We start from the raw sequence: 70,079 nt of genomic DNA on the forward strand, positions 1-70,079 counted from the left end.
TGGGTTGGGAGTTGGGGAGTTGGTTACTGTGTGACTCAGCAGGATGAAAACACTGATGATGATGTTTATCTCTCAGACAGAAACCACACAGAGAAATACTGTACACATGCTGCACGCTGTAATACTAATACTACTGCAGTATTACTGCAGTTCCTGACATGATGTTAAAGGAGTCCACTGGTTATACGTAGGCAGTACCTGTGTGTGAGCTCACCATCACCATCAGTGTGTTTGTAGTTCAAACATTCAGCTCAGCACAAGCGCCTGATGTTTCTACAGCTGAATATATGTTTAGCCACCCTCCATAAACACTACGTGGTTCATTAGGTTCACTCTGCTTCTGTGGATTCATTCTCAGTCAGTGTTTAGAAAACACAAACGTTTTGCACTCATAGCGAGGTGTATTGCCATCACAGTAAGTCGCTCACTTCCTGCCCTGAACCATGATGAAGGAACCTGTCATCACTGCTTCAGCCGTCACCATAAACCGACACACATTTTTTCTTCAATAAATGTGATGACTATGCAGCAGTGTTAAAGTTAAAGTTTTTATTTCGATGTGCAGTTATTGCCAGTTATGTGACTTTGGGAGATTTTATTCCACTTTTCCATTTTTCCAGTGCCTTTCTTAATTTGATTATTTTCCCTTCGTCCACCCAGTGTGATATTCCCTCCTGCTTCGAAAAGTGAATTTTTAAATTCCAGGATTTCCTGCAGTGTCACTTTAAAGTGAAGCGCTGTGCTCCTGAGTGTTTTCGCCCTCTGAGTCGTACCTGATGCAGGTGTGTGCAGAGAGCTCTTACCTTGGGTCAGGAGCATCAGCCCAGCAGCCAAACACATCACTTTGTAGAAAGCCATCGCTGTAAGATCCAAACCTCCAGACCTGCTGAGGCATAAATAACCTTCCTCTCTCCTCCTCCTCTCTGTCTGCATTAAACACACCTCTGCCAGACACCTGTCTAACGACACGCCCAACACTTCCCTCGAGCTCACCTGATCCTCCCCCCATCAGACACGCTCTATTAAACAGGAATTTCAGGTTTCAGGCAGCAATGTTGAACTTTTGAACTAATTATTTAATTTTTTAGGATTAATTATTGATTTCACATCAGGAAATCAAAGCCCTGCTACAGACTGAAGCATTTTCTTTAATCTGCTGTGTTTACCTGAGGACCTTTTCTCAGATGTCATTTGTTTTCATCCCCTCAGCAGAATTTCATTAACATGAGAGTCTACAGGCTCTTGGCCCTTGATTTCAAAATCTTGTTTTTAAAAATAGACAAGATCACAGACATTAATTTAATGCATTTTCTTGTTTTCCAAGCTGTGGGATTAATAAAGGCTGTATCATCCTTTTTTATTATTATTATTATTATTACTGAAGGTCAAATAAAATTTATTTAAAGATACGTTTAACCAATATAAACTAAAATGTAGACTCAAAGAACATATCGAGTTTGGACATCTATAATGTTTACTGAGATGTTTACACTTCTAGTTATAACTGAGACCTTTTTTTTTTTTGCCTTTCCCGTTTGGATCGTTAACCATCAAAATTGTTGTCTGAGGGCCGAGAAAGATGCGAAGTGGATTTACTTTACCAAGTGGATCATCATGGCCTTGCCATATTGGTCCATTTGATTGATCTTTATTATAATTATGTATTTATTTGATTTGATTTTCGGTTGTTACAGACGGGACAGACATGACTGGGGGATAGGACAGGGAGAAGGAATGAAAGAAAGAGAGGGAGAGAAAGAAAAATAGAAGAGATGGTGAGAAAGGGAGAAAGGAAAAAAAAAGAAAAACAAAACACCTTGATCACCTGGCCAATCGGCCACCAGGAGTGAGTCGGTACATACATGAGCGCCCAGCCCCAGACACCAAGAGCCACCAACACACCAACGTCTGAGGGCATCAGCCACCGGCAGGGAGTGTGGTGAGGGGAGATGGGCCTCCAAACCTCGGAGAGCCTGAGATGTTCCCAGAGAGGCGGAGTCTGAGACCCTACCGGACATATAGACACAGACGAACAGGCGCACGCAGACACAAAGGTGCATTCCCACCCCCATATACACAAACAAATACTCGGCACTCATCCGACACATGGAGACAGACACAAATAGACACTGTGCACATATTCACACTCCCCAAACATACTCTATATCCCAGGTCCAGGTACCCCTGCCCCCAGAGGGGCAACCGGGTACCCGGACCCAGGAAGTGTAACCCTTCTCTCTTGAGCGGAGGCAAGCAGACCGCCTCCATATCTGCAGTAGAGGGAGGCCCCGCATCCCAGACCACAATATGACAGCCAGCACCTCCTCCTGAGACCATTTTGTAAAATATATACATATTTTGCCTTTTTGTATCTTTTAACTTGAATTATCAGACTCTTCAGAGCGGTAAGTCTCAACATGGTAGGTAATAGAGCAGGTCTATCTGGAAATTCTTTTGTTCTAGTCAGACTACCTAGTGAGACTTTTGTTGTTGTGGTACAGCTTGTCATATTTGAATGAAAAATTGCATTTTGAACCTGAGGAAAAAAACGCACAATGAGAAAACAAGTGGGCCAAGAATGGAGCCCTGAGGGACGCCATGGTGACAACCTCTGCAAGATAACAGATAACTCTCTATCATCATTGCACGGTCATACCGAGTACAATAGTAGAACGAAATTGGAAACTGTCCTGCGTCTGCACTACGCAGAAAACAACACGACACAGTAACTTAAAAAGTCCAGGGAGGTAGCCAATCAGGTCAGCTGTTTGCATTGATTAGGGCTGTTGCCGTGTTGTAAAAGCTGTCATTGAGTCTGCCAGACAGCAGCAGCTTAAACACCCGGTGTCCTGGGTGTGTACGTTCCTGTAGGATGCTGCGTGCCCTCTTGACACAGCGAGTGCTGTACAGGTCCTTCAGGGAGGGAAGAGGATGTACAATGATTTTTTGGGCCATATTGATGACCCTCTGAAGTGCAGCTGGAAAACCACACACAGATGCAGTGCAGCACACTCTCAATGGAGCAGCGGTAGAAGACGATCAGCAGCTCCTTCTTCAGACACTGAAGACGCTGTTGGGCCTTTTTTAAAACCGTCTTACTTGTTTGTTAAGTCACTTGACACTGAATCAGAAAATAAATGTTACTTCGTTTGTAATGTGGTGTAATTACATGATAGTATTTTTAGATTTAGGTTAAACTATTTCCTGCACCGAATTGAAATAAATGAGTCAATAAGTCTTCAGCACTTTTCCTTATTCACTCAGAAGAAATATTTGCACAGTTACCTAAAATAAACAGTAAAGGGTAATGGAACATTTTTAAAAGTCCTATTATCAGGAAGAACAACGACAGGCTGCTATCAGGTGAATCTCACCTGTCAACATTCTCGCTGAACGCCACACAGCCTCCTTTCAACTTTGTACGGCGCAGTTTGACCTGATGCTTCAGATAATTCAGATTTCCTTCCAAATCAACTCAGACGTCAAACTTTACACATTTTCTCACAATTTTACACAGCAGACGGTTGTTTATCAATAATATAATAATGTAGAAATACTCTATTTTAACTAAAGTCAGGTTAAAGTAAATTAAAATAAGCAGCAGACGGTGGTAACATTCAAGTCCGTTAAACCAACATCAGATTTTCCATGTTTGCAGGTCGTTTTTCACATATATGATCAATCTGAGAGTCAGCACACGATTATTGTATTATTATGGATTATTGCAGGCTAATTATTACAAGAAATTAATTGAAACCAACGAGAAAGGTGATGACTGAAAAATCATCTGAAGACAAGAAGCAACAATGGCAGCAAATTCATCCTGAACAAAGAAACAAGGAAGAAAAAATTATGTTAAGGGATTAAAGGAGGACTCATGAAGGACTGAAACTGTCTGAAACAAGCCGCTTTAGTTCCTGTCTCTTTAAGAAAGTGGGCTTTCTTCTGATTGGCTGAGTTCTTGAAGGCCACTTACGAGCAGCACGCAGAGTATGTGAGCTCTATTGTGTCTCTATTGTGTCTGTTTGTCGTCGGCGACTGTGAAATAAAAGCAAAACAATGGGAGTCAGTTTCTGAGACCTCATTATTTGAAACTCTGACAGCGTAACACAGATAAGCAGATCAGCCTTCCCGGCATACGTCTTTAACAGAACAACGTTCCTGTAAATCTGTGGAAAGCAGGAATGCTGATATAAAGTTCAAATGTGCACGAGGATCCAGGATGGCCTTTGGGGGGATTGTTTAAGGAAGCATCTTCTGTGACTCACCCAGAGATTATAAAAGGCCAAACATCTGCTTTGTGAATGAAAGCAATTAATTTCCATGCTTCATTTATCTGCAGTGACAGCGGGACCTTCACACTGGGGACTGTGAACAATAGGCCTGCAGCCCAGTCAGGAATAAACTGGTCAAACTGCATCAGGTTTCCCAGAATCAACAAATGAACAGGAAGTGTTTCAGAACGAGTGAAACGCTGATGTTTCCACTGAGCACATCGTGTTGTGTCAAAAGTGTTTCCCTCCGCACGTCTTTATCTTAAACCTCGCATGAAATTTAGAAACAGAAATATCAGACTGAGTCACCGAGAACATGAACTGAACTGAAACTCACACATACGAAATCAAATCAAATTCAAATGTATTTGTCACATACACAATCATACACAGTACGACACGCATGTTACATAATAGATAAGAGATGAACAAAGGTCTAAACGATGTACAGGATAAATTACGAATTTAACCTAAGAAGTAAAGTCTGAACTAAAAGCTAAGAAAATGATAACTGTGAAACAAACAAGCTCACCATCCGTAACACAATGAAACAGAGACTGAAAAGAGTTCACACAGAATGACAGCAAGCTTTCAACTGAAGATGGATATGAACCAGAACTCAAAGCCATAACTCTTCCCCACGACATGTTATTGACCTAATCTTGGTCTGTTGTGTGTGTGTGTGTGTGTGTGTGTGTGTGTGTGTGTGTGTGTGTGTGTTTTCTAAATGGTCTTATGTCAGAGAATGTTTATATGTTGCTTGTTTGGTTGTTTATTAGCACAATAATTACTAAATAAAAAGTTCAAAAAAATAAAATAAAATCTGCAAATAATCAGTTTACAGAATAACGAGTTACATTATTGTAAAGAAAACTGGTGAAGCTGAAATTCAAATAATTGACGGGCGGAGGCGGAGGCGTAGCACAGGGATCTGAGCCTCTGTGAGTCCCCTTTACTTTATCGATCCACATCTCTAAGCAGTCTGTTCATATTAGTGTGCTCCAGGTATTTCTTAAATGAAAATGTTTGAGGTGGTGGGGTAGTCTTCATCACCTGATGTCATCCCTCCTCTTCTTCGATTCCTCTGCCCATGTGCGATCCTCCAAGCAGAGATGTCATTTCCAGGAACAACCAGAGTACCGCGGGGTCGCTCATCGAGTCCTCGATGAAGAGCGGTGAATGGAGCTAAAGGGTTAAAATAACTGTTCACACCTGTGTTTCCATCCATCTTCTTCTGCTTATCCAACAAAGCGATGTCATCGAGCGAGAGGCAGGGCACACCCACGACAGGTCACCAACTTATAATGGCACCATTTCTCCCACCTTTGTCTTCCTAACTCCTTCTGGAGCCTTTTAGCTTATAGACAGATAGAACTTCATTCAGAACTTCAGGTAGTTCCTCTGGGAAATATTTAGATTAGAATACGAGCCCATGACCTGCCAGAACTTCTCCACACTCTCGTTAGTCTAGATTTCTATGTAAGCGTTATAAATAAGAGCAGGCAGCTCTAGATGATGACTGCACCCTCCAGGCAGATTGCCCAACATCCTCAGGTACAGCAATTTCCAGTTTATTTTTTTGTTTTATGGAGTCAGTGTTGACCTTGCTCAGTGATGTACGGTCTGCTTATTAACCCATTTATCTTACCAGAATGGTACGCATCAGTAAATATGTGAGTAATGTGTCTTATACATGTTTATAAGGTTGGAAACCTGCAGTCAGCTGAGACTGAAGTCACTTGGACGAGCGACGAAAGTTTCTCCCACTGAAAACGCTACGTCCACATGAACAGAATCAACCTTTTGAGATTCCTCTTTAAGATTTGAATCCTTTTGCAGAAATAAACTCGAGATCCAGTCCAGTCAAGTCCAGTTTTTACAGTCCAAATGTTTGATTGACATTTGGAACAGCAAGTGTGCTTTAAGAAAAAGGGTGTAAAAAGAAGACGCCTGAGGGTGCACGTCAGTCAACTTGGTCTAACTACATGCTGATAAATAAACTGTAGGCAGAACAAACCTGTCGTTACAGGTAAGTTTACAGGTGACTTTCTACCTCAATAATGGTAGAGAGGACAGCTTTTGTACCCGAGCTATCGGAAGAGCGTTGGGCTTCATCCAGTTAATGTTGATGGTTGTTCTTGCAGTCTTCAACAGAATATGTAAAACAGCCCTCGCTGAGACATGAAGGGTCATTTATGTTTCACCATCATGTCTGCAGTTTGGGGCTGTAACAGAATAATGTGGGTTTGCTCTCCAACCACACTACAACCTGGCATTTATTACTACCTGCTGTGTGTAACGAGCCCTCTGTGCGGCTTCTCTTCATCATACACAACTGTAGGTTTCTAAGAACAGGTATTAAACTCTTGTGGGTTAAAATCCATCTTTTTGCTTTACTTCACTTACTGCATCGATTTGGTCCCCCAGCTGACTTTAATATTATTACATTTAATAAGGCCTTTGACTGAACTGCTCCTGGGTCCTCTTCAGTTTTTAATGTCTTTAAGTGTCATTTCTGTGTATATATTAAATCAGATTTTATAATTATGTGTTTAACTTAGAACAGAAGGATCAGGCTGCGTCTCAGGAGGAGATGATGTGACCCTCTATTAAAGTAAAAAAAAATAAAAATCTGGAAACTATTTCAACTGAAAATAATTTAAAAGTTCACAAGATCTTCTGAAGATGATGACGTTCTCCTTCCTTAAACATTTTGCAGACGAGAGCGCTGAGTCAGTGATTCAACGCTGTGCCAAGTGGACGAGCAACATCGACGGGTTGATCCAGGCGTGAAAGGACGGTGAAAAACAAACTGACAGTATCGGGAGTCTTTGAGGTGGATAAAGAAATGTTTGACACTGATCCAACATTTCTAAGAACTGGAATTGCTTCATCTGTTCGAAGCCTCTGAAACTATCAGCCTGGAGCGTTTAGTGATCCGGTTTTCTCAAAGCATCACAGTGAAAAAGAACCACAGAAGAACGAGTTACTTGACCAACACTTTCATTTGGAAAAGCAGCACGAGCACGATACAAAAACACCAATAATAAATAGTAAAAAGTTCTTAAACACAGCTGTAGAGCCGGGGCTTCGTTTACATCGCACACTGGCCATGATCAGAATGAGCTGGCATCAGCGGGCAGGTGTGGCATCTGTGCCTCTTGATCCCAAACGGTCTGAGCCGTCGTACGTCGCTCACTGACCCTGCCGAACATCAGGAGGAGGTGCCGCGTTCATCAGCAGGGATCAAAACACCGGTAACGGTGCTCGCTTTGAGCACACGTTTCTCTGAAAATCTGGACAGATAGTGACGCCAGCTGATGATCTTTATTCACGTCTCAGAGCTGGGAATCATGCAAAGCTACTCTGACAGAGTGAAAGCGTGAAGCTGAACAGAGCGGTGTCCGGTGATGATCCCGGAGAGTCGGGCAGATATAAAATCTGATCAATTAAAATGTTGAAGCTTGTTTTGGTAAACGACGCCCCGCTGAGCAGACAGTGTGGATGAATCACGACAGCTAACACTAACACAGGGAGAGTCACGTGTTGAATAAGGAGTGATATAAAAGGTGAGAGGGGCGGGCTGCGTCCGGTACGGACACCTGTGCACACGTAGGTCGTCATGCGAGCGGCCGGGATGGGCTAATAGGGACGGCCCCCGCCGCTCCTGCCTGCGGTCGCCCCTGGAAACCAAACACAAAGACATAAAACATCAGTGCAGTTTCCAGCCAGCGGTCGAGTTTCTCCAAGTCAACACAAACCACAGAGGCACTGCTGAGCTTGGACTTCAACAAGTCAATACTCAGACTAAGAAATAAATAAATGATTTCAAAATCAACAAAACAGATTTTTAAATGAAATGAATTTAAAAAATCTGATCAGTGGGACCAAATCTTAACCCGTGAAACCTGTTTCTCGTGTATTTACAGTCAAAAGTGCCCGTGGGACTGACAGCTGGCACGTCTGGGAAGGCTCCATCAGTGCTGATCGGTACAAACAGGTTTCAGAGCAGCATGAGCTCCATGAAAGGAAGAGGGGAACCTGCAGACTGGGAAACAGGAGCCTGTCCCAACTGTTCAAATGCAAAATGAGCTCAGATTTTATTTAAATGGTTCATTTTCAGTTTGAACATCTGCTGTGAGTAAAATTCGAGTTTATGATTGATGGCATCTGTTTTCCCACGTGTGTGTGTCTATATATATTTAAAGCAGTTCTCCTGCTGTCTGTCCTGTGTGCAGGTGTGTGCAGGTGTGTGCAGGTGTGTGCAGGTGTTGTTGACTCCACCGATACTGGAAACATCTGTAAGGCCAGAAGTTAACTGTCATGATTAACCATAAAACACTTGACGTACACGCGGGCACGCCGCCTCACAGAGCTGCCGTGCATCTTGTTGCTCACCTCACATCCATCTTGCCGGGGCCAAATCCTCCCCGCTCGCCTCCTCGGCCTCCTCTGAAGCCTCCGCTGCCGCGGTCGCCGCCGCGGCCCCTGAAGCCGCCCCGATCAAACCCCCCTCTGCGGTCTCCGCCTCCTCCGTAACCTCCTGCCAGGAAACAAATGAGGTGAGCGGGAATGCATGACTCACCAAACTGAAATGTTTCTCTGCTGTACACATATAGGTGATTACAGGAAACCAGAGTAAACCACTACAGAGCAGAAGGATTCCTTCATAAAGCGCACTGTGTCTGTTATGATTTAATGCAATATCTGCAATCTTTTACTCTAATGTAAACCTACAGCAAAGGTAAAATATGCTGAAATATTAACCTCACAGCTACAAGTTTATCCTCCTGAGATGTCTTAAACATGCACAGGTCACCCTGTTCTTCTTCTCCATCTTAGATAAACTATGAATGATGAAATTCCCCTTTTTCAAATATCATTAGTTACATTTACAACGCAGAAGGTCAGAGCGTGTCCAGGCTGCTCAGATGCTACGATCAGAGTTTTAACGGTTCCTCGTTCTTTGTTGAATCAAGAAGCTCCTAAACTTTGGAACAGCTTCCTCTGCTGAATCTGCAGCTTGTTTTAAACGACTGCTAAAAACTCTTTTTTAAAAAAGGTTAGGTTTTCTTTAATCATTCGTGCATCATAGAATACATTTGCATGTGACAAACAGCAGCTGCAGGTTGTTTCGGTTGCTCCTGCTATTTTCTCCTTACTCAGTATTTTTACATAATTTCTTTAAGGATTAATAAAGTATTCTGATTCTTGCTGTGTGTGTGTTTGAGCACATAACTGTGTGTCTGCGTGTTACAAACAAAGTTATCAGAACTACGCGATCGCACAGTACAAGTCGACCATCCTGATGCAGATGTAGAAACGTGGTCGCCAGAGTCTGCCAGGATGCGCTTATCGTTAAAATCACGACGAGAAAACTTTAAAAATTACCAAATGTAAACTTGTTTTCAAGTCACAAACACACTACTTCCAAATGTAACAACTACTGGAAATAGAAGACATTTTTGTCCTGCAGCCGCCTCGTGTGGAGATCGGTTATCTCAGGGAGGAGTTTACGTCACCTGAATCCTCATTCTTTGTGCTTTTGTAATCCGGTAATCCAGAACCAGCGATAAGCAGCTACGCTCCACTGCAAGCATGTGTTCTTCAGCCACATTTATGAAATAGTTCAAGATTATCTCACGAACATGACCTGCGTGAGATAAATACTGATGCTAACGCGCGTTCACTCGTCATCGCTCATTTCAGCCATCAGTAGAGCTCAGAGAGCAGATCTCAGTAGATTTTTTTTAGACAATGACATGAAATAAAACATGATTTAATCTACAGCCTCTCCACCTATCACATATCTAACTGCAGAATACATAGAAAATAAAAATGAGCGGACACATGTCTGTGTGCTCTTCTCTTTGATCAGGTAAACTACAGCTGTGCTAAACCACAGGAAGCTCCCACAGCTAAACACACAAGCATTAGAAGTGTACACAGAGTACATCCTGAAAGCAGCCGAGACAAAGGCTTTAGGACAAACTCCAGAACAACAAAGCAGCCGGCCGGGCGAACGTCGGGGTCGGAGGGCACACTCGGCTTCTGTTTCAGTCAGACTGAAAACAAACACTCAGAACGACTGAACAACACGAACGATAACAACATGTTCAGCTTTCCCACTCCATAAAAGTCTGCACGTGCTCTTTTTGTTCGTGATCCGATCGATGTGATCACATGATTTCTGTTGTTCATCCTCTGAGTGTAAAACAACTGAGGCACGAACTGAAACTGTGATATTACAGGAGACAGTGATACCCAAACAGCGCCTCACTTAAAAACCAGCTGATCGAACAGCGTTTGGTCGGCAGGAAGTAAAGTTACCTCCACGTGTGGCTGCTAATCCTCTTCTTCTGTACTGTCTTCCTCCCCTCACCACAACCGGCCGCCCCCCCCCCCCCCCCCGAGCCTGGTTCTCTCTTGAGGTTTCTTCCTGTTAAAAGGGAGTTTCTCCTTCCCACTGTCGCCAAAGCGCTTGTTCATAGGCGGTCATATGATTGTTGGCGTTTTCTCGGTTTCTTTGTATTATTGTACGGTCGACCTCAAACAATAAAGCGCCTTGAGAGAACCGTGATTCATATAAATAACAGTGAAGTGAACTTTTAGGGTATCGTGAAAGTTATTTCAAAACTGTGATCTGTGACAGGAAGTCAGGTCAGCTCACTTGGAAAATTCTGCTTCCGCTGTTTGGCGTTCATGACAGCGTGGGTGAAGCAGAAACAGTAACAACTACACACTTTAATAATAACTACATGTGTTTTTATTTATTTAATGCATGTTTTGACCTTAACCCTTTAAGACCTACCATAGAACCAAGTCCGCCAGAGCTTACTTTATACTTTTACATGCTGTGGAGCCATTTCAAGTTGCTATACATCAATACAACCGTTATAGCCCAAATTTTAATAATATGTATGCATTAAGTGCATAGTAACTACATAAATTGCAAAAAAGTGCAATAAACTACAAAAAAAATTGAAAATCTTTTTTTTTTTTTTTTTACATATATTTCTAGTTAGAGAAATTTGAGAGGCTTATCCCTCAAAACTGTAAATGCAAAAAAGTTGCACAAAATAGTTTCCCACCACAGGAAATTTATTTTGAGTGTCTTCATAGTTTTATTTTTTTTATATACTGCAGGAAAAACAAAAATAAATATTATACTGCAAATTTGCAAAAAAACAGCATCTGCATCAAAATAAATGTTCAGCAGTGCAATTTGAGTTCTAAGCGTCCCAGAAACTATTCAGAAAAGTCAAACATGACTGTTAAAAACACCAGTACAGGCTTATAAGGCCCCGAGGGTAAAAAACTAAAATTTCCATGAAAATGACGTCACTTCCGGTTTCGGGCAGGTAATGGCGGACATGCAAAAGTTCGCGCTGACCTATATTCCAACGTAGGAATTGTTACGAACAGCTGATCGGATGGCAAAGCGTGTTTCTGGAATATTATGTTTTTGTTGCTGCAAGTGCTTTTTATGCAGTTTTTGCAAAGCTTTATGTGGAAGGAAACTGTGACCTGGGACAAGCTGATGGCATAAGATGTAAGTTCAACTCCTCTGGTTTCATATGCAAAACAAATTATTGTGCTAGCTTACGTGGTTGCAGTTCTGCAGTGATTTAGAAATAGTTACGCAAAACAGAGCGTGCCCGGTTAAACGCGTAAAGCCTTTTTTAAGTGTCTGAGTAAACTCTGTGAGTCAACAAATGTTCACCTATTTATTTATCTAATATTTTTCCAGGTGTATCTAACCTCGCTCCATGGGGGGCATCCCACCAGCATCTTCAGCTTTCGGAGCTTTGCACTGGTTACACTCATTACGCCAGGAGAAGTTCAAGTTCCCACAGTTACTGAAGAGAAGAAAGGAAGACTTTAGAAGAACTGTTATATGTTGATAACAGATCCGTAGAAAGATTACTACATTAAATAAAGGTAAGACTGAGCAAAACTAAAACATCTGGCATCATATTTTAAGCAATCATTGTACAAGATGTTTTTGTTGTGTTTTTAATTCTAACTTATTGTCATAGAGGAGTCATCAAAACTCACGGGTTTGAACACTTCCAATCTCCGGCTCGCTGCTGCCCTCCTCCACCACTGGCACCACCTCCTCCCCCTCCATTGCCACCGTTGCCTCCTGGGAAACCTCCACCTCGACCGCCTCCGAACCCTCCACGGCCCATCGGACCTGCACGGAAGAAAACGCCACAGCATCTGTCAGCGGGACACGTGACTGATGGTTCAGTGCGAGGCTGAAGCTTTTTAATTCACTGCAAACAGTAAACGAGCATTTTTGTTACGACTCAAAGTTCACCTGTGAAGTGCACCGTGTGGTCCGCCTGCTGTTTACAAGGTTATAATTTTTCACTTTATAAAAATAAAAGTAAAAAGAAAGCGACTCGCCTCCTCGCCCTCTACCTCCCCTCATGCCTCCTCGGCCTCCAAAGTCAGCTCTGCGTGTGGCAAAGGACACCTTGATTGGGTTTCCATTGAAGTCTTTACCTGGAGTAAAGCGATGAATATCAAAGGATCAGATATGAGGTATGAAATCAATGCTCCTTTCTAGCTCCATATTCTTGGACTTTCCAACAGTAGCTTTGCATGAGTTACAGTTCAACATAATCCTTATTTGTCTTATACTTTAGCAGTCAGTTCCATCAAAGCCTAGTTTCCAGATACAAACCTTATAAAACCACCAATAGAAACTCAAACAGTGGGGAAGCCAAAGCTCAGAGGTAATAACTCACCATCAAACCACTCGATGGCAGCTTTAGCTGAGGGGGGGTCATCGAAGGAGACCGTGGCCTCCCCCTTCAGCTTCCCCGTCTCTCTATCCGTGTACAGGTTGATCATGGGCAGGCCTGTCTTCTTGTTTACCTAAGAGGACAGAAGGAAAGGGATGAAAGTCCATGGACCAGAACTGTGAACAGCACAACAGTTCAGGTGCTGTGTGTTACCATGGAAATCAGACTAAAGGATAGAAATTAATTTAGATTCCAAATGATGAAATTCTTCGTCTTTTTCTGAAGTGTAACATAAGATTTTATGACGAGCCAACGCGATCGGGGAACCAAGAAAGAAAATGGCTTCATTCCAGTTTTTGTTAAACTTCAACATCAAGCCGGCGCTTCTTTACCATTTTAACCAGTCATCTATACATGACACATCCAAATAAATGCTTTATTGATTACTGACCAAACACAAATCAATATGTTACCTTAATGATCCCAATTTGCTTAAAAAAGTCAGCCACTGATTCAACAGTGTAGTCGTCTCCCAGGCCTTGCACAAAGATGGTGTTGTTATCAGAGTTATCCTGGTCCTGCACTGTTAGAAAATCATATAAAGTGATGTAATTCAAGCAGTAACAATGGCGTAAAGCAGGGGTGTCCTTGAGAGCTACTGTCCTGGAGCTTTTACATGCATGCCTACTCCAACACAGGCGAATAAAATTGTTGAATTAGCTCTGCAGCATACCATCAAATTTGGCAAAGGCCTGGCAACAAGCCTTTCATTTGATTCAGGGGTTTCGGAACAAGGACGCATCTAAAAGCTGCAGGACTGCAGCTCTCGAGGACAGGGGATAGAGACCTCTGTGCTAAAGGAACTACCAAAAGGCTTAATTCTCTAGAAGTGTCTCTAAAAGTGCTCAGTAAATGTAGGCGTTACATTATTATCGGAAGAAAACTAAAACAAAGTGAAAAATGTCTGCCAATTATAAAGCCAAGAGAACCATGTCTTGCTAAATTCTTGGCACAGGAGGAAATATTTGTAGTCGTTTCTTCTGAATTTATTGGCTTTAGTACATCTCTCAGACTGACATCACACCAACAACTGAAAATGTCTTTTGCTGGTAGCTGAACAAAGAAAACAGGAAACACTTACTGAAGCCGGGTCCTCCGTGTCCTGGTTCTCTTGGTCCTTAAGGACAAAAACAAACAGATGTTAGGTGTGGAAAAGGTCAGCTGTTCCATCACACACAAACAATGGTCTAACTAATAGTTAATTCATTTCATGCACACCTCATCCCCACAGGTATATCCAGCACTACTATCAAACTCTCTTTAGGTTTATCTGTCTGAACGTTTTTCATGTCTCGGCTCATTCGCTTCACCGTCATCGTTATCACACTCCACTGAGGTCAGCGAGTGGCTCCAAGTCCCAGGAACAAGTGTAAAAAACACAACCGTCCACTTTATTGAGATACTGCCTCGTAGCTATTTCTGTGCATTGGCTTTGGTCCTTTTCTTCTCCAACGAGAACACGCAGACTCTTTGGAAAGAGCCTTAAAGGTGGTTTGTTTACATGTTGGGTTTTTTAAGAATTGCTGCAGTCATGTTGAAGCGTTTTCTTTAACACCAACATTACAGAATCATTGAACCAGTCAAACACACTGAAACACAATTGTTTTAATTTCTATGGAACATCCCTACATGTCATTAATTGATCCCATTGGATACTTCAGTTTTCCCACAGCTCAACAAAGGATTCTTGCAAACTGCTCAAACATACGTCCTGGGAACACGAACGCCATGTTTGCCATTCTGACAATTGAACCCGCTCAGAAAACCATCTTCACCTGTGCAGGTTTTCAGACATTACCTCAAACACCTTACGAAGCGCTTCAGTGCATCAGGTCCCGTCACTTTTCTGAAAGGAACTTGGGCTCAATGCTCCCTCTTTAAACAAACACAGGACTGGTTATCGGACGCCAAAGGCAAACCGCCTGCAGGAGCAGATCTGCTCGTGTCCATCTGACGTTAAAAGACTAGTTTGGGGGCTTTTTTTTTTATATATATATATTGTTCTAGTTTGTGACTGTGCAAACAAGGAGAACCAGTCTTTGGACACAACTCACTGAGGAAACCAAAATAGAAAAACCAAAATAGAAAATAAAATCTGATCCGTAACTAACATGAGCAGGCATCAGTGTCCCAAGCTAAAAATCAAGATTTCAATTTCCAGTTTATTTTTCACTGAGCTCATTTTCAACTATCGTTGACGTTAAACAACTATCGGTTAGGGTGGAGCATCTGGCATTGGCTTCCTGAGAATCTTATGAGGAAATAATCAGGAAACTAGACACCACCCTCTCCACAATTATATCAGTAGTCGCAGATAGCTGAACTTTTATTGGCTGGATGGAAAACCTTAAGTTAATGCCCAACCCTAACAGGGGTCAATGACTTCATGACCTTTTATTTCTTTCAATAATTCAAATACAAACATTTTTTTCTATTACATCTGTTCCACATAAGCACAATAAAAAACTTTACATTGCAGCTAAACTGAAGATTTTTCATTAGAAAGCATACGCCCTCGTTGGTTTTTGTGATGTTTGTGATGCTGTGGATCTTAAAGACATCCCACTCCAGCAATGAGTAAACTGGAAGAATCAGAACGGACCAAAACCAGAAACCTGAATATGAGCATCTATTCTCAGATGCAGTGGTGAGAATTTAGATATGGACTTTCCTACGCTAAACACATAACCAGTGATTATTTTAATTATACTAAAGCACGCCCACCTTTCTATATGATCAACCCACATCTGAGGATGTGACTAAGCATCCGTGCCTCTTGTTCTATTGTTCCAAATTGATTCCAAAGTTTTCTGCAGAAAGGCGGGCAGACAATGGTGTTCGATCCCATCCACACTTGGGGGCGATCGTGGCTCAAGAGTTGGAAGTTCGCCTTGTAATCGGAAGGTTGCCGGCTCCGATAGTCTCGGTCGTTGTGTCCTTGGGCAAGACGCTTCACCCGTTGCCTACTGGTGGTGGTCAGAGGGCCCGGTGGCGCCAGTGTCCGGCAGCCTCGCCTCTGTCAGTGCGCCCCAGGGCAGCTGTGGCTACAATGTAGCTGCCATCACCAGTGTGTGAATGTGTGTGTGACTGGGTGGATGACAGGTTGTGTAAAGCGCTTTGGGGTCCTTAGCGACTAGTAAAGCGCTATACAAATACAGGCCATTTACCATTCACACTGAGGACGGTGCAGAATCAGAGCCTGGGAGATTAAACCCTACAATAAACTACTCAACAATCTTTAAAGAAAGCTTGAGTTAAGTAAGTATGTATTAGATTACTACGGCCCTTCTACAACAGGGTCTCGCCATTTGCAGGAATCCCGGTCAACATCTCCAAGTAGTTTGGGCAAACAAGGCCAAGCCCAACTGAAACAATCCAAAAAAAAAAAGTGCCGTAACGTCAATCTAATGGTCAGGATTTAAAACAAACAAACAAAAAACTCCTCCTAGAAGCAAGTCTTGCCAAAATTATTTTGAAGTTCCTATCTGAATAAATAAGAGCTCTAACTTTTCCAAAAAAATACTCTCACCAACTGAATTATTCAAAAGATGTTATGAGTCTGATCACAGATTGGTGTTTGAAAAGCTTCTTGATTGGCTCAGTCCAGTCCAGTGATACAGTCAGCACTCTGATTGGCTCTATGGTGGGAGGGGTGGCCCACCACCATATCTGACCATGCAGAAGGCTCCCACAGATTTCTGTTCAGGATTATTTGAGCCTCCTCCTGCAATGTTTTTGTAATAGTCCCCGAATCACAGAATCACCAGTAAAACCAGTAAAGAATGACTAGAAATGTGACAACTTTTCATACTTTCAGGTTCAGCTGATTTAAAGCAGATAATTGATGGGCAGAACGTCCAGCATCTTTGCAGTTACCCAGAGATTTTTGCAAGGCATTCTTTGAACGCTGTTTTGCTCTTACAATGTCTCTAATGAAAACACCTTTCAATCAGCATACGTTTGCTTTTTCCACAGCTGTTGTGCTGCTTCAAACTGGCCTTGGAGTGGTAATCTTTGGGTGGTGAATGACACCAATACAGACACAGTGGCCATGCGGGGTAAACACCATTTATTGCTAGAACCTTGTTGGGCGTGCTACCTGTAAATTTTAACTAAAATAATTTGGTAATTTAAATAAAAAGCCCACATTTATATAAACTCTCCGATCCGTATCAGTTTGTGCTTCTTATGAGCAGGATTGTAAACAACTGAAAACATTTCCTTCAAGAAATTTTGTCCAAACAGTTTGAAGGGCTTGAAAAAAAGATTATGACTGGACTTCTTTGGGTTTGTGAAGACGTTCACCTCTCATCCAAAAGGCTTCTTCCGTTCCCACTACTGACCGTTGCAGGTGTCACATGAGCCGTCGTTCAGAGTAGGCATAGATGGCCTCTTTCAAACCAACGTTCATCTTGTCAAATTCTCAAATTTGACATTCTCAACATTCTCAAAAGCTACCCCACTGTGGGTTAAATACCTGGGACTCTCCGCCTCTTGTTTCTAGAACTGAAGGGAGTTTCACCTCCTGGATGGGAGGTGAAACGTCTTTGCAAACCCAACGAAGTCCAGTCACCTTCTTTTCAAGCTCTCAAAACTACCATGACTGGATGACTGAGAATCTACACAGACATGTAGTAGAACTACAGTGGAATGCATCAAGTTACCGCCATTACTACTTAATCTCTTTATGATCACACAAGAACAAAAGCAAAACCCTCTTCAGCCTGAATGAGCATATTCTCGGATGCAGTGGTAAGAATTTAGATAGGGGCTTTCTTACTGTACACAAATAACCTGCAACTACTTTAACAAAGCTAAAGCATGCCCGCCTTTCTATACAATCAACCCAGATCTGAGGGTGTGACTAAGCATTCATGCCTCTCGTTCTATTGTTCCAAATGGATTTGCAACTGAACCAAGAATTTTCCGTTTTCATCACCGTGAGTTCCAGAGTCAGTGTCATGTGAAAAAAATTCCCAGTGTGTGCAACCCAATCAGTTTTTACCTTTCAACCGTCTTTGGTGGAAAGTACAACAGAATCAAAACATCTGTCAACAGGTTTTCAAGCCAAGCCTTAAAAACCATTTAGGGTCATTTCATCCATTTAACGCGCTTTGTCACGTTTGCACAACACGATAAGGTAAGCAACACTTATCTCACTTCAGTCACTGAGTTTGTCACCATCCACACTTCAAATTCAAACACCGAGTGCCAGAGGAGCAGTGGAAGGGCTAATGATGCAGTTTTAACTCCCTCCGATGGACATTTCAAGTCAAACACACAAAACACGATGGGTGTTATCATCTGTACAGTCATGCTAGAGACAGTATACATCAAAAGTCTTAACATTCGCCTGACCTTCACTGTTAATTAGCTGTTTTTTCTTCAGCTTTTCAGACAGAATCAAGTTTTATCCCCCAAGCCACACTTGAAGTACCAGAGTTTGAGCTTACTCCCTTTTAGCTTTGACACACCTTTTCACTCAAGTGTTGAAGTTTTTTGTCACTTACCACCAAACTTATTGAATCCTCCACGATCGCCCATTCTGATGAAGAGGAAGAGAAAAACGACACGCATTGAAGGCTGGAGCTGACAGCGATTTCTCTCACTGGGCTGAGGTTAACCTTCACTCTCACAGCGTCTTTGCTAAACCCACCCCTCCTCGCTGGCATTGTCCAAATGTACCCTTACTGCATGTTGATGTAACCCATGGACAAGAGGCCAGTGTACAAACCCTGTTAGCTGAAATTTGCATTTCTGACTCAGAAGGTGTAAAAACTTTCAAGTTCCATTTATTTCATCATAAGAGAATTAACAAACCCAAACATCAGAGCTCTGATCCCTTGGTGGGTGCTGTTTGTTTGTTTCTTTAAAGGTCTCGGAAAACCTTTATTCACTCAACACAGGGTGTCTACAGGTATGAACGGCTTCAATTTAGAACCTTCAGACCTTAAAGATTTCACTTTGAGTAACACAAAGGTGAAAACACACTGACATCAGGTCAAATTTTCATTTGTTTTTATTCCCGAGTCTGAACAACACGGCGCAGACTGCTCTATCAGCATTTTCAGCCACAGGCTTTAACAGCCAAAAGTATTTTTATTCTTATTCACGTGTGTTTGACCTTCTTTCCTTTTCGATCATTGAGCAGGTTGGACAGCAGGGCCCCTCTACCGTGCTCAGGCCTGAGGCTGGGTCTCACTGGGCTTTAACTTAAAGTACTTATGTATTTTTATCCTGAGATAAAACAGTTACTGTCTGCAATGCTTTTTACACAAAGTAAAGCTAAAAATTATACTTTGAAACAATTTAAAAGGGTAAAATTATCCATGAGATGCTTTTCATTCTAAACTGCATTATATAAATAAAACCGAACTGAATGAGGCACAATTTTTTTCACCCAGCGGGTGAAAGTACTTTGATATTTATACCTTTCTATAAAATTAAGCTGGTAAGAACACGCCAGTGGAAAAGTGTGTAGCAAACCCAACCCCACCCGTTTTCTCTTCAGCTGATATCTTTCCAGCAGACCAAACCATTAGCTGCTATTCACAAGGTAGATTACACATCATTTGATGCTCTCTCGCAGGTACAGCGTCGGCTTCTAAAAATTGATGCGGTCACATTGTTGTTACCTAATTATGCAGAGGAGGCCAAAATAGCAGCTTTGTGTCTTGGAAACCGTCTCAGTGACATGACTTTAAAATGTTTGAGACCCACTTAACTGAATTCAAGAAAATGTTACTCTTCTTCAGGGGTTTTTAGAGTTTCAAGTCTTTTTTAAGGACCCGTAGACACCCTGTCTTTACACAAATTGCAGCAATTCCCAAGTGTTTGAGACTTTTCTCCAAAATGACTGATTAGTATTTAAGTAATATATCCTTGTGTTATTAGAAGACTATTAAATCTGACTTCCCCATAATGTGATTTTCCAAATGATGGCTTAAGAGCAGAAAGCCAGCCTGGAGAGAAGGTAAAAGCCTAGGAGAAGATTCAAAGAGTGATTAAAGCAGAGTATGGTACAGTAAACCTGCAAGGGCTGGTGGGGAAGGTGGTGGTAACAGGTGAAAAAGGCAGGTGATGGTGATATACTGAGGTGTGTTAGTTTGTAGGCAGAGTGAAGGTCACACTTTATTCTATAGAAACATTTCAGACACAAGCAAAGATGAAAAACTCGCCGTACGGAGTTTAAGTCTGCATACAGAAGTTTACGAGCAAGGCTCGCTGGGTTCCTTACATACATGTGATGCACAGCAGTGTCGTTTTGAAGCCAATCTGTCTTTCCTGGAGATTACATTTCCACCTTTCTGTGTCTACTTGGGTAATTATTTTGTACCTTTTATAAACGGCGCATAGAGTCGCTTCAGAAAGTTTCAGCAGGGATGTTACTGGTTCAAACATCTAACTAGCTGTGCACATTCAGAGTATTCAGATTGGCACATCTATGTGTCGAAGTTGTAAAAATAATTTCAGAAGTTATATTTTATTTTCCTAGAAACAACCCACGGTGAAGGGAAACCATGGTCCTGGAGATTTGCTGGACAGGCAGTACCAGTCTTTGCAGTAAAGACAGAGCTGAGTGCGAAGGTAAAACTGTCGATTTACTGATAACGATCTACGTCTCTGCTCTCGCCTGAGGGTCCTGACCAAACCAATAAGATTAAGGATACGTGGGGGAAATGAACCTACTCTGACAGCTGTTTGGGCTCTCAGGCTCTCCTTGAGAGAAGAACCAACGGCCCTCCAATTTAAAAGGAGTCAGGTGATCGCGACACCTCCTGTGTGAGCTGAGGAGCCCCAGTCACAAATCCAGGACATGCTGGAGAGACTATATCTCTTAGCTGGCTTCAGAAAACCTCAGTGTTCCCCCATGACAACACGGTGGTGACGGGGGGGCATCTTTGGTTAGATGCCCGGTCAATGACTTGGACCAACTAAGTAGCAGAAAATAGATCGATGGACAAAGTATTAATTACAGATAAAAAATGTATTTTAAAACAAAAAGAGTGCAAAGGGTCTGAATACTTTCTGAAGCAACTGCATACTTTACTATTTATAGCTGAATGGCATTATTGAACTCCAGATGTGGCACAACACACATACCATTATCTTTCTTTGACGTGTTCATCCATTGTAAAACTGATAATACCCCAAAGTCATTTGTAAACTTGGATTTATCAGCTGATTAGTTCTCACTGTGGCGAATATCAAGATGACCCAGTGTGGAAGGAGATGTACAGGAAGTACACGATGGATGAGAAAATACATAATGGAATGGGAAACTAGTTTATCTGAGTCCAGCTCTAACATCATGAGGTCACAAAGAAGAAAACGAGAGACTACGTAACCTCGTAAGAAGAACAAAAACATCAACTTACCGGTTTATGCTTCACAGCTTCAAGCATTCAGTGCTGATGTTCTTTGTTCTGTACATTTAATTCATTGGCTTTACGAAGCTTTGCTCCAACCCATTATCCATTTCTGCTGTTTTAATCCAGCTTCACCCAAAACCACTGAGGCCTCTGCAAGTATTCAGACCTCTGGGTAATAACACCAATTACCCGTGGCCGTGCACTTTTCTTTTGTGCGTTAGCCTTATTACAGCATCCTGCTAGTGCACCTGTAACTTTTACTAACACGTAGTTTTCCCAGTGCTGGATCAGAGCTGAGAGAATAACCAACAACAATTCACAGTGATGTGTGATGAATGAATGATATTGAATTCAGTTTTTCCTGAGCTGTTTGGAATTTTTGTGGTTGTGGTTTCTGATTTGTATCATAGCGGAGCCTTCGTTTTTACATTTGCATCTTTTCTTTTCCAAGGTTGGAACAGATGAATCGAGTCAGTGGTATTAAAACAATCATTCTATTGAAAATGACAAATCTGAATCACATCCCAGCATCTTCAGTGTGTCCCATACTTTAGGGTTATCCTAACACATCCATGTAAGACTACAGCCTCATCAGCATTCATAGACAATTCCTTTGCTTTTATTTTGAAAGTGCTGGCACTGTAAACATAGCGGGCCATGCTCGTGTTTTCACAGTCGATAGTTCGATGGCCGCATCACTACTGTGTGTCACCATCACTCTGGAGTTAGAGCTGGACAGACTTGAACAAGCTTGGAGTACATTTGACTCCACCTCCGCCTGACTCCACCCTCTTGGACTGCAGCTGGTGGCAGTTCTTGTTTTGTTTTTTTAAACGGAGGTCCACACTAACCAGATTCTGCCACGACGCCGAGCTCACTGAGGCATCAGAGCTGGAGACGAGACGAAGTTCAGCCACGTGACGAGGATCTTATTGAAGAGGCAGCTGATAATAGCTTCCTTATTTATTGTCTCAAGCTGTATCTTTATTATTTATGAATTTGTTTTGGAATGCACAGGTGTGCCACCTGTTGTGCTTAATGGCACAAAACACTGAATGAACCCTGTCAGACGTTATAGCTCCATAGAAATAACATCAATACTTCAATAATGAACAAATAATCCATACATTGGCAGTTTATGCGATTTACTTCATCCTCTCTGATCAGAGAGCACCGATCATTCTGTTGTGTTTGCACTGACTAAGCAGAACAGGAAACAGTACTTTCAACCCATGTTGCCACAAAGTAGCGCTGAGTGAAGCGCAGATTTTCAAAATAAAAGGAACCGAGTTTGGCTGTGTGTTGTTTTTGTGTTCTGGCTGTGAACCTCTCATTTTTGGCTTACTGATCCATTCTTGACCAGATTTTTTTTATTTGTTTTTAACCTCATCACACTGTCAGGCGGGTCTGCAGAGTCAACCGGACCACAACGCAAACCACCATGAACCAAGAAAACCCAGCTGAGTGGACGTCCTCTCTTTTATAGGACGAGCTGATATCACAGCACAGATGTTGGCTTTTAAAACTTTTACCTTTGTGCTCTTAATGTGTAAAAAAACACACCTGCAGGCAGATGAAATAAGCCTGTCACACTTTCTCCTCGCTGCCTCCACCTTCTGTTTTCAAAGATGAGTTTCATTCACCTGTTCTTGTGAGTACTGTAATGTTTCAGAACACACTGCTTTTTTGAGGCCATTTCACGTTTCTTTTTGATTTGGTGGTAAGGTGGTCCAGTGGCCTCAGAGCAGCAGGTCTGGGTTTGAATCTGTTTTATCGTGTGAGGAGTCTGCAGAGATGATTCACAGCTTTGGCTCTTTCACTTTTCAACCACATGTCGACTCACTGGACCTTTAGCAATGTGGTCTTCAGCGTTTTTGGGCTGGGTGGAGAGGCGCTCCACGGGATCTCTCGCAGCACTGAGGATTACATACTCTTACAAGCAGGTGAGGTCAGAGGTGTAAATATGAATCACTACTTCTTTTTTTTTTTTTTACAGGAAAAAAAAGAAGTAGTGCGGCTCCATGTAAAACCAGATGGGTGGAGACATTAAGATGTAGCACAGCCCTGAGCTTCTGTGACTCATAAGTCAATGATTGATAACACCTACCCCATGCCTCCTCTTCCTCTTGGACCACCTCGGCCGCCTCGGTCAAAACCTCGATCGTATCCGCCACCACCGCGGCCTCCAAATCCGCCTCCACCGCGGCCCCTTCCCCCACGGCCTTCCTGACCTCCATAACCTCCATCAGGACCACCGTATCCTCCGCCTCCTCCTCCACTTATCGGCGGGCTATCGCCTCCATATCCTGAGAGAAAGTTCCAACCTCAGCAGACCAAACACTGATGTGCTTTCAATCAGTAATCAACAGCTACACAACCCCTCACCTCCACTCTGCCCGTACTGGCTCTGCTGGCTGTAGCTCGGCGGAGGAGGAGTGTTGTAGCTCGGCGGCTGGTTGTAGTGACCTCCTCCGTGCTGAGACGGTTGTGGGTGGCTTCCGCTGCCCCCGTAGTTACCACCAGGCTGCCCTCCACTGCTGCCGTAACCGCCTCCGCTCGCTCCACTGCTCGGTGGCTGGTAGGCGGGAGCTGGCGAGTTGCCTTCATAGCTGTTAGAAAACAGGAAGTGTTAAAGACTACAAAGCAACATGGCAGCTCACATACGAGAGACTCAAACTGCAGCTGCTCAATTATGGTGAAAACCTTAATCCTGATTATTTTGTTCAATGCTGTAATCTCAATCATTCACTTGGCGGCTCATCAGCCTTTTACAGCTAAGGGCCAAAATGATTTGACTGTAAATGAACAAACATTTACTGAACTTGAACATGTCTGAATGTCCTCAAAATGAACATAATGCAAATGAAAGCATGTTTGGCCTCCGCAGTAACAGAGGGGTAAAGAGAAGTTCAGGTGGCAGCGGACACGTGCACGTCGACACACCTGAACTAATTAAAAAGAGGCTTTGAGTGATGAAATTAGCTAAAAGGGTCACCGTCTGCAAGTCCACGCTGGCTTCAAAGGACACATACCTGGCGATCAGCAGAGAGCTGAGGTCGCCACAGAGGAAGTTTGCACCTATAACTGGAGCGCCCCCTGCTGTACTCACATGAAACTGCAGTACAGGCGCCTTTTTTAAAGTTCTATTCGATTTAAACTAGTTCGGCCTCTAGGCTGACCTATAATATAATGAAAAACAGAGCACCTGCTTTATTAGGATTAGTATCATAGAGATAAGCACTGAATTACTGAGACTGAGCTCGGCTTATGTTGTACTTTATACTGGGGACCAGTATGAACATTTGATTTTTATTACAGGAGTGTTCTGACCACCATCAAACAACAAAAACTAACTGCACTCCAAAATTATTTAAAACTAAAGACGAATGCAGCCTTTAAATTATTCTTTTTCTGACTGCTTCTATCAACGTTCGCTAAAGTAGTTCACCTGCCTCCATCTCCTGCTATCCCAGCATCCTCCTCTCTCACACCGCAGGAAAAGTCAGTGAGGTTTGTGGTTGCTCCTAAACACTACCCCTGTGCAGATGGGGCAGAAATCAGTGAATTGAAGGCGAGGTGAACGTGAGCATACCTCGCAGAGGATGGAGGAGGAGGCTGCTGCTGCTGGCTGTACCCGGAGAATGACGACTGCTGGCTGTAGCTCATGCTGGACGGCTGGTTGCTGCTGTTATAGCCACCGGAGCTGTAGGACTGACTTGAGTGACCATACCCACCACCGCCACCGCCCTGGTTGGAGGATGGAGACCCGTATCCACCTGGGAAAAGGAAACTGAGTCACAGGTGACTGGAAAACAGTGACTGTGGATTTGGGCGGACGTTGGGGCTTCCTCTACCTGACTGAGGATGGCCGTAGCCGCTGTAGCCTCCCTGACTGTAGGAGCTGGAGCTGCTGTCCGAGCTCTGGTTGTAGCCTCCGTAGCCCTGCTGGCCGTAACCCGGGCCAGACGACTGACCGTAGCCCTGGCTAGCACCGCCACCTCCACCATAGGATGGATAGCTGCACACACCAACCAAGAATACACCGTTTCAAATTGTTTTCATTCACTTACAAAACAAAATCATTTCCACGGTTAAATGCAAGGACTTACTTTTCTTGTTTTAACCCAAATTCAAAACCTAAATGTATTTACTCTGAATGAGTATTAATGACTGAAAGCTTCATGAGTGAATAAAGACATGATTTACATAACTTACCCCTGGCTAGATGTTTGGGAATAATCTGTGGGAAAAAGCAGAGAGGGTTAATATTAAAGTCAGTTTTGATGATAGCAATAAAACATCCAAACAGCGTCAGACATAATCTATAACCTCACAAACTCAGCAGTAACTATAAGACACATTTTAATGGTAATTATTAAATGAATGAACTATATTCTATCTGTAAAAACACTTTTTAAGAAGGCCACGTCACTGCTTTTTATCATCCAGAAATAAAAATGGTAATGCTTAGGCTGAGTTTTCATGACATGGACTAAAACTGATTCTCTTTTAGTCTGGGACTAGATTCAATCCATGTCCGGGAGATCTATCCAAACCGAACATAATTAACAAAAACAGACGATTTAAAGTGTTTCAGACTGCAACACTGTGAAACTATTTATGAATACATTAAAAACCAGACACCAAATCCACTGAATTCAAATTTGTCAGATCAGTCTGGATGTGGGAGAGAGACACACTCAGTACTTTTAAGATTATGCTTAAAACTTTTGTTTATTGACATAGTTAGGGCTGGATCGGGTGATCCCGAACCGACAGGCTTCCCATGATGCACTGAGCATTTCTTCTTCGTTCACACCACTCTGCATCTTATCATTTGTTGTCTCTGCTCTCTTACCCCCAGCTCGGTGTTATGGACGAGCCTCTGGGGTCCTGATCCGCCCAATCAAGTCACTGTGCAGCTGAATCCTAATGACACACTTCAGCTATAAGTTACACTAAATCACATGATAATGAAAAACACCCATATTGCTGATAAGCTGCTGCAGTGCAGCTCAGTTTAATGATGCAGTTCACATCAGTCTAGAGCAGGGGTGTCAAACTCAAATACACAGTGGGCCAAAATTCAAAACTGGAACAAGGTCGCGGGCTAACATTAATATTTACTGAAAAAAAAATCTTCCTCCAGATTTAAGAATGAATCTCTTCTTATGGACTCAAACAAGTTTTTCTGAAAAACTGAATATGGAACAAGCAAAGCTTAATACTAAACAATATATATATTAGCTGTATAATACCAGTAGGCCAGCTCTAATAGTAATTTGGTATGGCTTCAGGGGGCAAATGTAATTAGGCTGCGGGCCAAATTTGGCCCGCGGGCCAGAGTTTGACACCTGTGGTCTAGAGCTTCCTGTGCAGGTCAGAAGTATCTCTGTGTCTCATCGGTGTGTGCAGCGAGCTTTAAAGCATGACACTGCATGAAAATAGCAACACAAATGGAAATGTGACAGGATATTGTGCCCTAGTGTGTGTTGTGAGTCCACTGATCCAATCAAACACAGACACAGTCGCCCTTTTATAACTATAAACTTTGAGTGTCCTGTGCTTATATGTTTGGAAATATGTACGGCCTGTTTCTTTATGGTTTCGTGTTTTTCTGGAATAGCAAAGCCCTCCCTGTCGGTTACCCTCCAGTTCAAACACCCAGCCTGCTGCTCCCTCCCCTCACCCCCATCAGGCAGATGGCTGCCCCTCCCTGATCCTGGTTCTAACGCAGGGTTCTTCCTGTTAACAGGACTTTTCCTCACAGGGGGCCATGTGACTGTTTCTGTGTTGTTGCAGGCTCTTTACCTGACAGTATTAATAATCCAGCCCACAGATGCCAAAAAATTAATAATGAAATGTCTTTCATTATTTGGGGTTGAGTTGAACCCGCCCGGTGTAGGTGAGCTGGGTTTGCTCGGTCTCCGCTCTGATGTCCTTCTAATAAACCGAGGACAGGGGTTAAAGCAGCGGGATCGGCACAGGGGGGCGGTTACTCTGCTCGAGACCGCAGTGAGCCACCAGAAACTGGGTCAGCAGCAAAACCGGGATAACGGCGAGCTAATCGGACCGAAGCTAGGCGGCGGGGCGGTCGTGCAGCCGGACAAACGGTGGCGTAAGGCCTGCATGAATTAAATGTGATAATAAAGGATGGACGCCACGCCCCCAGAGAGCCATTTAAACTGTAGCTAGCCGCTAGCTGTCCTCTGTTCACCGGCAGGTGAAGGTGATGCTATCGTTAGCTAACCGGCTCCGACGCCCAGACAGATTTGCCCGTTTCTCTTACCGTTAGACGCCATTTACACGGAGACAGCGCCGCTTCGGCCTTTCTCTCGGTCAAACAACGCGTCGTTGGATGATTAAACCGAAGAAGAGGACGAATCGACACGAAGCTCGACCCACTAGCGCCGCCGTCTTCAGCTGCTGTTCCTCCGCCGCCCGCCAGGGGGAGCGCAGCAGTATCGATGATGTTTAGTTTTATGTCAGGCGAAAAATGGTCCATCATCACAAGATGTGATGAGATGTGACTTCTTATAACACAAAATAGTAGTAGATTAATAGTAATGATAGTAATACAGTATCATTTTAATAACAACAACAATAAAAATCATTTTTAATCATTTCTTTTTGTTTTTTCTTCAGAAGGAAAGTGAGTGCATTTATGATGACGGTAATAATAGTTATGACAAACCTAGTTTGAGTAGCAAACATAATTCTAAAATGCTCTATAAGTCATTTCCACCCATCCACCATGGGGTCTTGTCCTGAAGGTCAGAGATCAAAATCTTTCTGGGGGTTAAAAGCCATAAATTGGGAATCTATTTAGGTGTCAGTCCAGTCAGAAAACACACAGATAAGATAGATTCCATATAATTTAGAGCTGATTTAAATTTGTAAACACTGGATTTTATGTGTGAGGGCAGATTATTCCAGAGAAAACCTGGTCACATTTCGGGGGGTGTTTCTCTGTCCTTTAGATCTCACTGCTGAAGGAGAATCCATAAAAGTGGCCATCACTGCATTGAACATTCATGGACAAAGGAACAAGTGCCTTCATTTGGATAGCGGGAGACCTGTGAGAGCAAATAAATGCATTCAGTTTCATCAGAAATGTTTTATTCTGAAGATACAGTAAATTTATTTTTTTTTATTTTCCATCTAACAGTCCAGGAGTAAAAGGCAGGTCTGCACATGATAGAGCAGGATCACTTTCCTGAGAGAAAATGTCAAAGTAAACCCGTCTGTTTTCATCACCGTGGCAACATGTTTCCACAGAAACAAGCTTCATTATCACAGGTAAGTCGCTACAGAGCAGGCGTGATTCCTGCTGTAATGATCGAACACATCTCTGTCAGCTTTCTGTATATGAGAGCGTCCTGTGTGGTGACTGTGCTGAGGTCACCACATCTGTGATTTTACTACATGTTCACTGTCAACAGGAAGAAACAGGCAGTTTGTCTGCGGGGGTTGCCATGGTCGTGTCACTTTCAGCGGTCTGGGAACTTGGACTTGAGTCACTGGTGTTTCCTAGTTTTCGATTCTTGTTTCTTAGTTCTTGTGACGCCATCTTTGCTTCCTGTTTTTACTGTGTGATCTTTCCAGAGATGTGTTTCAGGTCTACGGTTGGTTTATTCGTTATCGTTTCCTCGTATATTCCTCCCTTCTCTCCTGTCTCTTTTCACTGTTCCCTCTCCCTAAGTCTTTTATTATTTCCAGTTTTTACTGTTTTACTTTTGGATATTTTACCTTTTGCTTCCTGGTTCTGGATGAAGCATCTTTCTGTCTTTTTCTTCCTGTTAAGTTTGACTTTTTAATAAAAAGGTGGTTAAATGTGCACTTAAAAGAAAAACAGCATTCTCACACACACACAAGCTGATGCCATGTGTTTGACTGACATTTGTCACTGAGCAGTTGAACAGGTGTACCTAACAGAGTGGCAGGGTGTGTGAATTGTTGCGATTGTGATTAGACGATTGGTTTGTACCTGTAAGATTATGTTTATCTTTTGTTATTCTAAATGTAGATGAATGACATTTTAAGTGTTAACAGTGTTGTTTATGCTCAAAGAAGCAGGTCCTTTGATTTCTGTACAAACACAGTGAAAAGCTGCAGTTACACCTGAGCCTGACAGAGCTGCAGAGGTCTGACTGCACTGTGACCGAGGCACAGGACGAGACGATGGACGGCTTCAGCCCGGCTTCAGCCCGCTGTGGTCCTCGCTGCCAACATCAACCTCAGCGCTTTAGACCGAGACCCATGCATCAGAGCACCCTGAGCCTGGGCGACACGCCACCCTGCTACACCACCACCCACACCCAGGTCTCCTCCGTACAGTCGCTGTTCGTGTGGATCATCACGCATCCACAGTCTCTACAGTTCACATCTGATTAGTCAATCTCTACCTTCTTAGATTTTATGTTTTCACTAAAAATAGAATACAAGTTCTAATGGTTTTATTTTACATGTCAGTAATGTAAAACGTTTAAACGTCCTACAAATCCAGCTCTCGGGTACGATTCTAGCCCTTCCCTCTCCTCTTCTCCTGGTCAGAGTTATTCCGGCAGGTCGGCCGATGGACGTCCTCTTGTCTTCCGCCTCAGAGACCCCAGCTTCCCCTCCCAGCACCGCAGCCAGCTGGATCTCCGTGACAACACCATGCCGCCGCAGAGTGTGCTGCAGTCACACAGCAAAGAGGTGTACGCGCCCCAGCACGTGACTCCGGTGAGGCGGAAAACCGTCTTTCAGATGGTTAAAGACAGACTCTGGAGTATTTTAAGTCTTTTATCTACTTACATTTTTACTTCCATCATATTTCTAGAACTCTTCTTTTGTGCCTGCATGAATGAGGAAATATTAACATGCTTTATTTCTTTGTGTTGATGCAGTTAAGAGGTCAGAGTTGTTTCGATCTGTTGTCTTTCTGTAGTCACAGTTTTTTCATCCCAGCTTTTAGCTCAGTAAGTTGTCACATGACCATCCTGGTGGTGATGATCTGCCTGGACCCTGAATCATTTACCTGCATTAGAAGCATATTTTATTAGGGGAAGAAATCAGTTAATGCCAAATCTTCCCTCAGTTATAATTAAAATTATGTTTGGGAGACTTTTCTTTAATTTCAACTTTTTATTTTAGACTTATCTAAATTTTAAAATAACTTATACATGAATTAAAGTAAAGCTGGCTGTCGTGAAATATTATGACTATATATTAAGGACAGAACCAGCTTCTGCTTCTCTCCAGAGAGTCGACCCAAAGTTGGAAAACTGGACTCGGTATAACAGCAGCCGCGCCATCAGAGAGCTCATCAGTCATCATCATCCACCCAAGTGCCAGAGCACCTACAGGACGGAGCACCCGATCCCGGAGTTCGATGGCTCGTCACTGCAGGCCAGCGGCAGACAGACACAGCGGCACCGACACGACATCCTGACAGGTAACGCTCACAGCTTGTGTCCTTGTGGTCACAGTAATAACGGACCGCGCAGCGCCGTCTTTGAGCGGCGCGCTCAGCCACAGTAATGCCATAAAAATCGTATCGTTTCTTAACAGGCAAACTGTTTTAGCAATCCTGCTTTGTACAGAACATTGCAGCAAAAACAGAATATCAGGATAATTAATCTCTGCTGTGTGCAACATAATAAAAACTACCAGTAATAACTGTGCATACAATATGAGGACTACCACAGAAATAACACTTTCAAAGTATTCCACAGAGGCATAAACTGATTTTTAGTTAGCTTTGCTGTTTGGACATTTGTTCCCTGTCTGCAGGTGAACCGACGCAGGTGTTTGAGCCGAGGAAGTCCAGCAGACGGTCCAGAGATCAGCAGCTGTGGGCGACCAGACGCTGGGAGACGGACTGTACTGCGCTCAGACTCCACTGATAGGAAGTAACGCCACAGCAAACCTCCATTAAATGTGCAAACCCTGTCAGGACTCTGTGGTCTGCAGATGCTTCTCAGAGCATTCCTATATGATGCAGGAACAGCATTTCTCCTCCAGGACTCGGTGAACAGAACCAATAAGTAAACTTTAACTGAAGGGGCTCAGATGGGCAGGAAAACGCAGAAATACTAAAATCCAAAGCCCACGAGAGGCTCCAGCAGGGAGTCGACTGCCAACTTTACAGCATAAATAAACACGTTTACAGCCGGACAGGTGAGACACAGGTGGCTGTAGCTGCTAGCATTTTTATAGCATCATCTGACCAATGATATGGCTGCTGTGAGGTACTAACAGACACGGCAAGAAATATTGGTGAAATTCTGGCTGTTACTAATCAGCAGGTCTGTGTGATACAAGCATACAGTGTGTGGTGATTGCCAAGTTATCAGCTAATGCCATCACCCTCTCATCCAAATATCATTACTGGACCCAGAATTCTAGGGTCCTAACCCACTAATGAAAGCCCCCCACCCAGTTTAACCAACAATAAAAGCTTCAAATCTGAGAGAAATATTCAATCCTGTACTCCCACTGTGGTCCAATAACGTGCCAATGATCAGTGGGTCGGATCACTGTGGAGCTGTGAGGTGTTTGGTCCTGAGAGAATACACGGCGCAGGTGTGCTGCCAGCGGTCAGGACAGTGCAGGTATGGAAGGAGGGCAGGGCTCACACACATGAAGACCAAGAAACAACCTCATTTAAATCACTTTATTCGTGTGTAAAGATCTCCAATAAACACATAATGAAATGAGTTGAAATACCAGAAATAAGAAGACTGAGGAGAAACGAACACATAAATAACAAGAAAAGGACAGACGGGGACAGAGAAGAAAGGGTGGGGCCTATTTACAGAGACGCCCCACGTCACCGATGCACTGTGGGGTTTCATCCCAGCACTAACAGAGTCCAGCTAGCAGCGGTACAGCAGTAGGCCTGTCTCTACGAACAGTTTCAGCTCCGCTTCAAATCCAGTTTTGTTTTCAGCACTAAATTCAAACACAAGTGAAGCAGAAGAAGCACAAAAACATAAAAAGACCTGCTGTTAATCCCCCCCCCCCCCCAAAAAAAATCATTGCTGTCTGAGAGGTTAAAATGAGGCAGCAATGCTACACAAACTGCTCAGTAGTCTAAGTAGAGGGAACGGCTTTGAAAGCATCGACGCCTTCAAGCGAAGCACAGCTGATCTAAGAAACAGAAGGATGATGTTTGACTGGGACATTTCCACGTGTGATCACCTTCATTTGGTGGCAGCATGCATGGCAGGTTAATTCAAAAGCAAAATAAAACCTTGTGTGTGATGAGGTTTAAATGTGTGTGTGAGAAATGAAACTGTGTGAAAATCAAAACAAAGTGCAGAGACCCGGGCAGCAGGAGGACTTTTTAAACTCCCCTGCTCCTTTTTCTTCACTTTCCTCCACTTTCCCATCGTCCTGTTGCGTTTTCTCGTCTTGCAGAGATTCCCCTCTTCACAGCGAACGCTCATCTACTCGTTCTTCTTCTCCTTCTGCTTCATCAGTTTGTTGATCTCCCTCTTGGCCATGCCGGCGTACTTCGTGATGATGCCGTGCTGGTTCAGGCCGGGCAGCAGCAGCAGGAAGCTCACTGCAACGAGAAGAACAAAAAAAGTGTGCAAAGATTTTAAATCGGACGCTTTGAGCGCTGAAACGTTTACAGACAGCACCTGATGAACTTTGACACGCTGCCTGTGTGTCTGAAACCACAGTTTGCTCCTGTGAGAAAAATGAAATCATCCAAACCTGACTGTCACAAAACTGAAGGTCAAAGGTGAAAGTGGCTTTAGTTTTCATTTTCTTACTTGCCAATAATCTATCATAGTGAAACAGCTGCAGGCTCTTATTTTGAAACAGAATTTAAACTAACAGATTTTTAAAAATTTTTTTTAAAAAAAAGCTCTTAAACTGCCACCAGGGGGCAGCGCCTGTGATCGAGTAGAGAAAGAACACCTCATGGTTGCGAGGTCAAATTAATGAAACTGTTAATTTCGCACACGCTCAGTCTAATGACCAGAGAGGATTATCCGGGATGATCAGGCGGCACACGCGTCCGTTTCAATCCACCAGGATCGCTTTGAATGGACAGACCGATGGACGACTTCAGTGTGGCTGCATCGAGCTTTCCAACCACCAATCACAGCAGGGATAAAGTGACGGCGTGTCGATGGTTTCAGGCTCTGCTGTATTCTGAAAGACTGACCGATATGAAAAATACTTTCACTCTGTCAGATCAGTGTTTCCCTTCAAAGCCAGCATCGGCTGAAAACCTGCGTTGGTTTTCACGGCTCACTTGGCATCACTCCCCGTGTTCATGTCAGAACAATCAGTGACTTGTTCACAGCTTTCACTCAGCTCTCTGAGCAGTGACTCACTGACACCACGCAGCCCGAGGAACATTAGCCACTGATTTAAGAAAGACTGTGAGGAGCCGCTGCTTGTACTCCACCCGCTGCTTGTACTCCACCCGCTCCCGGCAGATGAAGTCTTCACATGAAAGCAGCTGCTTAACCAGACGAGCCTGAAGAGCAACCAGATTAAAACCCACAGTCACATGACCTCTGATTGCCTTTCTGCTCGGTTTCTGTCAGAGGAACACTCGACATGTCTCAGCTTATGTAAGTGGGGATTAGCCCACTCACAGCTCGCCAGACCTGCTGATCTAAACCCCCCCCCCGGCAGCTTTAAGACGTGTTCGCCCTCTGCAGCGGTGAGACATGGTTTCAGGTTTTACTGCACGTTTCTGTAAAGACTTCCACAATCAGCCCCATTAATAATGAATACCCCTGATCCCCTCAGAGCCACATGCAGAGCTTCAAACATGCAAAAACCTGCCAAATATCAAAGATAAATATCAGTCTAAAGCACCACCGGCCATTAAATTAACTTGAACACAGAAGCATTTGAAACTGCTGATGAACACGAGTGCCTCTTCCTCTTCAGTCACGTACGAGTTTCTGTCTGCAGAAAATGCACGAAAGGCTCAACTTCCACATTCAGCGAAAGCAGTTTTAAAGAAGGACCCGAGAGCAGAGACGAGCACTTAAGATTTCTCATTTTAATCCCGACACTCTGCGAGCCTCGGGCCTTTCATTAAAACGGAAATCTCTTAAAACAGAATGAAGGTGGGCGGGGTCTGCAGGCACGCCTTCAGCAAAATGTCAAAGACTATGTCCACTTCAGCCTGTGTGTGAAGGATTACACAGAGGTTTAAGGACATAAATCATTGTGTTCTGGAGCGACAGAGCAGAGGAAGCCAAACCAAGAGGTGAACAAGTCTCACAGTATTAACTGTCTGGGTCCCCCCCCCACACAGAAGAACTGAAAAAAGAAAGAAAATCAGCCCAGGACAGAAAAATAAAGAAACGGGCAGTGTGGGATGAGCAGCAAGCTCTTGTTTCTCTCTCTCTAAAAGGAGAAGAGTGTAACACCTTCTTTAAAGGTGGCTGACATCTTCCAAACAAGTCTGCAGCTGAGCGCCGGAGTTTCACCTGGAAGCCGGGAACACGGCTCGCCCTCAGCTTGCTCTCCTACATCGTCTCCATCACAAACCCCTGAAGCCACATCGGAGTTTGTTTTTGACCTGATGTGGAGTTTGTGCAAAAACTTCTAATGCACAACAACAAACTGTGAAGAGCACATTTAAAATAAAATCTGCCATTACAGTAAGACTTGTGTCGTTTTATGTCAGAGTGGTGTTGAAGTGTGTTTACAGTGAGACCCGATTACTGATACAAAGCCTAAACCTGACGGCACACGAGGTACGAGTGCTTTACCTTTGGTAGTCACACTGGGCCTGAACCGCTCACCAGATGTTTGCCTAATAATATTATTAAAAGTGACTTTACAATTTGAGACATGAAGGAGCGTGTGATTGGACAGCAGCCAGCAGGGGAGAGTGCGGGAAGGAAACCCACAAAGATATGAGTGAAACATGGCTGATAACAGTGGCGATAAACAAAACAGTCTTTTTGTAGTCAAGTGAAAGTATGCTCACCGATCAGGTACGTCAGGAACAGGTTGTGCACCTGCTGTCCGATCCAGGCCACAGCCAGCAGGCTGCTGATCACTGAGGCAAAGTACTGTGGAGATCAGGAGGTCAGGTTACATTCAGCTCAATTTCATTAGCAAGTCATCATTCAGAAGGAAGAGTCAGAATGGCCACTGAATGAGAACGAGTCACACAGGCTGTGAAAAACTCTGTTCTGGCTGCCTGTGACCCAGTTTGAGGTCTGCTAAGTGGAGCAGCAAAGTCAGATCAGCTGATATTTTTATCTGGAGCACAGAGAGAGCTCCCTGTTGTAATAAAACTTCCATTTACTGCAGCTTATTTGATTCATTCAGGTTCCCTGTAGCTCAGGGCAAGTTAGACTTTAACTCTGCTCAGACCAAAAGCAAAGGTCACAGACTGTTTTTGGGACTAGACGCTTGCCTTCAGCAGCCAATCAGATACAGCCCCTTCACTGTGCACGCCAAGCTAGCCTACAAAGATCAGCTTATCAGAACTTTGTGCAAATGTGATTCATTTTGGAGTCTGGGAACATTGTGCAAAGCTTTGTGCCTCTTCTTCACCGACTGCAACACAGTCAAAAACTTCCAACTACAAACACACAGCATGGCTGAGACCAGCAAGAGGCAGCTGATTACACTGCAACTACTATAGTGAGGTGTTTAGTTGCAACATCAGATGCAGGATTGGGAATTTATGTCTTAAAAATGCTGGTTTTTGGAGGGGTTGGGATCAAAGTGAAAGCTCTGAGCGTACCATTTTGGGTTTTTCCTCCTTGAGGGTGCAGAGGCGCTTCCACCAGCCCACGATGCGGCGCTCAGTCTTCACCAGGTTCCCACAGATCTCGTGGAAACGCTGCTGCTGCTCGGTGGTCCTGCAGGAGCAGAGTTCAAGGTGTTACAGACAATGAGAAAACTCACTCAACGGTCCTGGCTGCAGAGTTTCTGCTGAGTTAAAGCTCGGGCCTGAAGAATGGTTTTCACCAACATTTCCTAATCTCACCATCAAGAGGAAGCCAGTGAGTCACACACAGCCGCCTGCAACACTTAGCTCTATTTAAACCAATGAGAGTGAGAAAAAACAGTGTTGTTGCATTAACGTTTTTAATGTGACCTAATAAATGTCTAAGCTCCATTAGAGCTGAAACGATCAGCTGACTCACAGATGATCAGCTGCAGCAGGCACAAATATTTCAGATCACGGGGCAAAAAAATTCAATATCAGCTTCTCAGCATATTTAAACTTCCTCCCTTTCTGCTTTAGAAAATCCAACCTACAACAGGAGGAGGTCCACCTAACCTCCTCCTGTCACCAGGTAACAGCACTGAGTTGCGGCCCAGCTGACTGCAACTTGTGCTGCTCTGAGCTTAAGCAGAACCAGAACCAAGAACCTGATCAGGGGAAGAACTGGGTCTATTGAACACAAGCTACCAGCTGGATAAGAGGCAGGAGAATAGAATCCTCCATTTATAAAACGTGTACCTGACAAAACATAAAGGAGACACAGGAGAGGTGCTGCCCATCAACATCACTACAGGTACAATGTAAACTCTCCCGGGCTGCTCGCAGCACAAACCAGCTCTGCTTGAAGTTCAGTTCCAAACTTTCTCACATTCTGGAGTTCAGTAAGACAAACAAGCAAAATCACTGACAGGTGGAAGTTTCACTGTTTGGGAATCACCCAACAACAATCTCTGACCATAATTTGCCTCACAGCCAATAAACTGGAACACCACATCCCACGCTGCACTGCTGTGAAGGCTAAAGAGATCAAACAGTGAAGGACAAGAGGGGACAGCTGGGAAGAGTGACCTCTATTTTCTGCTTCGCCATCGCTCCCTATTTCAGTCCTTGTTGTCAGGGAGCCAAACAGGGACCGTGACCAGCTTCGTGTTACAGACTCGCACAGATACGCCAGCTTTCTGCCGTCTCAGTGAGATCAAAGGACATTTGTCAGGCTCTGCAGACAAATAGCTCATCATCCCGAGGCTGTAACCGAAAATGTAAACAGGCTTTTTAATCTCCCTACATAAACCAAGCCCCCAGCGGTAGATTAAAAACAAGCGAAAATCTCAAAAACTGTACATCATCACCCAGAGGCTGTGTTGAGTGTGAAGCAGCGCAGGTCACGCTCTGCTGATGCAAGGTTTTATATCAGCTGGAGGATGACGTGCAGCACACCGTGCCAACTGAAGGCTGTTATCCTATCCTGTCCTGGGTGTCTGGTTGTCACCATCCAACACAAACAGCTGAATCAACGGGCTGCTCACCGAGTGCTGGCTACTGCCGAAGCTTCGTGAAGCCGTGGGACAGTCTGCCATTTACCTCGAACTGAAAATGAAACGCCCCTTTGGCTGCAGGTCTCTAATAATCTAGTTTGTTACGTTTTACTAACAAACAAAGAGGATGAGAGGACTTCAGGTGCAGCTCAGCCAACAGGCTTTACAACTCGTCTTAACCAACTAACTCTCCAGGTGAGCCACCCTGTCATTATGAAGGCGGGGCAATTTTACACAGTCAGTTCTGTAGAGGCTTTCAAAACCATCGGTTTCCCTACACATGCACGTTTTGTTGGGCAGGTCGCGTGGACTTACTGATGACCATCCTCCGAAAACATACTAGGACGGTCCAAAATTCAGCTTGGACCCATTTTCATGTAAATAGCAGTAGAGCAGGGCGACGTGACCAAAAATATTTATCACGATATACATTTGAAAATTTGCAATAACTGACGATATAACTGACACCAGACAAAATACTTTAGAACTCCACAACTTTATTTGTGCAAAAAAAAAAAAAAAGTCAATGTATTTTCACTTACACAATCAGCTGTTTTTTATGTGCATTAAAGTTATATAAAAATTTAACAGTGCAAATGCAAATTCCTCGCTGACAGTTTAACCAAAAGGCATTTCCAGTGGAAACTGGCCGACATATCCTCAGCATAACCATGTATAACATCCACAAAACTTAAAAAGAGCTTATACACACACAATACAAGCACAGTACGTATCACTCCGCGAGGCTCCGCCTACAATAGCCGTAATGCTCCAACAATCCATCAAGCGGTGCGGCTTCGTAGCTTAGCAAAGTCGTACTGAAACATTTGACAGATTTTCGAGCGCCGTTTACATAAAATCGTTTCGAGGTCAATAAACACAACCAGAGTTCATACATAAGGCACACGGGATTATAAGGGGCTCTGTCGACTTTCAGAAAAATCGAAGGATTGATTTTAAGTGCGCCGTATTTTCCAAACAACACGGTAATAACGACGGCCCGCTAGCATGCGCTACCAAAAATAGTGCTTTGTTGTGTGTCTGACGGACGAAAGCTAAACCAGTTCCACACCACTGAAGCTGCAGCATTTTTACAAACCAGTTCTGGTTCATCGTTTCATTCAACGATCCACTTTCGCGCTTCTCGTTCTCCGTCATGCTTTTTCCGCCATGTGCGTATAAAAACAAAGGCACAGCGCATGCGCGTTTTACCCACTTTCTATCGCCATATTTCATTTTCTTATCGTTGGCTAACATTGTAGCGGTATTACCGTGAACGGTATGATATGGCCCAGCACTAAATAGCAGTAAATAAAAACAAAACCCGTGTGAGGCATGAACTGTTTCTGGCTTCTACAGCAGGCCAGACCACCACTGCTTTAAACCGGCACAGCTGGAGGGAAACCCCCCCCCACCTCCTGTTTTTGTTTTTTTAAACCATACTTCTTCCTTTTCTCCGCTCACCTTTCCCCTTCAGCTTCATGTTGCCTCAGAATTTATTAGCTTCCTCCTCAGTGGACTGTTTAACTGGTTATCGTCCAGTTAGACCATGACATGTGTTGTGCTCACTCACACAGCTGTTCTCATTACACCATCTGAGATCACCCTCTCTGTTGCTTCATCACTTCTGACTTGCAGAAAAAACAAGAATCAAAGACACAGAAACAAAGTCATATGAAGCTGCATCGCTCATAGTTAAGACTGAGTTGGAACGATCCTGAAACCCTGATAAGCATCCAGTTTCATCCTCCTGTGGAAGTCTGTTGAACGTTGCAATAATATATATCCTCCTCTTTCACAACTCAGTTTAGTCAAAGACCAAAGCTGGAGGTCATCTCTGAAGCCAGAGTGATGTAGGAAGGCTTCAGAACTGACTGACAAAACAGGAAAACCTGTCTACATAGGGGCGAAGCAAATATGACAGAGCTCTCACCACTTATTGGAGCCAAACACTCGGGGGGCGAGGGTGGGCACCAGATAGTCGGCCAGGCAGAGCAACATGACGGTGCAGGACAGGCCGGTCAGCACTGATGGGTCCAAGTAGTAGATGAGCCTGGAGGACGAACACAAAACAGGCAGAACGGGTTTGAACATTTCATTGTTTAAAATCACGCCTTTATTTTGTTACGATTGTTACGATTTGGGGATCTCTGCTCATGAACGCTGGAGCGTACAAAGCACCTGCAGCTGAAAGACATGAACACTGAGGGTGTGTGAAACAAGCAGGAAGGCATCAGAAACAGTGCAGCAGTGTTCCAGTCTGGATTCACCTTCAGTAGATTTCAGGAATGGCCTAATAACGGCCCAACCGAAGCTCATTTAGCAGAAGCTAATCTGCATTGTTTTGCTTTGTGTTTCAACAATGTGGAAAAGATTAACATTAAGCTGAGTGTTCTGACAACCAGCTGGAAAACTGTAATTAGGACACTCGTTTTACATCAGTGTGGGCTTATATTACTTGTCACAGGCCTGCTGATTATCTTAATTAGTAATAAATCAGGCCTCAAGAATCAGCCTGCCAAAGCCTCCATTTCACCCCGCAGGATACAGGTTACACTGCTGTTCTTTCTGTGGTGACGCCTGCTTTACTAACCAAGAGCACAAGTGTCTGGAAGAGAGTAAGAGAGTAGTGCGACTTGTCGAGTTTGACTGACAAAATCATCGTTTTGGATTTCTTTGGTTCATCGATCTGAAAACTGTAAAAACATCTGTTTGTTAGCGGTTTTGTAATCGTAGTGCTGCTCTGACAACATCACGGTCTGAGCTTGAACACTACAAGAAACAGTTAAAATGTCTACCGTGGTTTTTCTAGTGGTTTAAATAAGAGACAGAGTGTGTGTGTGTTGACCAGAAGCCGCACACTGAAAGTGGACCTGTATTAGCTCTGCACCCTGTTCACTCATGGTTGTAATTATACGACTCATTTAACAAAAGCAGACAACACTCCAAAGCTAACTCAGTTCCACAGGGCAAAGATAGTGGTGCACAGCAGCCATTTCTAACACGTTACACATCCTAAATTACACCATCTAGAGCTGCTGCGCAATTCTAGCAGTACGTTAGCAGACAGGAAGGCCTCTGTGCAGTACAGACAGTTGAAGGATGGGAAACGAGCAGAGATGCTCCAAGAGGAGATTTTACCTGGAGACAGAATCACCTGCACACAGCAGTTGTAAGAAAAAGTGCAAATGGATAACAAAAAGTGACATTACAACCAACCCAAAACCAGAAAAGACTTACAGTTATGATGTGATTATAGCCCTATGTCAAATACTTAAAGTAGTTTTTGAATAATTTATACTCCTGACAGAAGGTAAACCTACATAAAGACACACTTAAACAAAATGTACTACAAAATAATAAATCCAGGGAATCCACCAGAATCTTAAAATACTGTGATGCAAATCTTTGGTCAACCAACCATCAGACTGGTGATTAAATCAGAAAAATACCTGACCAAAGACATAACACTTTGTACTGTTAGTTTTACACTGGAAGAAATAAATCTGAGTAATTCCACCTTGGTTTACTTTGCTCAGCCCATCTGAGATCAAACCGGGCTGCTTTTAGTCGCTGGCAGATGTAAACTATAAAAATTGAATATAAGACATGGCCAGCCTCTCCCTGCTCTCCTGTAACAGATAGCTATCACTGCTGGGAGGAAGGAAATGTGTGGTGCCAGCTGTGTAGCGCCCACTCTGAAGCAGACTCACAGGAAGAGCACGGTGGTCGCGCCCATCAGCGCTCCGGGGAACCAGGGCTTCTCCCAACGCAGGACCTGATCCCCAGCCAGGATCACCTCACGCCAGCACTGCAGCTGCTCTTCCAGCTGGGCCGTCTCCTGGGCCTGAACACACAAACAAACCTTTACACATTACCTAACTGACCATCAAACTGTGCGATATCAGTGTAATCTGAGGGGATTGTGTACTCAGGAGGGCAGTCTCTCCAGGAGTTAGTATAAAGGTGACATTACTGTGCTGCCTCTGGAAGAGCAACTAGCACCTTTAAAGTCATATAATGTGAGTTTATCCTGCTGTTTCACACACAGAGCACCTGAATGTAACGATACTCCTTTATATGGCTCTCAGTTTGTGTGTTTTGTGGCCTAGAAGTCTATTTGAGAAGCAAATTGATAAACAGGGTGTGTATCTTCGGTGATAAGACGGCGCAGTGACAGTGCACTACACGTAGAAATAACCGGGGACAAACACAGGCTGTCAAACCACGTCGAATGAGCGTGTGATGACTCGATCTCAGTTTGTTTTAACGCTTTAAAATGATTTCTGCGTTAGGGCGAGGCAGCACCTCCACAAAAAGGAAGCGTCCCCGCTTCTGAAGCTAAAATAAGCATGCTAACTAGTCAGCTAGCTAAGGTTAGCTGCGGTCAGCACGGACGGACGGATAAGCGATCAGGGTTAAATCGCTTAGCTTAGACTTTTCAGCTGCCCCCATGTGCAAAGTTCACACTATTTACACGAATCTCTAAACACCACAGTAGTGTTAGCGCCGTCAGATTAGCAGCGACGGGTGAGGCTAACTCTCCTGCTGCAAACACGCCTACATCGAACACGAGCCCTTAAATTCGCCATAGTGGGTTTTAAAAATGCTTCCTACTTACCATCAAGTTCACGCTTTTGTTGTCTCCTTCCGCCATTATCTCTAAACTGAGCGGCCTACTTTCTAATGTGGAGTTCTTTTATGAGTTTTCGGAGAAACGACCCACAGAACGACAACACCCTCCGCTCCCGTTAGCTTCAGCGCCACTAACGGTCGAGCCGAGGAGGCAGGATGTTTTTAACTGAAAAACCTACGTCACACATGAGGCACTCTGGGTAATAGAGTTCCAATATTAATCCTTGCCTTTCGAAAACATCTTCTTCTTCCTCTGTATAGGATTTATTGGCGGTTGGCAAACAGCAAAATGGTGCATTACCGCCACCACGTGGTGTGGAGTGTGGACCGAAATGACAATTTTTTTTAAAATAAAAAATAAATAAATAAATAAAATAAAATATTCAAATTCTCCCGAACAAATCGGTCTGCCTTAAAAACCAAAATACAGCCTGATAACTTTCACTTATAGAGCTCACGCGAAATAAATCAAACAAGTCCAACTTCACTTTCATATCGTCCAGCTTTTTGATCAGTTGTCTCCTTTCCATTTCATACTTCTGACAATGCAATAAAACATGTTCTATTGTTTCCTGTTCCCTACTGCAGTCACACTCCCCTGCACAGTGTTTACCTATTAAAAATAATGTGCTATTTAAGCCAGTGTGTCCAAATCTCAGTCGAGATATAATCGTCTCCTCTCTCCTGTTTCGTCCAGTACTTCTCATTTCCCCACTTTCCTTTGGATGTTGTACAGCCATCGCCCTTTCCTCTCCTCCTCCCATTGCTTTTGCCACCTTTCCTTCATTTTGTGTCGTATTCTGCTCTTGAGGAACTACTACTGCATCAGGGAGCATCCATGGTGGTATTGTAGGCAACGGTACTGTTTGACATGTTGATCTTGTCCAGATTAAGTTCAGCTGCTTTCTGTCCCACTGTTCAGTTGCGTTTTCTCTTTTTCCCAGCACGGTTGGAAAACAGTTTTTGTCGGATGATTGTGACCATGTCCTTGTAAACTTGCCCAGTAATTCAATGTCAGTTGCTCTCTTCTTATTTGTAATGGCATTTCCCCCATTTCTACCTGTAGTGCTGCTGCAGATGTTGTTTTGAATGCACCTGAGCAAAGTCTTAACGCCTGATATTGGATACTATCTAATTTATGAAGACTTGTTCTGGCAGCAGAATTATATACTACACACCCATAATCCAATACTGACCCAATCAACCCAGTATATAAAGCTTTTAAAGATTTCCTATCAGCCCCACAGTCAGTTCCCACTAAGCACCTCATGACATTCAACACTTTCTTGCATCTGTCTATTATTTTCTGAATATGTACAGTCCATGTCACCCTTTCATCAAACCACAACCCCCAAAATTTAAATTGTTTTACCCTTTCTAATGCTTGTCCATATAATCTGACCCTGACGTCAACCCCACCTCTTTTTCTTGTAAAAACCATCAACTTAGTCTTATCAACTGAGAATTTAAACCCCCATTTATATGACCACTGTTCTGTACTTTCTTCACCAAAAAATCTAACCGTCGTCCTCGTGCCCACATCGCCCCATCGTCTGCAAAAAGTGAAAACCCCATCCCACCCTCTATGTTCTTAAACACATCATTAATCAGCAGTGAAAACAATAGCGGGCTAACTATGCTTCCATGTGGCGTTCCATTTTCTATTGGCAAACTCTCCGAATAACTCCTCCCAGTCCTTACTATGATTCATCGGCCTTCCAAAAAATCCTTAACCCATCTGAACATTCGACCATTTATACCCATTTCCCTCATTTTAATTAATAGACCTTCCCTCCACGTACGCTTTCTCTATATCAAAAAAGACCGCCAGCACACTCTCCTTATTCACTTGTGCCTTCCTTATCTCATGTTCTAAACATAACGCTGGATCCATTGCACCCCTCCCTCTTCTAAAACCACTCTGAAACATTCGTGTCGTCAGCTTGCTGCAGTGTCTCCCTGTTCTCTGCTGGTGTCATATCTCTTCCCCTTTGACCTTCTTCACTAATATTACTTGAGCTATGGATTTTAACAGTGTTTGCCATCATACCTGCCTTGTCTTCTTCTTTCGCCGCTGTGACTTCCCCTTCACTCAATACTGGACACCCACAGTTCCTTGTAATGCCATTCACCCTTCTGATCATTGACCACACATTACCAATATCTGTCTCTCTCCCCACAGAACTACAAAAGCTCCTCCAACGGTCCCTCTTTGCAGTTTTAATGGTTCTTCTTACAATAGCTTGTGATTTTTTATATTCAACGAAATTGTGATAATTGTGATTCCTTGTTAACACCCTAAAAGCTTTATTCCTGCACCTAATTGCTTCATCACATTCCTTTGTCCACCAGGGTACAATCTTCCTGTTTCTGCCTCCTTCCAGCTTTACAGTCTGGTTCGCCGCTACCAGAATTGCACCACACACAGACGAATTTAGATCATCAACATTAACATTCATATCAATTTTCTGCATCTCCAGATCACTAACCTGTTCAAAAGTCTCCCAATCTGCAGATCCAAAACACCATTCGAGCACACCCCCTGTATCATACCTCTCCACATTCATTGCTATCAGTCTGTACCGGATAATGGTCACTCCCCACCGTTGTCTCTTTAACTACCTGCCATGAACAAAGAATCCGACACTAATGTGAGATCAATTGATGACTCTGTCCCATCCCTACTGTTGACCCTTGGACTGCTTCCATCATTTAGGCAAACCAAGTTTTTAACTTCCATTAATTCTTCAATTACGGCTCCATTTTGATCATTGTACCCTCCCCATAATGAGCTATGAGCATTGAAATCCCCACACCAAATTACTTTCCCCCCTAAGTGCCCCCCAAGTTCTTCCATTACTTCCAGTGACAGTCTTTTACATGGGTTATAAAAATTTACTACCTTTATGCTTCCAGTTTTTGTCCAAGTTTCAACTACAATATACTCCAGCTGTGTACTCTCCCACCACTCTGTACTGAACTCCTTGTTTGACAAATATAACACTCCCTCCACCTCTGCCCCCCCTTCTATCCCTCCGAATACCCTTTAATAACAAAATCCAAATTTGGACTGAGCCAAGTTTCCTGAATACAGATAGCATGTGGTTTCTTTCTAAGATTTCTGAAATTCTTGTCCATCTCTTATTAAACTAATAGCATTCCACTGTATAACTAACAGACTGTCCTCTCTCCTGGTCCTCCTGCCTTCTCATCTCCCCCCAGTCTCTCATGAACTTGCTCCCAGGAAACAGCTTTTACACCAAACATGTCTCAGCCCCTCTAACAATTATTTTCATCTTCTCTGTTTTGTGTTTAACTTGGTCTGTACAATTTATTGCATATGCAATGAACAAAATCATCCTCTCCACTGTGATGGCTGGACGGGTTTCATCAATCTGTTGTCGGTCAGCCTTGTTGAACCGGTCCTTTCCCATCTGTTGCCTTTGTTACTTTCTTGACCGCTTCAGCATAACTTGTGTTTTGTACTGCTTTGCTCTATTTCCACAGCTGCCCTCCTAACTGCACACCCCCGTATGTCACGCTGTGTTGCCCATCACAGTTACAACATTTATCCTGTACACTGTCACATTCACCTGTGTTCACCCCCACACTTTGGGCACCTCTGCTTCCCCTTGCACACCGCTGCGACGTGCCCATACCTCTGGCATTTATAACACCTGAGGGGAGGGGGAACGTACGGCCGTACAGGAAACCTCATGCACCCTACTTTAACTCTCCCAGGAAGTACTGGTTCTTGGAACTCCAGCATTACAGTCACCTGGTCAACTCTTTCCCCATCAACTGTTCTCATCAGTCTTTTGATCCTGCTGACCTCACTGCCAGAAATACTACGTCTAATTTTTTCTAAATCTGCTTCTATTGGAATGCCCGTGATTACCCCTCGCACCACTTTACACTCCCCCAACACCTCTCTCTCTGTCTGTCTTTCTGCAGATGCTCTCAGCATGCAACACTTTGTTTTTCTGTTCTTCCTTCTTAACGATTATCAACAAATTCCCATCTCTAAGTACTTTGGCTAACGTTACCTCTCCAAACTTCTTTTTCAGCTCTCTTGACAAAACTATTGGGCTAAGTTGCACCCCTTCAGCCTAAATTTCAATATTATTTTAAACTCTTCTCTGACACTCCTTTTCCGGATAATACTCCCATCATCCGAACTATTCCCCTCCAAACTTCGTTTGCTGCCCTGAATTCCTATGACACTTTCATCCTCCCTACCTCTTCTCCCTCTCCTCGCCCCTTTCCCACTAACTGGTGTCCAATCTCCTAAATCCATGTCATCATCGTCTTCTACCTGAGTTGCCATTCCTGTCCAGTCACACACCAGTTTATGCCAACCGCCAAAATCCGTAATCCAATCCGTCAAAACCAAGCCTTCTCCAAAGTTCAAAATCAGCGCCGCTCCTTGCTTCCCCGCCCGCTGATTACAACCTTTTGAAAACATCTTTTATTCACAGTCATAAATATAATCAAGATACAAAAATGATTTATTATTCTTTAAATAAGCTTTAAAGCTCATTCTACTGAGACAGCCCTTCTTAGAGTTTCCAGTGACATTCTGACGCAGGGAAACGTTCTGTACTCCTAATGTTGGCCCTCAGCCTTTGACACCGCTGACCATCACATTTTGCTTGAAAGGCTGAAATACTGGGTTGGTGTATCTGGGTCTGCCTTAGAGTGGTTCTCCTCGTATCTCTATGAACGATACTTTTCTGTGGCGGTCTCTAAGTACAGGTCATCTTCCACGTCCCTGTCCTATGGTGTGCCACAAGGTTCTGTGCTGGGGCCCTTATTGTTTTTAATATATCTACTTCCTCTCCAGCACATTTTGAGCCCCTTTGAGGACATTTGCTACCACTGCTACGCAGACGACATCCAGCTGTACGTGTCTTTTAAACCTGAAGATGTTTCTAAGCTGCAGATTCTAAATGTGTGCTTAGAAACCATCACAGGTTGGATGGCTGACAACTTCCTCCAACTTAATGAAGAAAGGACTGAAGTCCTTGTATGTGCTCCAGACAGACACGTACCTGACATAATGAATGCTCTTGGTCCTCTTTCAACATTTGTGAAATCGTCCATCAGGAACCTCGGGGTAACCTTTGATTCTGCTCTTACCCTGGATGTCCACGTCAAATCTCTGGTTCGGTCCTGCTTCTATCATTTAAGAAACATTTCTAAACTGAGCCCCATAGTATCTCATACTGAACTGGAGATTGTTATTCATGCATTCATTTCATCACGATTGAACTACTGTAATTCACTGTTTACATGTCTAAACAAAAGCTCCCTGGAGCGTCCGCAGATTGTCCAAAGTGCTGCAGCAAGGCTTCTGACAAAAACATCGAAGTACTCTCATGTAACACCGTTGCTTATACAGCTGCACTGGCTCCCCGTTGAAGTCAGAGTCCATTTTAAGATTCTGGTTCTGACATTTAAAGCTCTTCAAGGACAAGCACCAGCCTACATCACTGAACTTTTACAGCCCTACGTCCCTAGCAGGTCCCTGAGATCTTGTGATCAGGGCCTACTTGTTATTCAGCACACAAGGCTGAAAACCAAGGGAGACGCAGCTTTTGCCACTGTGGAACTCTCTTCCTCAGAACTTAAGATCTGCGGACTCAGTGGTCACTTTTAAAAAAGCAACTAAAAACACGTCTTTTTAGAATTGCATTTTGTTAACTTTTGTCTGTTTTTGTTTTATACCTTGTGAAGCACTTTGTGATATTTTGCTATATAAATAAAATTTTACTTACTTACTTAATAATAATTTAATAGGGTGCAACCTGATATAAAAATTAAAGAGAGTTAAAGCATACTTTTAAATTAAAATATTACTTAATGATAGAGCATTTAAAACAGTACACCATTTCAAATTTAACAACAAATGATAGAATTTAAAATGAAACGCAGCATTTTAAATTCATTTTAAATTAACAACAGCTGAACACATTAAGAAAAAAGAAGTATTACAGGAGCTTATTTTAATTTTGCATTTTAAGAATAAAGTTAAATCCCATTTTTAAAGAGGAAAAAAGACAGAAAACATTGAGAAAATATTAAAAACTTCTATAAGATTGTCTTTACTTTTATTGCAGAAATGATGTCACCATTAAAATTAAAGGTGTGCTCATTTTTGAGCTTTACTGACACTTTCTGCTGAGAAAATACACGGTTTTTTTTTATTGCATTTTATTACAGTTTAAAGTTTGTAATGAAGTATGTGCAGCGCATTAACACAGTCATTAAACAGCCCCCTCTACAGGATAAGGATCATTTTTAAATTCCAAATCCATCTCGGTCGTCTGGGACAAGTAGAAGCTTGAAATGTTATTAGGTTAATGGAAACTACTATTTTGGGGGAGATTTTATAAATTAAAAAGAAATTCGTATGTAAAATGAAAGGAAACTGGTTCCTTACAGAAAGGTCTTGCTTTGTTTCTTCACGTGATAATCCAGCTTCTTCACATCCTCTGCTGTGGTCAAGAGGGGACTTCTGTGTCTACTCCTCGGTGTTGTACCTACATTATCATTTTAATTCCTTTGTTTATATAAAACTTTCATCTGGAACAAATGGTCTGCAGTCCAAGTGTTTTCATACAATTTATACATCCATCCATCCATTCGCTTCCGCTTATCCTTTTCAGGGTCGTGGGGGGCGCTGGAGCCTATCCCAGCTGTCACAGGGCGAAAGGCGGGGTACACCCTGGACAGGTCGCCAGTCTGTCGCAGGGCCAACACACAAGGACAGACAACCATTCACACTCACATTCACTCGCACATTCACACCTAATGGCAATTTGGATTTTATCGACACGGATGATGACGGATGTATCTGAAGGACTGCACCTGACCTACAAGGCCACCCAGGCAAGCACGCCTTAAGAGGGAGCAGGATCGACATTCTGAGGACTATAAAGCTGGATAAGTCCATCCGAGCTACACAGTGCCTACTGGATGATACTCATAGGATCAGAGACTCAGACTTTGCAAACAGGCTGTTCCAGGCTTTCATGTATTGGGGATATTTAATGCTCAATATAATAGTTGTTTTTTATTAGTAATATTAATATACAAACAAAATGCACCATATATTACACATTCAGAAAATAAACATTCCTTACATATTAGCAATTTTCATACATAGGAAAAAGAAAATATAAAGATGGGGTCACATAATTTAACAGATTATTAACTCACTAAATCAAAATCTTCCACAAAGGAAACAAAAAAAGCAGCCTTTTTCTTTTTAACTAAGGTCAAAGATTTAACCAACAGGTTTAAGTCGTTTTTCCAGTGAGCTAGTGGTGCTTGCACAAGATTAATAACACATTAACACCATAATTAGCTTTCTTTTCTTTCAAAAACACTCCAAACATTATCATATTTAAGGTAAACGGGGTAATTTGAATCCCACTGGAATAAAGCCAGGTATGAAAATCCAACCAAAATATTTGTATAAAACTGCACAAAAAGAATAGATGGTCCAAATCCTCCTCTTCTGTTTCACAAAATACACAATTACCCGTTTCTATTTTGAATCTATCACCAAGGAGTCTATTTGTCGGGTAAATTTTATTCAAAATTTTTAATTGGACTTCTTTCCCTTTAGGAGGGATAGGGAAGGTGATATAATCAGTTCTTATTTTTTCAATTTCTTCCCTTTGGAAATCTTTTAATATGTAATTACATCTAAGTAAATTTGGAGAATAAAGACTCCTTAATGACAATCTTAGAAACTTATTATTGCATTTAACATCACAAAATCGAATACCATCTATATATAATTGCCTTAACTTGGGGGAGATGTCAGAATATATTATATCATTTACAACTATGTTTTTAAGTGACAATGGAATGGATTTTATAACCCGATTAAATTTACTTTTAGAACATTGGATATTAAACTTTTGGCAAAAATCTTGATGTCCTAGAACATGTCCTTCCTCTTCTACAAAATGGGCAATTGCCCAAACACCTTTTGATAACCAATCTTGAATAAAAATAGATTTTCTGTTCATCAGTATATATCTGTTGTTCCAAATTGGGCTGTTATGTGGAGTGAAATTATGTTTAAATAACATTTTCCAATAAAGAAGGACCTGTTTATGGAATTCAGAGAGTTTAACAGGTAGCTTAGTAAGCTCAATATAATAGTTAACGACAGAACGGTGTAGTTTTTGTGAATATGGTTCTGTCTTTCAGAACCTGAACGCATCAGTCTTTATCCGCGCCTGCGTGCGTCTGACGTCACTGGGAGTCTCGTTCTTCCTGCGGTTGGAGACCAGAGGGGCTATCTGAAAGCAAACGGAGCTAGCAGCGTTTCTTTATCTTTGCATAGTTTTAAAGACACTGTTATTATAATCTAATTTCTGTGATCGTGTGATTGTAAGGGACCTTATTAACCGCCAAATTATCTCAGACGCCGTTTTCTCTTCGCCCCCGCCCGGAGAACAAGCTGGTACGTATCAAATACGTTAGCTATGTTAGCTTCGCTGTGTGTTGAGAGGCCTTTAGAAACATGGCGTTTAATTTCGCCAGTTGGTAAGGAAACCAAATGTAAGAGAAGCTGCATTTACTCCTTTAATTTTTTATATATAAATATGATCTGCGTATCCCTTCGGTTCTGTTGGCGTTAGTTATCATAAATGAGTTTATTTAACAATCAGGCGCAACAGCAGGCCTGTTATGGCGCACGTGTTAGTGCGCCAAAAATTACTGTTAGCGGTAATAAATTCAGATCAAATGAAGAAGAATTCACGTTAAACACGAGCGGAGACGCACACCGACCCACACAGCGTGTGCTACCCGGCTCAGAGGCTGCTCCAGCCTTCGGTGATCCGAAGCTTCAAACAAACCCGTGTCAACAAAAAACAAAAAGAGTGCGAGAGACTGATTTAATGATACACCTGTGACAGTCTGAGGCTTGAAGCAGGTAGGACTAATAATCACTGCCAGTTTTTAACGCCTACCATTGCGTCGGAATATTTGGTTATTAGCAGCGAAATCGAGACTGTGAGAAAAGTTATAGTTGTCGAACCGTAACCACATCCTGCTGTTCAGGATCAGGGAGCTGTCGGCATAATTGTTTTTCTACTCCTACCATTTTATTTATTTATTATTTTATTTTTATTTATTTATTTTAAGCCGTATACTAGTGTTTCTATTTTACCTAAATATTGTTGTATTTTTTTTATTTAGTTTGAAGTATTTTTAGATGTTTTTTTAAATGTAATTCTACAATTATTATTTTTTAAATTTAATTTGGTTTTACTTTGGATCTTTACTTGTACAGTACTTTATTCCACACACATTTTTTAAATATTAAATTTTTTGATTTTTAACATTTTATATTTACCCTTAATTGCTTTTGCAGACTTTTATTTAAGCACAAAGAACAATTTAAAAACGTTAAACATGTCCTTCAAGCGCATTACAACAAAGCCAGAACATGGAAATGACATGACACACACTAAAGTTCTTTTCTACTCTACATGAGCATTCAAAGCACTTTATACAGCAGTCATATCATAGTGCTTTCTATACATTCAGGCTCCAAATGCATTAGAGAGCAACTTGCAGATCAGTATCTTGACTGTACAGTCTGTATACAGAGCAGCCAGTGATCGGCCCAACTAACCTTCCTAATAGTAGATGACACGGTGAACCCTGTTCTGTTGAAATTGTGAGAGGTAATGGCTCAAACATGCCAGTGTGGTGGTCCTCGGACAGCTTTGCAGACAGTAGTCTGCACATTGTCTTGTTTGTGCTGCTGTTGGTCCATTAGTGACCCGTGAAGAAGAGCAGAGATCCAACATTCAAAGAGCTGAAATGAAACCAAGTGTTAAGAACAATAAACGGTGTCCTCTGCTGCCACTGTTTGTGTTTCTTTGTATATTTGTTGGTCTTCTGTCATTTGTGGGGACTCCACTGCTGCTCCCTTCCCTGTTCCAACCCACTTTTTAACCAGTCAGCATTTGATCTATTTGCATTTGTATTGGTCGGTGTGCGTAGAGTCTGCATACACGCGCTTCAAAGTTTAAATCATTTATTTTTAGATATTGTGGGTTCTAACACTGACTTTTCAGATGCAGGGAAAACACCAGGTGGCTTTTTGAGACACCCATTCACATTAGTGTTGCAGTGTAGGGCTGGGCGATATGGCCTAAAATCCATATCGTGATATAATTTGAAGCATGTGTGGTAACGATATATATCACGATATATTCTTTTCTTCTGTATAACGTATTTTCCACACTATAAGGACTTAAAATCCTTTAACTTTCTCAAAAATCGAGACTGTGCCTTACGTATGAATTCTGGTTGTGCTTACTGACCTCGAACCGATTTTGGCTGCAGAAATCTGTTAAAAATGTTTTAGTACAACTTTGGTAAGCCGCACTGCTTGATGGATTGTCAGAGCATTACGGCTGCCGTAGTGAGGAGTTGCGCGGAGTAATCTGGGTCCAAAACTCCGTCTGCTTCAGCTCCCAAAGTCAAACGAACACTGAGAGTTAAAAACGGTCTAAATTCTTTCATCTTTAATTAAATCATCAGCATTGCTGCTTTACCAGGTGTAACAATTAAGTCTAACATCCAGGCATCCATGAAAACAGAATTTATTACATTTAACGGAGTTAGAAGTTAACAGGAAGTTAGCTCGCTAGCTTCCACCTAAACATTTCATAGCATGTTCTGACTGAGAGATTTTTGAAACTAATTCAAACGTACAGCTCTGTTATCACTTCCAACATAAATGAAGACAGAAAACTAAACAGCAGTGACGTTTGCAGGGTTACTGAAGTTGGACTACCTGGTATATAATGTTGTGCTACGTGACCGCTAGCGACACAGCTATGTTAGCATAACATTAGCACAGTGAAGCTGGAGGATGAACGCCAACTTTTTTTCCACTCGATAAAAGTTAACGTGAGGGATTCTGGTGGTCAGGGACAAATGCAATCGCATAGCAGGATGCTGTACACGGGGCAAACTTCAGTCAGGAGAACAACTGAGATCATTCATCCACAATACGAGGTTAGTTATTAATATACTGCAACAACATGGGAACAGAGCAGCTGCGAGAGAATTCAGCATTAATGAATCAATGTTACAGGAAGTGGAGGAAGCGCAGTTTTTGGCTTTCCCCGTATATCAGAAGTGCTTCACCTCTTTTCTGACTGTCGCCCGCCATAATTTGCAGATGATAATGGTTGTAGCCGCTGCGATGCTTTCAACCAAAACAGGCGCAGCTTGATGACATCATCAACGTGCGCTATCGCAATAGAGCGGTATAGTCAAAATCTCTACCGTTGGCCAAATTTATATCGTTTCTATCGCCCACCCCTATTGCAGTGAGTCTTTTTTTTTTCTTTTTAATCTTCAGGTCGTCTCCTTTCCTGAGCTCCATATTTGTTATTCAGTGTTCACTTGGACCTCACCAGCATATCAGGTCCTTTCGATGATCCTGATTGTTGTTTGTGTTTTTTCTACTTATGTTTATTACGTCGTACTGCAGCTGATATCTGATGTTTAACCACCGCTTCACGTCTTCAGAGCCATGTACAATGGGATTGGCCTGACGACTCCGCGCGGGAGTGGCACCAATGGCTACGTGCAGCGCAACCTATCGAGTCTGCGGGTCAAGCGGCCGCGGGACGAGCGTGGCGGCGAGCGGGATGAGAAGGACCGGGAGAGGCTGGAGAGCCAGCTCAACAGGCAGCCCAATGCCGACATCCTGGAGCACCAGCGGAAGCGGCAGCTGGAGGTGAAGTGTGCCGAGCTGCAGGACATGATGGAGGAGCAAGGGTAAATATGGTTATTGAACTCAAAATGAATCTCTTTATCTAAGCTGCTGTGTGTTTGAAGGTCTCTGCTTCTTGAATCGTGAGGATTTCCAGCTTATTCTTAACTGAGTTTTTTTTTTTTTCTCTCTCACAAAAATATTGAACCGTGTCTTTAGAAATATGTAATCAATCCACCCAGATTGCTTCAGTGGGAGGAAGAAAGTACTGGTAGTGCAGCGTGCTGTTACACCGACTTCTGCATATTGCTAAATCTTCTTTGTGTGAACGCTCAGGTATTCTGCTGAGGAGATCGAGGAGAAGGTGAACAGTTTCCGCATGATGCTGCAGGAGAAGGAGGAGCCTGCACCCGCCTCCACAGAGAGACCAACGTAAGCATTTATGTCCTCATTAATAACAAAAGAAAACACAAATTGATTCCTCGAAGCAACTTTGGTTGCCTGTTTTCTTTTATTGGTTTCAAGAAACATATTTTTCTATAAACCAGCACCAGGCCTCGTACTTGCTGACCTCATATACAGTTTGCACGGAGGATAATCACACCTGTCAGTTTGTTATTTCTTTTACTTACCGTGAGCTCATTTGACAGCAACAGGGTTGCAGCGGAAGGAATAAGGCTAAAATTGTCTTGTGTCCATTAATTTAAAAGAACGTCCAGTTAATTACATTTGTAAAATCCTGCCATGTCTTAATATTAGAGCTACAGTGTGATGTTCAGGGGCACCAGCTCATTATTTGCAGAATTTACAGGAAGCTTGGTCTGCACGTGCTACCCAGGTGCCTAAACTCTGGGAAAACAGCATGACAGAAACTTCTAATCCTTCAGAGCGTGTTGTTGGGTTTTTACTGTTTCTTCTCAGGGTGACAGAGACGCATGCCCTCGCTGCTGCCAACCAGCAGAAGAATGACCGCCTTCGCGCTGCTTTTGGCATCGCCAGCGATTACGTGGACGGATCGTCCTTCCACGCTGACCGCAAGGAGAAAGAGAAGGAAAAGAGGGAGCAGGAACGACTGGAGAGGGAGAAGCAACAGCAACAGAAATACACGTGAGGAGGACATAAAAACACCTTCAGAGCCTGAGTGCACATCAAATTAATTATTAATTAATGTTTTGATTATTATTTAGAGTCTGGTTTGTTTGTTTTTTGTTTTTTTCTCTCTCAGGTTGCTGGAAGATTCAGATGAATCAGATTCTCCTCCAAAGAAGCGCAGTCGCAAGAAGAAAAAGAAAAACAAGAGCAGAGACAGGTGAGACGATAAATGAGGGGAAAGCAGAAAAGGTTTTGGCTGCTGAGCGGTGGTCTGATGGTTTTATTTCTTCTCCAAGCAGCTCAGAGAGTCCCTCCCCATCACCTCGCAGAGAGAAGAAGAAATCTAAAAAGAAGAAGAAGAAACGGTATTACACCACTGGGGCTGCCACAAACGATTGTTTTGATAGTCGACTAGTCACCGATTATTTTGGCGATTAGTCGACTAATCAGATCATCATCCATTGGACGTAAAACATACAGCTTATTGCACCAGCAGCATCTGCTCTTATATAACTATCATTAGCTTACAGCTTTAAGTGTTTAAGGTCTGTGCTAACTAAAAATAAAGACAAGATGATAGTTTATTAAATTTTAATGAAATTTGCAGATTGTTTCGGTGAAGTTTAATAAACTCCTTGCTATCTAAAATATAACAGGACACCGGAGTAAATTCTCCAGCATCTCACACTTCTGATGATCAGCTGTCTGCTTGACGTTTATTCAGCTGTGTAAAAACTATAACTTTAATCTCAGCCAAACAGATTTACTCAGGAACAAATAAAACACTGAAAAAAGCCAAACAATAACATTTGTAAGTTATCTAAGTGACTCATATATCATGTTTAACCTGAGTAGCGAAAGACGGCGGTGGGTTTGAAGCCGGGAGTCCGGTGTTCTCACGGCTCTAGTGACCTAGCCCCCGGCTCGCTATCGAGCTAGTGGGTAACAGACGTCTCCGAAAACGTCGGAGCGCTTTTGAAAATATGTGGTGTCCTGATAAACTGAGCAGATATTTGAGGTTTACACAGCTACATTCTCGCCTGAAAATATGTTAAACGTTTATTTTGTGACCCAGAAAGAATAATAAGAGTAATATTAAAACTAACTAGCTGCCGCCATTGTTGGAAACTGAGCTGGGCTGCGCTATGAATTCTGGGACACAGCTTCTTCTTCTTCTTCTTCGGGGTTTAACGGCAGCTGGCATCCTTGTACATGCAGTGCTGCCATCTTCTGTTTCAGTCCGTTATTACACTCTTAAATCCTGCTACTTATTCCTGCGTCTTTTGGGATCTTACAAAGCTTCAAACGACGCGTCGACTATTAAATCAGTCGTCGACGATTTTGATAGTTGACGTAATCGTGACAGCCCCATACACCACCATTTATTTTTTTCATTCATATTCATTTATATCATACAGACTGTCACTGTTAACCTGAAAATCTGTTTTTCAGAGAGGTGTCAGAGGAGGAAGAAGACAGGTAGGTGTTTATCAGACTCTTGTACTTGACAGCCAATCGGCAGCGTTTGATTTTGTCGCTGTTTAAACAGCGTTGTGTCTAACTTTGTCCTTCGCCCTCTTTAAAGTTCGTCAGAGGAAAAAGAGATGGTGTCGAAGAAAAACAGAAGAAAGAGTGAAAGCGCGAGTCCTCCAAAAGCAAAGCCAGGACGAGGCAGGAGCTCTTCCTCCAGCTCTGCTCACAGGTATGACATCAAACAGGAGACATGCAGGGCCAGCTTTGAGGAACTGGCTGTTCATAATTAACCTTACAGTGCCGTTCGTACTCAGTGTGACACCACTTATCTTCCCTACTGTATCATTTGAGGGGTTTTTTTTCTCATTTTTATCTTCGTTTTTGTCTTTTGAGAAAAACAAAAGCTTCGTTATTGTGTTTGGTAAAATCGTGTCCTACTGGATCTAACCAACAAGGAATAGCTTTATGTTTCATGTCACTCTGACCTCGACCCAATATGTGACATTCATGTTTTTAATTCCTAGTCATAAGGTCATGATCTCTTTTCCTTTTGACTTGATCCTGCTTCATGGATCATCACGAAGTATTGTTCTACATGACTACAGACTGAAAAACAGATAAAAGGAACAGATGGGGGCAGATCACGTTTTTTGCTTATAGTTTCTCAGAAATGTGAGGATGTGAAGGCTTTTTTTGCCACGTCACAGTAAACTGGATAGAAAGTTTTACAGACAAAGCAATACATCAGTGAATCCCTTAACTTTAAAAACAGCTTTGACATTTTGGATCAAATTATTAAATCCCCCCCCCCTACGTTAGCAGCAGCCCATCTCCGGCGCCACCAAGATCACGCCAACAGGACCAGACTGGAAGAAACGTTGTTGAAGGTAGAAAAGGCAGTTCTCCAGACAGGAGGAGACGAGGCCATGAGGAGCAGAGCCCAGAACAGGGCGAACGGGTAAGGCTGAGCGTGTGTGGTCACTAATACTATTTAATATTGATCGACACCTTAAAGTGACGGAAACGCTTTTTCATGTCATCTAGAAGAGGCCCAATCTTCAGAGGGAAAAAGAGCGACCAAGCGAGATGGAGAGGACCTCCAGGAGACACAACTACTCATCCCCTTCTCCCCCACCACAGCTGGCAAAAGCCACAGAGAGAGAGAGAGGAAGGAGGTCCAGGAGCAAGCAGAAGGAGAGTGAGAAAGGGAGGCGCTCAAGAAGCAGAGAAGTGGAGAAAAGAAGGCGTTCCCAGAGTGTGGAGATCATGGAGAAGAGGAGGCGCTCGAGGAGTGTGGAGATCATGGAGAAGAGGAGGCGCTCGAGGAGTGTGGAGATCATGGAGAAGAGGAGGCGCTCGAGGAGTGTGGAGATCATGGAGAAGAGGAGGCGCTCGAGAAGCTTAGAAAATGAGAGGGAAAGATCACGACGTTCAAGAAGCAAGGAGAAGGAGAGAAATAGGCACTCCAGAAGCAGAGACATACAGAGGGGGAGACGATCGAGGAGTCGGGACATGGAGAGGGGGAGACGATCGAGGAGTCGGGACATGGAGAGGGGGAGACGATCGAGGAGTCGGGACATGGAAAGGAACAGAGGGCAGCATTTAAGAATAAGAGACACGGAGAGGGTAAGGAGATCGAGGAGTCGAGAGATGGAAAGGGGGAGACGATCGAGGAGCAGAGAAAATGAGGGGGAGAGAAGTAAGCGCTCCAGAAGCAGAGACATGGAGAGGGGAAGAACAGCAAGTCCAGAGATGGAGAGAGGGAGGCGTTCAAGGAGCAGAGAACAGCGGGACAAAGGAAAGGAGAGCATCCCTCAGAGGACAAGACATGACTCCTCCTCATCCCCTTCCCCTTCCCCTCTGAAACAGGAAACCAGGATGGAAAGGAGCAAAGACGGAATTAAACTGGACAAAAAGTCAAGACATGACTCCTCCTCCACGCCTTCGCCTCCCCCTGAAAAAGAGAGAACAAGGAGGGAGAGGAGTAGAGAGAGGGAGCGCAGAACTAATGATCTGCAGTCAGCAGTGCCAAACGAAAGGGACAACAGGAAGGATGCAAGGAGACTTGCGAGAGAGACGCCTCCTCGCCAGCAGAGAAATGACAGGAAGAGGGACGGACAACCATCCCGTGACTCCTTGTCACCTGCTTCCCACTCACCTGTCACCAATGGACGTCAGAGGGAAAAGGAGAACGACAGGAGAGGAGAAACAGACAGAGAGAGCAACAAGGAGAAGGACCGGCATCTGAACAAGCAGAGGGAAGAAGACAGAGTCCAGGAAGGCAAGAGGAAGCGGGACGAGGTTCGATTGTCCTCAGAAATCAGGCGAGATGAATCAAGGCCTGCCGAGAAGGCGGTGAGTGAAAGACCGGAGGCGAGGGAGAAGCCTGCTGAGAAACGGGAGAGCAGCAGCAGCAGCAGCAGCAGCAGCAGTAGTAGCGGCAGCAATAGCAGCAGCGACAGTGACAGTGATAGCTCCTCATCTTCTTCATCATCTTCCTCCTCCTCCTCGTCCTCATCCTCTGAAGATGAAGGCAAGTCAAAAAAGGCTGGCTCCCCACAGAGGGAGAAGGACAGCCTAGGAAAAGCTGCACTGTCCGCCATCGGGATTGCAGTCCAGAGACATTTAGCCAACGGTAAACAGCAGAGCTCGGCCTCTGAGCGCGACACACCCAAAAGCTCCCAGAGGGAGCGAGGAGGAGGAGCAGGGGGAAGAGATGCACCCGAGAGGGAAAGACTGCCTCAAAGAGCTCCGACAGAGGAGTGCTCACGCCGCACCAAAGGCCAGGAACGCTACAGCCCCACACAGATGGACAGTCCCAGCCCACCTCCTTCCCCACCCAGCAGAGCAGGCACCAGAGGAGGCAGGAGATATTCTCCCTCTGAGGCTGATGGTGGGAGGGGGAGAGCAGAGGTAAAGGCTGGGGAAAAGGAGAGAGGGAGGGACAAAGACACAACCAGGGGAGCCACAAGGTCTAGCCCCTTTGCCCGGAGGTCACGCTCTCCACCCCAGAGGAAAGCTACCGTCTCACCCCCCCGTCGCACTCCACCCAGGCAGTATCAGGACCCCCCAGCCCGGTCCAGAAGAGTTTCTCCACCTCCTCCAGCCTGGTCAGACCGAGACAGGGACAGGCAGAGGCAGAGGGACAGAGACCGTGAGAGGGAGCGGGATAGGGTCATCAGGAGGACCAGGTCCAGAAGTCCAAGGAGACGTAGCAGGTCCACTTCAAGAGGTCTAAGAAGACGAAGCCCCCCCAACAGGTAAGAGACAAGCCGACACTGTAAGTGTGCAGGGTCTGCAGGGCAGCGTTGTCATGAGGCAACATCCATATTCTCTTACGTTAATGAACAGCCTCACAGGGACGTCATCATCTTATGTTTTATTGTATTTTTTTCTGTGACTGTGCTTGAGCTTGTCTAAGTGCAGTACACGGCTACAGCACGCACCAAATCCTAAGAGTTCCAGTCGTCGGCAACAGAAGGGAAAATTGTACGAAGTAAATCTTGAGTAGGTAACAGATCACATGATGAATATTTAGGGGGCAAATTTACAACCACAGCTCCCCAATAGTTGGGACGCTGAATAAAATGTGATGTGCAAATATCAAACTCTTTCACAATCGAACAAATATCAAATGCTTAAGCTGTGGACATGTGATGGCAGCTGCATGTCTCTGAATAGTTGTGACATTCTGAGTCTGTGTTTTCCAAAGATGCACTAATCTTTGGAAAACACAGAGATCACTAATGTGAAACTAATGTTTCTTTCGGTCGTCTTCTTTCCTAATATTAGTCAGTTTGCAGTGCTGGTGATCAGGTGGGGGGGGGGCAGAGCTGGCACACCTAAACCTTTAAGTGAGGGTGTGTCGGAAACACGAGGCAGAGGCCTGGGTCTATGAGCTCTTCAAGGGTGGGTGCTGCAGGAGCTGCGATGATGGTTGTTCCCTGTTGCGGTAGTAATCCACGATACCAGATGGTGGGCACTGGAGGTGAAGAGATCCATCAAGCTAATGCAGTCCTGTTGGACTTGGTTAGCCTGGGGTGAGGTCACTGAGGCAGCTAACTCCTTGGTTTCTGGTCCTCTGGGGTGGGTAAAGTTTTCCCCTGAGGTCCTGAAAGCTCTGGATGTTGTAGGGCTGTCCTGGTTGACATGCCTCTACAAAGTCACATCTTGGGTGGTGTCTCTGGATTGCCATGTGGGCGTAGCCAGCTGGCAGGAGGCCTCCAGTTTGGCCTCAGATTCTCAACTCTGGTTTTTGCAGATGATGCTGTTAGGCTGGCTTCAGCTCACCTCCAGCTCGCGTTGCAGCAGTTCACAGCTAAGTGTAAGTGAGGATGTCTCCTGGGCGAGGTGTTTTAGGCATGTCCTGTCAGACGAAGGCCCTGGGGCAGACCCAGACCACGCTGGAGAGATTACCTCTGTCTGCTGGCCTAAAAGCACCTCGGTCCTGTCCTGATGTATGAACTTCAGATCAGCCCCCTCTAATATTAATTAGGGTTCTGAACTCTTGTATGTACTAACGTGTCATTATAAATAAAAACGTAGGTTACTTCAGATGGAAGTTTATAATCTGACATCATTGTTTTTCTGTTTAGTGTGTTGTGGGCGGCGATCCAATGATGATTTCTGCCATGCTGACTGTGCAGAGTAACAGAGTAAAGTCAAATCTTTCCCCCCCCCCAGGCCTCGGCGGTCTCCGTCTCCACAGCGGCGAAGAAGGACAAGTCGCTCGCTCTCACGTGAAAGAGAAAGGGAGAGAGAACGTGAGAGGGTCAGGAGGAGGGAGCTCGAGCAGGAGCGAGAAAGGGAGAAGGAAAAAGAAAGCCTGCAGCCAAAGGATGTTCCCCAACCCCGCAGGTCTTCTTCCTCGTCATCATCTTCTTCCAGCTCCTCTTCTTCCTCTGCGTCCTCACAGTCACCGCCGCCAGAGAGGAAAGACAGCAGAGGACCATCAGAGAGGGACAGGAGAGCAGATCAGCAGGACGAGAGGAGGGAGCAGAAAAGCCGCCCCTCTGCCTCACAGGGCGCTTCTAGAGACTCTTCTCATGCTCCACCCTCAGGTGGGAGAGGCTCACAGTCGGATTCTCGCCGCTCTGAAGTGACCCCGCAAAGATCTCTGGGGAGCAGCCAACCAGACGGCAAGCAGCCGCACCGGGGTCAAAGCGGAAAGCGGTCGCCGCCAGCCAGCCGCCAGCCACCCGAACGAACGGGCAGAAGCGAGAGCGCTGTAAACGGGAAGGAGGCAGAGATGAAGAGCAGCAGCTCCAGCTCCTCTTCATCTTCTTCCTCCTCTTCATCATCATCCTCCTCATCATCATCATCTTCGTCCTCTTCAGACAGCTCAGATTCTGAAGCCGAGCAGGAGAACGGGTGAGCAGACTGATAATCTGAGCTGACAGTGGAGTTCACTGTGTGCGTCACACCATTAATGAACTAAGACGGTTTTCTTTTCTCTCCAACAGGAAGGCAGCCAAAGATAAGAGCTCTGCTTCCTCTTCCTCTGACAACGAGAAGGAAGCAAAGAAGAGAAGGTAAGAAGGGAGGACCACACAAACACTAGCGACTGTTTAATACCTTCACCACAGCAACGACACGTTTATGCTGTTGCTTGAAGTGAAAGTCTCCGGATAGATGGAAAGAAAGAAACACTCAGGAGTAGAACACGTGGTAACAGGAAGTTGTAAAATAGTTTGTTGCTGTTTGTTTTTAATCATCAGTTGTGACATCGCTTTGGGCAACAGTGGCGAGCTGGCAGCTAGCTTAAAGATTTCATGAAAAACATCAGTGGTCCTGTAAAATGTTAAACTGCATTAACAGGCAGATAAAATGAACTGTTGCCCAATGAATGTTTTTTTTGTCCTGTGTAGTCACCACTTCTCTGGAAGTTATCATTGTTATCATGCTCGCTGAGCCGTTAGGCGAGTACCGGCCTGCTTCAGCTTTAATGGTTACAGTGATGTTTGATTATACCGAGGTTGCAGCGCGGTAGTCTGATGACAGATTTGTATTTTGCTCGCAGCCCCATCAGGCCTCAGCGGGTGCCAGCTGATTCGCTGAGAGATTCTCGCTCCCTCAGTTACTCTCCTCCCCGACACGTGAGACCAGTGGCGTCCTCACCGAGCCGCAGGTCTGTAACCACCCAGGACATTTGAACTTGACATAGAGCGACAGCAGCCTACGGTGTCGTTTATTCGTTTTGGTTGGTTTTACAGAATTAGAAAAATCATTTGTGGAGTAAGTTGTAAAAGTATTTTTTAAATGATGCTGAATCTAAAATATATTGAGAGGCTGCTGTGATTACATGTCCTGATTACTTCAGCAGGCTTATATCTGAATACAATTATTAAAAAATAAACAGGTTGTGTTTAGTGCTGTTTACTGAGATGTGCAGCAGTAAGTGATGCAGGGCGAGAAGACCAGGAGATTTGCTGGAAGTGGAGACCAAACTTTGAAACCCTTTGGCGGGCGGTTTCCGACCCCCGGGCCATGTGTTTGACACACCTGCCATAAACTGTAAAACAAATAGGAATGAACACATCACCACTTCCTGTCAGGGTACAAAAATGAAGACGGAACATCTCAAATTAACCTCCCTGATCATATATGCAGATATATCTGCAGAAGCTGGTGCTTTTTGTATCTAATGCACCTGTTTCACATTAGCTGTTGTGAAACGATTTTGTATGAATAAAGGTTTGTTTATATTAAAGTGGAGTAGTAGTGGAAAAAGGTCTGGAAATGACTTGTTTGTTTTTTCTTAAACTCTTTGCTGGTAGAAGCAGCAACAGACGGTCACCGAACCAATCATCGAGCAGCAGACGAAGGAAGTGAGCCAACAGCAGACGCCTCCCTTCTTCTTCTGTGGTGTTTGAACTGGACTACAACACAAACTCCAGAGCCAGCAGATCTGCGTCGCCGGGAGGTCTCCAGTGTTAGTGGGTTTTTTGTTTTGTTTTTTTTAAGCAGCGATGGCTCGAGGCTGGCGTGTACGTCTCTTTTTATGAGCTCAGTAAAAAGTTCACACAGTTAAGTAAAGCGTAACTCTAGCACTGTTCCTCTGTACCTGTACTCTGTGTTGCGTTTCACCTGTAGATATGAGCTGTCTGTATTTTGGTTATCATGTGAGTTCCATTTAATGTGAGCGGAAACTGAAACGTGGTTAATTTCTTTGTTGCAAATGATTAATAACAATAATAAAAGGCAATTGTACATTTTATTTGTCTGGGAGTTTTCTGTTGCTGTGCTTTGTGTCACACTTTAAAGGTACTTTTGTTGTTTTTCTGCAATTTGTGACTTCAGCAGTTCTGAGCAGCGGGTGTGTTGCTGTTCTTTTAACTTTTAACACCATTTTCTCAACAGGCTTCTGCTGGAAATAAGAATGTTTAACAGCTCACTCGGTCCAATAACGGTCACATCGACTCACTGCGTATGAGAAGTACAACTGAGCATTATTTCAACTTGCATTTCTTAACAGTAAAAAGATGTTTTGAAACTTCCTAGCAGTCACGTTCTGTTAATGCCGAGTGTCAAAGAGGAAATGCACCTTTAAGTAGCAGTGATCAAGGTTTTGTTGTAGTGCAGAGAATTACTTCAGTTTGCTTCTTTTGACTGAACAATTTCAGTTTTTGTCCTCTTATTCAGAAACTGTAACAAGCAATTTTCATACATTAATCCTAGTTTTTAATTTCTTAACACTAAATCTAAGTCTTTCAATGTAAAAGTATTTGTACTGTAGTAACAGATTTAATTAAATTATGCCGTGCACGTTTATCTTTATGGTGTAAACATACGGTCATAATTGCTCAGTTTTCACCACAAGTGTTCTATAAAAAGCCACAAAAGTCTTTTTATACTTTTATCATGAATAAAAACAGGAGCTGAGCAGTTGTTGCTTAACAATCTGTTTTCCTGAAAAAAAAAAAAAGTCCTGTTCATTCGGTTGAGTTTCACTTCATGTTTCCTTCTTGTTGCCCACGCCCCAGCGTTTGAGAACCGCTACACCACAGTTTAATAAAGATGGAAACTAAGTGTCTTTGAGCAGGTAGGTTGTAGAATTAGCCCAGGTTTTCCTGGAAAAACCAGTGACTCGTTTTATGAATGCAGTAATTTTAAAAACGACAATCAAGGCCGCTTTCTGCCCGCTGTGCGCAGATGATTCACCAGAGGAGCAATAAAGCAGCAAATGCAACGATGAGTTCACACAGTTTTGTTTCTCACATGGTGACAGCAGACCAGCCTCTCGCTCCAAAACATGAGCTCAGCTGAATCCGCAAGTTACTGAAAATTACAAGTGTGGAAAAAAAAACCGTTTAACACAAAGTATTAAGTGAGTAACAAGTGTAACGTTACAAAATAAAAGCTTGGAGCTCTGAATTTCAAAATAAAGAGTTTTGCAACAGGATACTATTACAAATCATTTACAGATATAGGGTCACACGTGGGTCACCCGGCTGATTTATTTCCTGCAGTCGTTTGTGACATTTTTCCTTTGGTTTCGTTTCTTTAGCAGCTTTTTAAATGTCCGTAGAATTTCTTGTGAAATACTTTTTTGTTGGTAAAAAAGTGACCTGCCAGCGGAAATCTTGGTGTGACCGGACATAAGCGCAAGCTGCTGTTGTAATACTAAAACTGGTGACACGCCATCGTTCAGTGTGTGTTTCTCACTACTTTGACTTCACACACGACACAGACAAGTTCTGATTCTGAGCTCCGTGTTTCAGATATTTTGGTTAAAGTTCAAACTGTGAATTTTAGTTTTGGTTGCACTTCTTTAGCATTCACTCTTTACTGACCACAGAGGGAAAGCTCATTAACAGCATGTCATTACAGTGGACTTGCTTTTTGCGTTTTTGTGTCTTTGTAGTTTTATTATGTACTTTTTACTCACCCTACGTCCTTTTCATTTGACCTTTTTGTCTGACGGGTTTGAGCCTCTTTCAAGACTCCTCCTTTCAGTAATTTTTGTCATTCTTTTTGTTGCTTTGGGGTCATTTTAAAGTGTCATAGTGACCATTTTGCATCTTTGTTTTTCACCTTTGTACGTAATTTGTCTTTCTGCATTGATTTTATTATTCATTTACTTCTGTCTGTCTCTCTCTTTTTAATTTTTCTTAATTTTACCCTTTCAAAGATAAATCAGCATCACTACCCATGTTTTAACTTTAATAAATAAATCTGTGTTATTAAGTTATTACTGTGAAATTATTGTTATTATTCTTGTAACTATGCTCCCACTGTAGAAAATAAACAATTCATTCAATGGTTCATTTGTAATGGGGGAAACAGTAAGTATTTGTCAGTAAGAAGGCTGTAAAACCTGTGATGATTCAGACTCTCATGATACTTTCCAAGTGAAGATTTTTTTTAATTGTAATATTTTGTAAAACCCTCCAAGGTTCAAGAATCTTTCTTTGTCCCATCCATAGTTATACGAGTACAGCACGCAGTGAAATGTATCCTGACATGCTCCTTGGCTGTGCAGAAAGAGAGAGAACATTATGTACATTAAGTGAATATATACAGGAGGACATTATATGCAGCAAGTAAGTGAATTATGTACATTAAATGCATGAAATAAAATAGACAATGTGGAAATTTTAAATTGAGAATCTGAAGAAATAGTCCACGGGGGCCAGATTGGACCCTTTTGTGGGGCAGATCTGTTTCCCCCGGTCGCATGCTGGACGCCCCTGGCTTGTTTCCTTATTATATGTTTCAGTACATGGGTAAAGATGATTTGATTAGATATTAGAAAACGAAAGAAAGAGTAGCTGTAGTACTCGGTGTCGGTGTGCACTTTGCGGTTGAAGGGTGCAGGGTTTTCCCACATGACCGTGAACGCAGCGTCAGATGATGAGAGTGGGTCATCAGCTGCAGTCAGTCAGGTGTGGTCGGCGGGGAGACGGTCCGACCGTCGGAGCGGCGAGCCAGCGGAATCAACGGGCACAAGTCAGAGTGTAGCACCGGTCTGTGAGCATGACCCACCGGCCAAGCACCGCATCATGACCACGGTAAGTTCGTTTTTTTAAATAAACGGCGGCGGGTTGAAAGTTTCTCCGAGCACTGAAGTTTCCCGACGTCTTGGCAGGCCAGCGTCGGGCCCGGACACCGTCACTCCAGGCTGGATGAACAAATCTGGAAGTTTAAACGTTTTCTTGCTAGTCTGCAGCGGTACACCCAGTACCAAATACACATTTAGCCTTTTAACGAGCAGTCATTGCTTTCTTCTTTATTTACACCCGTTGAATTAACGTTAATATTTATTTATTCACCAGTTTTGTCCCGTTTGTGCCTTAACAGGTCGGTGGTTTGGCCGTTAAAACCATCGAGCTCTGAACAAAACTACAGTTTAACGCCAGCACTGTGTTATTTTATTTGTGCCGTATTGAAGCACGTCCCTGATTCATTTTTACAATGTTTTCACAAGTGACTCTAAGTCTTGGATTGGCATAGTTTGATTTCATTTAACGAAAAACGAATATATTTCGCGTGGAGTCAGGCGTGTCGTTCCACCAAAAGCTACAAACGCTCGCGCAATAAGAGACTTTCGAACGTGTTGTCCCAGCAGCGGGTCAGAAACTGCCAGTAAAGGCCGTTAAAGATTTTTAAAGCTGAATCAGTGACCTGAGGCCATCCACAGACCAATATCCATCTCTTCTAATGTTTGATGGAATTATCTGCCAAACTGCTTCAAAAATCTAAGCGAAAACATCAGTTTTCTACGCCCAAGCGTTTTAAACCTGAGTCACACAGATTTGGGACTTCTTTGCTCCAACGTTATGTATTATACTTCAATTCGGCATGTATAGACACACAAGGTTGCACGTAATTTATACTTTTATTCAATAATTTGCTGTGCCTTTACATGGTTGTTGAAGTCTAGTTAAAGGAGCCAGTCCGTTACTTTAAATGTAGGTTTATTTTTCTTTATTGAATCACGTATACATTTGGGGGCTTGATGTGAGCCGAATCAAAGACGATCGGTCCAAGACTTTCCGGGGTGAGTAGTTTTATTGTTGAAGGCATTGATTCTGCCGCCACATTACGAACATTTAAATGTGCGTTTGTTGGAGTGGAGATTGGCGTCGCTCTACTCACGACAGAACAGCGTCCTGGCGCTGGATTAGCTCGCATTAGCGAAGTCCAGCCTTTCCTGTTTTCACGGAAAGCGAACCCAGCAGCAGCAGCCAGCTCAGCTCCGCTGTTTTACCTGAAGAATTTAGAAAAATAATCAAATCTGGACGATGGCCGTCAGTGAGCTGCTGTTATTGCTAACACAGATAAGGCATTGGATGGGGGTGGATACAGCAGGAATAGGAAGTTATATTTAGTGACTCAGCTGCTGTTTGAGTAACAGGCAGGGAGTTAAGGCGGGACACAGCAAGCAAAAAGTTGTGCAGTCTGATGTGATTTGGTCTGACTTCTCATTACCTTTTCTCCTTGTTTTTGTTTAGCTCCTTTTGGTGAACCCTCCTCGTGCAATGAAACAGGGAACGGGGGACTTTTTAGCCAACCACCAGAGGAACCGAAGGGATTGAGTCAAAGAAACCTCTGCAGATGTAACCGCTGCTGTTAAAAAGAGGAACATCTTAGTTTCTTTCAAGTGCAACAACCAAAAAAAAAGAGAGGTGAGGGGGAGGAATTCTGAGGAGAAGGGCAGTAACGGGATTTATGATCAGCACTACCACAAAATGCCAAATGTGTCCATCCTGGAGCCGTACATGTGAAGACTGAGCATCCAGAGGAGTGCTGGAGCTGCACTGACACAACTGTGGAGGAGTTGTTGGAAATCCCCCACAGGAGTGTCGCTGGGTGGAACTGGAAGTAAGGTGGAACCACGGTGCCGGCCCTCGCCGTCAAGCGTGAATCATAAATGCAGAGCTCTCGAGAAGTGCCACCTACTCTGCCGGCTGCTGCGGTTTCGCTTTTAAAACGATGTGAACATCAGAACTGAAACTAGAGTGTAACTGGAAATGTCCTCACACCCAAAGGGGAAGCGAACCTGTGATTTCTGGACAAACTCTTGAGGTGGTCAGCGTTTGGAGGCGGAACAAGGCGAGCGCCGCATGTGCACTTGGAGGGAAGGAAGCTCACCTTCCTCCTATGAAACTGGTTTTACTTGGAAATCCAAAACAAGGCCATCCAAATGGCAGGGAAAGACTACAATCATCTCTTTAAGCTGCTCATCATTGGAGACTCCAGTTAGTACATTTTAACTTGTTTACATCTCTCTGCAGTCAAAGCTTTTCTTTTTTTAATGGAGCCCTGCAAGAAACAGATGTGTGAACAGACACTTCCAGTACATTTAGGCTGCTGTCTCTGTGGGCCAGTAGAACCATAATAAACCTATTAATAGGAACGTTTCCATACTGATGAGCTGGTGAGGTCTTACTGGTTGAAATCGCACCATCCCCGTCCTGGCTTCCAGTTTGTTTCAGAATTGGTTTTAGCTGATTTTTGCCGATCACCTGGTCTGGTTTTCACCTGTATGTGAAAGAAGCTTGACTGCATGAATCTCAAAGGTGTTGGTGTTGTAGCCCTCGGGACCCCTCACAGACTCACCTTCTTACTGCCTGCTTTTATAGACTTGCTTTAAAGAGGACCTGTGCTCATTCCCAGCTCCATGTGCTTATCCTTGCAGTTAGAGTAGCTTTATGTGATTTAAAGTTAAAATTAATCTTTGTTTTCTATTATATTATGCACAGTTCATACAGATTAATCCTGAGCTCATGCCAGCCCAGATGCAAGGCTGGATTAAGGACTAAACATTCATTCATTTATTTATTTATTTATAGCGCCATAATTTTATTTCTCGACGCAACTAAAGCAGCTTTGCATGATTCACAGTTCAAAATAATCCTCCCTTAAATCATACTGAGCCTTGCTGCGGGCCTTCAGTTTGTCCTCTGACTGAAACAAGCTGTTTAAACCCCGCCCCCTTTAAAATCAGTTTTCTTGTGATTGGCTGCCCGGTTTGAGCTTTGGGTGGGTGGAGCTTTCCAGATTAGAGAGATCGCCTCTTTATGACATCATACAGATCCAAGAGCAGAAAAAACTGTGAAACCGAGCAGTCGGGGATCATGTTCCACAGGAGGTCTTTCACTGTTTTTGTGATGTTGTTTGTCTTCCTTATCTCCTAACGTGCTACAATGTCTCAGATATGACACGTAGATAGATGTGTGTAAGACGTCACGGCTCGGGTATCGGACTCGGCTGTGGTGGGCGTGTCTGATGCGTGTGTGAACGTTTCTGTGTTTTGGCTGCAGATTAGGCCCCATGAGGGGCGGAGCACAGCTTTTAGTTTAAAAGGTCATCGATAAAATAAAGAGTCCAGGACTGGGGTGGTGTGATATATCGGAAACCAGTAAGAGTGACTGAGTACCTAAATAAAAATAATGATAATTAAACT

The 70,079-nt window shown here is 43.5% G+C and overlaps 6 protein-coding genes across 13 annotated transcripts in view; 3 read left to right on the forward strand and 3 right to left on the reverse strand.

The window, feature by feature from the left end:
* The window catches only part of LOC120739750 (transmembrane protease serine 9-like), an 11,967-nt gene extending 11,047 nt beyond the window's left edge, over window positions 1–920 (reverse strand). Inside the window, exon 1 of the mRNA XM_040041624.1 lies at window positions 804–920. Coding sequence (XP_039897558.1) covers window positions 804–858 — 55 coding nt within the window. The 5' untranslated portion in view covers window positions 859–920. The remainder of the gene's footprint in view (window positions 1–803) is intronic.
* Window positions 921–6,762: 5,842 nt separating this feature from the next.
* On the reverse strand, window positions 6,763–27,888 carry fus (FUS RNA binding protein). Its single transcript, XM_040041684.1, has 15 exons — window positions 27,749–27,888; window positions 25,675–25,699; window positions 25,314–25,477; window positions 25,052–25,235; window positions 23,845–24,068; window positions 23,567–23,765; window positions 18,598–18,632; window positions 14,169–14,204; window positions 13,501–13,610; window positions 13,031–13,160; window positions 12,687–12,785; window positions 12,333–12,471; window positions 12,036–12,133; window positions 8,673–8,817; window positions 6,763–7,957 (listed from the first exon to the last, which is right to left on the reverse strand). Exons 1-15 carry the CDS (start codon window positions 27,759–27,761, stop codon window positions 7,720–7,722), a joined length of 1,839 nt encoding a protein of 612 aa, XP_039897618.1. The 5' UTR covers window positions 27,762–27,888; the 3' UTR covers window positions 6,763–7,719.
* An 8-nt stretch (window positions 27,889–27,896) lies between these two features.
* LOC120739843 lies at window positions 27,897–32,465 on the forward strand. 2 transcript variants are annotated; one of them, XM_040041774.1, is made up of 6 exons: window positions 27,897–28,537; window positions 28,628–29,084; window positions 29,562–29,781; window positions 30,013–30,183; window positions 30,703–30,895; window positions 31,234–32,465. In XM_040041774.1, exons 3-6 carry the CDS (start codon window positions 29,641–29,643, stop codon window positions 31,344–31,346), a joined length of 618 nt encoding a protein of 205 aa, XP_039897708.1. In that variant the 5' UTR covers window positions 27,897–28,537; window positions 28,628–29,084; window positions 29,562–29,640; the 3' UTR covers window positions 31,347–32,465. The 2 variants fall into 2 exon arrangements, with proteins under 2 accessions (XP_039897708.1, XP_039897698.1); XM_040041764.1 differs by having other exon boundaries at window positions 28,628–28,758.
* On the reverse strand, window positions 32,103–42,493 carry arl6ip1 (ADP-ribosylation factor-like 6 interacting protein 1). Its single transcript, XM_040041787.1, has 6 exons — window positions 42,329–42,493; window positions 41,421–41,554; window positions 39,641–39,760; window positions 36,185–36,302; window positions 35,417–35,501; window positions 32,103–33,010 (listed from the first exon to the last, which is right to left on the reverse strand). The coding sequence occupies exons 1-6, from the start codon at window positions 42,362–42,364 to the stop codon at window positions 32,892–32,894; spliced, it is 612 nt and encodes a 203-aa protein (XP_039897721.1). The 5' UTR covers window positions 42,365–42,493; the 3' UTR covers window positions 32,103–32,891.
* An 8,107-nt stretch (window positions 42,494–50,600) lies between these two features.
* srrm2 (serine/arginine repetitive matrix 2) lies at window positions 50,601–63,887 on the forward strand. Of its 7 annotated transcripts, none has more exons than XM_040041582.1 (15): window positions 50,602–50,824; window positions 53,920–54,171; window positions 54,443–54,538; window positions 55,028–55,213; window positions 55,332–55,415; window positions 55,495–55,563; window positions 56,651–56,677; window positions 56,784–56,900; window positions 57,491–57,629; window positions 57,716–58,183; window positions 58,217–59,931; window positions 61,355–62,041; window positions 62,134–62,202; window positions 62,691–62,798; window positions 63,448–63,887. In XM_040041582.1, exons 2-15 carry the CDS (start codon window positions 53,924–53,926, stop codon window positions 63,500–63,502), a joined length of 4,068 nt encoding a protein of 1,355 aa, XP_039897516.1. In that variant the 5' UTR covers window positions 50,602–50,824; window positions 53,920–53,923; the 3' UTR covers window positions 63,503–63,887. The 7 variants fall into 7 exon arrangements, with proteins under 7 accessions (XP_039897521.1, XP_039897516.1, XP_039897519.1 ...); XM_040041585.1 differs by having other exon boundaries at window positions 58,250–59,931; XM_040041584.1 differs by having other exon boundaries at window positions 57,716–58,023; window positions 58,060–59,931.
* A 2,619-nt stretch (window positions 63,888–66,506) lies between these two features.
* The window catches only part of si:dkey-16l2.16 (ras-related protein Rab-35), a 9,668-nt gene continuing 6,095 nt past the window's right edge, over window positions 66,507–70,079 (forward strand). The window contains exons 1-2 of the mRNA XM_040041752.1: window positions 66,507–66,681; window positions 68,125–68,871. Of these exons, the coding sequence (XP_039897686.1) occupies window positions 68,817–68,871 (55 nt within the window). The 5' untranslated portion in view covers window positions 66,507–66,681; window positions 68,125–68,816. The remainder of the gene's footprint in view (window positions 66,682–68,124; window positions 68,872–70,079) is intronic.

Source organism: Simochromis diagramma, unplaced genomic scaffold (assembly GCF_900408965.1).
Source record: "Simochromis diagramma unplaced genomic scaffold, fSimDia1.1 OVJJ01000321.1, whole genome shotgun sequence".
In the NCBI taxonomy this organism is placed as follows: Eukaryota; Metazoa; Chordata; class Actinopteri; order Cichliformes; family Cichlidae; genus Simochromis; species Simochromis diagramma.

Excerpts from the sequence above, each read along its gene's own strand:
- LOC120739843 (XM_040041774.1), top strand. The coding sequence starts at position 29,641 with ATGGACGGCTTCAGCCCGGCTTCAGCCCGCTGTGGTCCTCGCTGCCAA. Across the intron at positions 29,782-30,012 it reads ACACCACCACCCACACCCAG|AGTTATTCCGGCAGGTCGGC; the intron begins GTCTCCTCCGTA and ends TCTCCTGGTCAG. Across the intron at positions 30,184-30,702 it reads CGCCCCAGCACGTGACTCCG|AGAGTCGACCCAAAGTTGGA; the intron begins GTGAGGCGGAAA and ends GCTTCTCTCCAG.
- arl6ip1 (XM_040041787.1), bottom strand. The coding sequence starts at position 42,364 with ATGGCGGAAGGAGACAACAAAAGCGTGAACTTGATG. Across the intron at positions 41,555-42,328 it reads ACAAAAGCGTGAACTTGATG|GCCCAGGAGACGGCCCAGCT; the intron begins GTAAGTAGGAAG and ends TTGTGTGTTCAG. Across the intron at positions 39,761-41,420 it reads GCGACCACCGTGCTCTTCCT|GCTCATCTACTACTTGGACC; the intron begins GTGAGTCTGCTT and ends TTCGTCCTCCAG.
- srrm2 (XM_040041555.1), top strand. The coding sequence starts at position 53,924 with ATGTACAATGGGATTGGCCTGACGACTCCGCGCGGGAGTGGCACCAAT. Across the intron at positions 56,678-56,783 it reads TCAGAGGAGGAAGAAGACAG|TTCGTCAGAGGAAAAAGAGA; the intron begins GTAGGTGTTTAT and ends CCCTCTTTAAAG. Across the intron at positions 57,630-57,715 it reads GCCCAGAACAGGGCGAACGG|AAGAGGCCCAATCTTCAGAG; the intron begins GTAAGGCTGAGC and ends CATGTCATCTAG.
- fus (XM_040041684.1), bottom strand. Across the intron at positions 13,611-14,168 it reads ACACGGAGGACCCGGCTTCA|TGCAGGACCAGGATAACTCT; the intron begins GTAAGTGTTTCC and ends ATTTTCTAACAG. Across the intron at positions 12,134-12,332 it reads GATTGGAAGTGTTCAAACCC|TAACTGTGGGAACTTGAACT; the intron begins GTGAGTTTTGAT and ends TCTTCTCTTCAG.